Source organism: Schistocerca gregaria, chromosome 2 (genome assembly GCF_023897955.1).
Source record: "Schistocerca gregaria isolate iqSchGreg1 chromosome 2, iqSchGreg1.2, whole genome shotgun sequence".
Taxonomy (NCBI): Eukaryota; Metazoa; Arthropoda; class Insecta; order Orthoptera; family Acrididae; genus Schistocerca; species Schistocerca gregaria.
Genome location: NC_064921.1, coordinates 163,280,706 through 163,352,794, shown reverse-complemented (window position 1 = coordinate 163,352,794; position 72,089 = coordinate 163,280,706). Strand labels below are relative to the sequence as shown.

Below are 72,089 nucleotides of genomic sequence, written 5' to 3'. Positions count from 1 at the left end.
AAATAAATCATCTGCTGATGACTTGGTAATAAGTCGGCACTGTTAATGATGCTATTTCAATGCTCTGCGGGAAAAATACACAATTTATAAGACGGTTACTTTGTTCCCCAAGAGCGGTATGCCTAGTATGTGCAGCTTTTGGTGTTACTTTAAAATGACTTTCTTTAAAAATAAACGCAGGCAGGCGACTCTGACTCACGCGATGTCTTAGCGTTCCTGTCCCTTCCTTACTGCCAGTTAAGGCGCGGAACAGAGTCACTCAATCCCGTGCACGTTACGGCTGACGCACAACTCCACGTCTCGTGACAAAGTTCTAAGTCCGGGAAAGACTGCGTAAGGTATGGACCCACATCCTTGTAGAAAGAACCAGCCTGTCATTCGCCGAAACTGAGTTCTCGAAAGCACGTATAACATACATAAACATTAATCTCTCGGAAATATAGTGCTTTTAAGTCTCAGAAGCCTTCTTAATCGATTCAGCGTTCGTTGAGAATGATGTGTGCAACGACGCAACAGCTTTTCTCATGTTTCTGGCTAACGATTTTGAAGAATCTTCTGCATTGTAAAGGTATGAGGTTGGATTCAAAGGAGAGCCTCTCAGCTTCTGCTCGAAACAAATACTTGTGCACACAACAGTTATTTTGCACGTGTTGAGAACGATCAGTATCCAATGGTGCAGGGTGTCTTCCCATTGAAGTAAGTGCTCAATTTTTACTGTTTTGTGTTCGTCTCCGTACTTAGTGCTTTGACTGTGATGCTGTTATCAGGTATAGAACATACACCTGTCGCTGTAACAGCCATTCTGTACGTATCGTTTCTAGGTTGTTTTTTCATCTGAAGAAAACTGTCGATTACGTGGAGTCTGACCCACGTAATAACTGAAATGGAGTGCCATTATTCCACTACTCCACGCGGGGAATAGCAGACATCAACGTGCACTGTCACAGTAAGTCTGTGGATTAACGAAAGATTATGGTTTCACCAACCTTATTCAAAGTTTACACAAAAACAGGAGATGTCAGAGTATTCGATGGAGATGTCGAAGAAATGACTTACCACAAGGAAGTGTTCTTTCACCAATGTTATTTAACACTTATACTAATGATCAATCACTCCCAGTGAACCCTAGCAATTTCCTTTACGCCGACGATCTGGCATCAGCGAGTCAAGGGAAATCGTTCGAAGATGCTGAAGCCTACCTCACAGCTGCATTGAGAGAGTTTAGTGCCTATTATTCTAACAATCAATTTCGTACAAACGCAATTAAAGCACATTCGTGTTCGTTTTATTTCAGGCACAATCAAGCACGTCGTGTACATCATCACATGGCAAGGGATACAGTTACTAAATATAACCCTTCCAAAATATCTGATATTCGCTCTGGACCATTGTATTGTATTACATTGTATCTTAACTGGAGGCCTAGAAACGACGGAAAGACTCCCTCCCCGCCGCAGCCGCAGTGGTCCACAACCCCACGACGACCACCGCAGTCCACTTCACTCCTCCGGGGGCCCCACACCGAACCACTCTTTCAGGGTTATTGTGCGGTTCGACCCCCGGTGGACCCCCGCAGGGAACGTCTCATACCAGACGAGTGTAACCCCTATGTTTCCGTAGTAGAGTAATGGTGGCGTACGCGTACGTGAAGAACTTGTTTGCGCGGCAATCGCCGACATAGTGTAGCTGAGGCGAAATAAGGGGAATCAGCCCGCATTCGCCAAGGCAGATGGAAAACCGCCTGAAAACCATCCACAGACTTGCCGGCTCACCGGACCCCGATACAAATCCGCCAGGCGGATTCGTGCCAGGGACCAGGCCCTCCTTCCCGCCCGGAAAGCTGTGCGTTAGATCGCACGGCTAACCGGGCGGGCGCTCTGAACCATACTGTGACGTACAAGCTGTATTCGAAAACTACAAGAATCCAGGTGAAAGCAAGAAATAATATCCCTTGCCAGATGGCTGGGAGCAGATGGGGCTCTCCACCTCAAACGCAGAGAAAGACAGCACTAGCAACACGGTCCAGTGCTATGGAGTATGCGTGCCCAGTCTGGTACAAATCCCCCTACGCAAACACAGTTGACTAGGCACTAAACGAAACGTAGCCTTATCATAGGTTGCCTAAAAACTAAACCAGTTGTTAAGTTCCACTAGATCAAAAGCATAGCGCTACCAGATATTCATCGTGTAGTAGCTGTCAACGGGCAGAGAATAAATTAGGTTCATCAAGAAACCGATTCATTACATGGCCACGTTCAGCGGTCCCAAGGTCGAGGTCCAGAAGAAGTTTCCTCAGGACTGCTTCAGTCTTGCGAACAACACAAGCTACAGCAAGGAAACAATTGTGGATCTCTCGACTTGAAATAACTCTACCTGGCCTCTCAATTCGGAAATCCACCCAGCTGAGCATGAACGAAATTGGATCCTCTGGAGGTCACTCAACCATCTTCGTTCTGGAGTTGGAAGATCCAGGAGGAACCTCCAGAAATGGCAGTTCCCTGTGGGTGCCACCACCTGTGACGGTGGAAGACCATCGACCATGGAACACCTACTGGATTGTCAACTGTGCCCTACATCCTGCAGATCTTCTGCTAGTTACTCTGAAGACAACTGAAGTTCCTAGATTTCTTTCGTTTTTTTTAATGCTAAACCATGTATTATATTTGTTTCTTACTCGAATAAATAATGACATATTTGTATATAGCATCAGCTGCTGTATAAACTCTAATTGTAAAGTACTGTTACTTTTTGTCTATGTGGAAGATCTTCTGGCACCTGATAATTGTAAACAAAACTGACGACGACTCGAATATCAGACTCTGAAAAGCTGATAAAAATTCTTAAACTGAACTTCTTTCACGTCAATAGGTACCTGTATACTCCGTCTTCAGGCCACAAGTGTCCCATCGGGACCATACCACAGCCATGTCAGCCTCAGATGAGGATGCAGATATGAGGTGCGTGCAGTCAGCACACCGCTCTCCCGGTCGTTATGATGGTTTTCCTTGACCAAAGCCGCTACTATTCGGTCGAGTAGCTCCTCAATTGGCATCACGAGGCTGAGTGCACCCCGAAAAATGGCAACAGCGCATGGCGGCCCAGATGGTCACCCATCCAAGGCCGTTGCCTCAGTAGGTACCTATTGAAGAAACAATTATTTTTTAACATCTTCTTTCTGATGTGTTATACATAGTTACCTTAAAACTGACTTAAACAAGGGGAACATCTGAATTTACCATACAAGTTACTGCCACCCTTCTGACAACTGGACACATCTGAAATCTCGCTGAAAAGGAGGCATATACAGGATGTTAAAGGGTATAAGTACAGATATTGTGATCATTGGTATCTTAATATGTACCCACTTCAGTGTGTTAGTTGTTACCGCTCTGCGTCCAACAGGCTTCCCACGAAGACATCACATAATTTACTATCTGATGTTTTCTGCACGTCTGCCAGTATAGACCATCCATTTTGCATCCACGCGCCCACACTTCAATACCTGACCTACTGCCCAGGCAAAAATAAACATTATTGGCTTGCTCTTGCCGCATGTACTTGGAGGTTAACCAGCCTAAAAACATATTTGTACTACTCCTAATAGCTATAATTATTTGTTAGCAAATGAGATAAATACTGATATATGTTGTCAGTACACTTTCCTTAGACATCAATAATCTGCACTTATACCCTTAACACTCTGTTTGCACTGATAAGCCGAAACATTATGACCATTGCCCATCCCGACGTTGGATGCCACCTGGTGGCGTTACGGACACGTGATACGGTAACAAAAGTATGCAAGCGGAGCAGATACGGACTGGGGATCGCCCTAGCGAAGATGTGGTGACACGTCCCCTTTGAAAAATTTATGAATGACAGTGCTGGTAAACCTCTTACCTATTATAGCTGAGCAAAACTGAACGTACTCAGACATTTTTCTCTGTACTTATTCTGACCGTCACTAAACTGACACACAATATTTTTAGCGCAACGCAATCTGTCTTTCAATAACCCCTACAAAAGAATCGCCCTGACTAACAATAACCTATACCTTTCATGAATCACTTACCTCACAAAAATCTTCGTTACTCGAGCTGCTGCAATACAGCGAGCACCAATACTGCCAGCTAAATAAAAGATTCTTACTACTGAAGTCACTAACTACTGATAGGCATAGTTAGCAAATGAAACATTTTGATAGAGAACAAACGATGTATTTACCTTAATAGTGTTCAAAAGTCATTATATATATATATATATATATATATATATATATATATATATATATATATATATATATATATATATATAAGTTCATAACATCCAGTATTACAAATTTACTCTTTCTGGCGGACACACGTCCAGATCGTCCGCTCTTAAAATTCTGCCATCTCTCTCCCCACATCCACCACTGCTGGCGGCTCACTTCCAACTGCGCAAAGCTATGCGCTGTTCACATCCAACTGCCCAACACCACAATAGCGAATATTTCAACAATGCCAACCAGCCACAGACTACACACAGCACAGCCAGTGATTTTCATACAGAGCGCTGCGTGGCGCTACCAATGTAAAAACCTAAACAGCCTACTTACAATTGGCTGCAAATAGTGAAATCCATTAAGAGAAGCGACATCGATAAAAGGCAGATTATTATTGTGCAGAGCCTGTGAACGTGTCTCTAGAAATCGACGAAGATGGTCGAATTTTCACGTGCTACTGTCGTAAGCATATACGGAAAGAGGTCGAAGGACAGTGAAACTACCACTAGGCTCTAGATGGTCGGCCGTCCACGACTTTTCGCAAAACGTGGCGTTCGGAGGCTTGTTGGTCTGTAAAGTAGGATAGACGGTGATCTGCGGCACTTCTGCCGAAAGAGCACAACGCTTTTGTACGCACAAGTGTTTCGGAGCACTCTATTTATCGTACATTGTTGAAGATCTAGCTCCGCAGCAGACCACATGTTGACCCAACGACTCCCTCAAACCGGCCATTGTAGCCGAGAGTAGAGGGGCTTCAGTCCGGAACCGCCCGACTGCTACAGTCGCAGGTTCGAAACCTGCCTCGGGCGTAGATGTGTGTGATGTCCTTAGGTTAGTTAGGTTTAAGTAGTTCTAAGTCTAGGGGGATGATGACCTCAGATGTTAAGTCCCGTAGTGCTTAGAGCCATTTAAACCATTTTTGACTAAGTCAATTGCGATTTCAGTGGGTACGGCGCCATCGGGATTCGACCGTCCATCAATGGAAACGTGGTGGCATTCGGGTGAATCACATTTTTGCTACACCAGGTCTCTGGTCGTCTTCACAAACGACCTCATCGGGGTGAACCGCGGCTCGAAACGTGCAGTGCACCATGGACGCGGGCTGGTGGAAGCAGTATTATGCCATGGGAGACATTCTCCTGCACTTCCGTAGGACCTGTGGCAGTAATCGAAGACACGCTGACAACTGTGAACCGCCTGCATCCCTTCATGCTTGAAGTCTTCCCCCACGGCGATGTCGTCTTTCAGCACTATAATTGTCTGTGTCTCGAATACTAAACCGTACTATTGTAGTTTGAGAAGCATTATAACGAACTCACGTTGATGTCTCAGCGACCAAATTCGGCTGATGTAAATCCTGTGGAACCCGTCTGGGTCGCTATCGAGCACCATTACCGCGTACACAGCTCAGTAGCTCGATATTTTCGCTAATTACATGCCTTGTGCGTAGACGTCTAATCCCACATACCTCTATAAACCTACCAACCCGCTGTCGGATCCCTGCCACGCAGAATCAATGATGCATTTCGTTCCGAAGGCGACAAACAAACAGTTAAGCAGGTGGTCGTAATGTTTTGGCTCGTCAGCATATACTTCTTGCAAGACCTGTGTAAAATGGTTCAAATGTCTCTGAGCACTATGGGACTTAACATCTATGGTCATCAGTCCCCTAGATCTTAGAACTACTTAAACCTAACTAACCTAAGGACATCACACAACACCCAGTCATCACGAGTCAGAGAAAATCCCTGACCCCCCCGGGAATCGAACCCGGGCGCGGAAAGCGAGAACGCTACCGCAAGACCTGTGTAGTTAACACACTATGGTAGGCACCGCCAGAGTGAGAGGTATTGATGTTGGTCGCATATACCAATAACAATGTTCTGCATTCATTATTAACAAGTCCACAATACTCTTATTACGCTCACATCGCAAGTGTTGCGAAAATTTCGTAACTGTGTCAATAAATGATATGTTTGTGATTTTCATACAGAGCGCTGCGTGGCGCTACCAATGTAAAAACCTAAACAGCCTACTTACAATGGGCTGCAAATAGTGAAATCCATTAAGAGAAGCGACATCGATAAAAGGCAGATTATTATTATGCAGAGCCTGTGAACCTGTCTCTCGTAAACGACGAAGATGATTGAATGTTCACGTGCTACTGTCGTAAGCATCTACGGAAAGAGGTCGAAGGACAGTGAAACTACCACTAGGCTCTAGATGGTCGGCCGTCCACGACTTTTCGCAAAACGTGGCGTTCGGAGGCTTGTTGGTATGTAAAGTAGGATAGATGGTGATCTGCGGCACTTCTGCCGAAAGAGCACAACGCTTTTGTACGCACAAGTGTTTCGGAGCACTCTATTTATCGTACATTGTTGAAGATCTACCTCCGCAGCAGACCACATGTTGACCCAACGACTCCCTCAAGCCGGCCGTTGTAGCCGAGAGGTTCTAGGCGCTTCAGTCCGGAACATCCCGACTGCTACGATCGCAGGTTCGAAACCTGCCTCGGGCGTGGATGTGTGTGATGTCCTTAGGTTGGTTAGGTTTAAGTAGTTCTAAGTTCTAGGGGACTGATGACCTCAGATGTTGAGTCCCATAGTGCTCAGAGCCATTTGAACCATTTTTTCTGTTGTGTTCCTAATTGCCTGTAAAACCTTGCATGCAGCGAGCTCAATGACGACCAGCAACGTGAGAACAGCTGCCGCCATCATACAAGTGAGCACCAAAGACTATTATAGTGACATCTATTTCCCGCAGATATACTAAGCTGCCTGTCAAACGTGTCTGCTATCTTTCTGTATATATTTATTTAAACATAAATGCTAAACTTCCCCTAGCTAATATTAAACTTTTCTACTACTTTAAGGGCAGGTAATATCTACAGAAAACTGTCATTCATACTTTAGAGTTTGCTGCCAGTTAAAGAATTAGGCCCACAAATAGCACTGTATTTAGTAGCATCAAGCGGTATTAACACAAAAGTTATGCAAAACAATATGTTCCGTGATATAATACACGTATTTCAGCATGGGAAAACTGCATTATGAAATATATAAACGATGATGATGATGATGATGGAGAGGTCCCATACGCCGAGGAGCGTAGGGAACGATGCGGGAGACCCGCACCGCTTCATTAGGCAAGGTCCTAGTGGAGGTGGTTTGCCATTGCCTTCCTCCGACCGTAATGGGGATGAACGATGATGATGAAGACGACACAACACCCAGTCATCTCGAGGCAGGAAAAATCCCTGACCCCTGCGGAAAAAATTAATATTTAGGTCAACATTTGTAAAACTCTTATTCCTCTCTCTGACCCCACCCTATGGGGAGAGAGGCAGAGTTTTAGTTTTAGCGAATCATAATTTATGAAGTAAATTTGTATTTTTTATTTTCCGTAACCATTGTCCACACAAAAATAAGAACATGGATTGTCTTGAATTACAGCGCCAAGTACCAAAAATCAAACCAAATGTTTAAGACAAAATGTACAGAGTTGTTTTTTATGTAGAATCTGATTCTGCAATAAAAAATGGGGGTTCCCATTTGAAATTTTAAAGTTGCTTCCCGCCGCACCCCCCAGGGAGCTGGGGTGGCGGGCTAATTTTAGCACCAGCAGATCTCAGCCTCGAAAATAATCTGTATTCTACACGTTCTTACGTGATAAGCTTATTTTTCGAGTTATTCTGTTTTGTCGACTTCACATTTACACCTTGTATAATCCACAGGCCTACTGTTAGTGCAGCCAGAGCCATATGATAGTGGTTATTGCACATTGACATCGAAAATAGGCGATAATCGCATTAAAGTGACTGATCCGTGTATTAGTGAAACAAAAGGTACAAAATGTAAGGTATATTTCAGGGGATAAATTTCAGAACATTCTTAAATTAAAACAGGAAGTAGATAAGGTGCTTCACTCCCTCCATTACTTTTCAACTATGTCAGGAAAAGTAACTCAAGAGTGGCGAAAGTAAAGCAGGAGCGTCATTTGAAAGAAAAAAAAACACATTTCTAGCAACAAAATGACACCCAAAACTCTAAAAACCAAATACGGAAAAATCAAGAGAATTTTTCAGTTCAAATATTTAAACGAAATCATGACTGGCCTGGAATAGATCGATTACAAAATTCATTGCCAGAAAACAAAAAATTCGTCCTGAGGTACACTAAACAGTCATCAAGCCAGACTGTCTTTATGGGGCTCAAACATTCATCTTAAGCATGTCGACAGACACTGAAGAAATCCCAAATATAGATAACGAAAGTAATCAGGAAAATTTTGTCCAAATTATATTGAAGAAAGAACATTCAGACCGAGAACAAATGAAGAAATTGAAAAGTATGTCAACATTTATTCGGACATGAAGAACCGCAGGCTAAAATCTGTGGTCACGTTTAGAAAACGGAGTCAACCACGCTCAGAAGCCAGGCTGCAGAGCTCTACCAATGTCGCTGAAAGCTAAAACTGCAACAATAAAATGGATAGGTGAATTAAAAGAAGCAGAAATAACAAACTTGGTATAGCAGGCAGGGAAGTTTTTGGGCAGAAAATTCACGACTGGTCAGTTGGCCTGACAAAAATGTCCAAGAAGACTGGAACAATTTGGTCTGACGACAGGGAAGGACTCATTTTGAAAGAATGAAAGAAATGTGGGCACAAGTAACGTCTAAAATCAAACTCTTTAAAGGCCTTTATTGTACATAGCGTAATCCAATACAGTCCAAGCGTGATTAATAAGTATCTAGTGACTTATATTAGAAAACCTATGTGTTACAATGTATCACGATACGAGCGACACGAATTTTCTTAATAACTCAGATGCTTTATGCCTTAGAAAGTCAGTGTGTAGCTGAGCCTCCTACTATATGTATTCTGAATTAAAAGTCGCAATTTTTTTCTAGGCATCTCGGTGCCCTGCTGTGATGTAGTCAACGGCGTTAATCGACAGGCTCCGTCATGTACACCAAAAGCCATCCTCATCGCCGACTTCCGTACGAAAAGAAATATTGAGCAGGTTTTCCCGGCGACTTGCACGCAAGGCGTCATTCACACTAATGACAAGGTAGCACGGAAGACCTCGCAGAGCTCTCACGCCGCGTTCCCTAGAGAAGCAAGTGGTGGGACAAGTAGGTGATGATCCTGAAGGAAGTGTGTTAACAATTGGACCTGTTGAAATAAACACCACTCTCGCTCGACCAGTTCTGCATGAACAGCTACTTTATCGCCGGCAGCGGTGGTCTCGCGGTTCTAGGCGCGCAGTCCGGAACCGTGCGACTGCTACCGTCGCAGGTTCGAATCCTGCCTCGGGCATAGATGTGTGTGATGTCCTTAGGTTAGTTAGGTTTAAGTAGTTCTAAGTTCTAGGGGACTGATGACCGCAGCAGTTGAGTCCCATAGTGCTCAGAGCCATTTGAAGCTACTTTATCCGATTCGCTCACAGTGTGTTTCAACTCTCAGTATGCAAGGCCATCATGACAGACCACAGTTCTGATGATGGAGTCTTAGACGGAGCACTGAAGATCCTCAGTTTTCAGATTACATTTTCCTGACGAATGAGTCTGGATTTGCATTGAGTGACATCTTAATATATTACCAAAATTTATGCTTCTGGGTAGAGAAAATTCTCAAGAGCTCATGGAAGTAATGCATCAATTTAGTATCAGTGTATGTGCAGAAATTGTGGATGACAGATGGGGTTGCCACTTGGGGATCGTCCCTCTTTTCTGTAACTGTCCAGTGTTCCTGCATGAGTACAGGACACCCCCAAGTCCCTACTTTCTTGACTTACTTTTACATTTTCATATTTTTAATATCAAAATGCATAATTTTTAATTTCATATTCATTCTGGGAATGAACTCTATAGATGTAGCAGTCAGGGCGAACAGGCTTAGATGGTGGGGTCATGTTACACGCATGGGAGAAGCAAGGTTACACAAGAGACTCATGGGATCAGCAGTAGAGGGTAGGAGGAGTCGGGGCAGACCAAGGAGAAGGTACCTGGATTCGGTTAAGAATGATTTTGAAGTAACAGGTTTAACATCAGAAGAGGCACCAATGTTAGCACTGAATAGGGGATTATGGAGTAATTTTATAAAGGGTACTATGCTCCAGACTGAACGCTGAAAGGCATAATCAGTCTTAAATGATGATGATGAAGTTTATCGTCTTATTGTAGTTAGCCAAATCAAACATATCTAAAACACACGAGAGAGCAACAAATCAGTGGGTTTAAAAGTGAACTGTTTCGCCATCTCGTTTTCATAACAGTTAGTGTTGAAGAGACAGCTGTGCTTTGGGAGTGACCAAGTGAAGGAGTACTGAAATGTTTCGTACCTTCGCTATTCCTTAAGGTCAAAATATTAAGAATATTTCGGTGATTTTAGGGTTTTCCGAAGCGCGAAACCTATTTAAAATGCTTGTGGACTATTCAGCGAAACAAATTTAAGGTGGAAACTATGAAAAATGAACATATTGTCAAAATAAACTATAATATTCGCTGCTCGGCATTATGTTCTACAAGAGAAGAAACTACTAAAGGCCGCTATGTAAGTCAAGTACGTCTGTAAGCTCCAGCCAAAATGTAAGGTAAACACTGTTAACTTTTAAATATTTTTAGTTTCAAGTATGGTATTTGTAATTTAGTTCTGATGTGGGAATGACGAACGTTGGGAAGAATTCCACATTAAGTGCTATCTTTTTTCTGAAGTGTCCCGACTTTTGGCTTACGAAAGGTGGGTGTGTCTCGGTTTCTGGCTTGTCAAAGGTAGCAACCTTACTGAAAAATGCATAAGGCCATACATTGCACTAGACAAATCAGTGGGTGGTGTTTATTGCCAATTCCTGCTCGACGAATTACACTTGGTATTAGTGAGCTTTACTCTTGCAGGAAGACAAGGGATGTGGTTTATGAACGTTGAATGAGCGCTGTGTAGATCGATGAGTCCAGTGACGTGACGTCTTAGTTCACCTGACCGTAACCCCTTAGGTTTGCACCTACACTGACACCTCATTAATTTGTAAGCGATAAAAAAGAACACACAAGCTAAATGTTCGGCTCTCGGGCAAGAACTCTCCCATAAAAGCGCATGTAAAATATTTTGGAATTCACTTGGATGAACCGTTAAACTGGCGGAAATTGTAGAGTCTTACTTTCCCACCCTGCATAAATTTCTGCGGACGCCCATTGATAGAGTGATCAAATAGAAACTAGTCACAGACAACAAATGCACTGAACAAGAGATGTGGCAGGGAAATGCCTAACACTTGACAAAAGAAAAAGAAGACGATGTTTGATTGATTCTAATATTAAATTAATTATATTTAAATGGAACCATTGTTGATACGTAAGAAAACATGTTGAACTGCGAAATGTGACTCTTTCTTTCTTAAGACTGTTATATTATCCCTCTTGCTCCTCCGTCATCTGTTAGCATACCACAGTTGCACGAGTTGTCTGCTTAGCCGGCCGCTGTGACCGAGCGGTTCTAGGCGCTTCGGTCCTTAACCGCGCTGCTGCTACGGTCGCATGCTCGAATCCTGCCTCGGGCATGGATGTGTGTGATGTCCTTAAGTTAGTTAGGTTTAAGAAGTTCTAAGTCTAGGGGACTGATGACCTCAGATGTTAAGTCCCATAGTGCTTAGAGCCATTTCAACTTTCTGCTTATTTTAACAATCTCTTCGGAAAAATAGGACCGTCTTCCCTGTAAGGAGATGACGTGGGCAATAGGCCAGCCGTAGATACATCCCAATATTTGATTCAGTTGTTAGCAATAAATACAGAAATGCATTGGCCCCACGCAGCACATCTTACGTTAACATCCTTTTCTAGTGCCCGGATCATCACGCATACTATCGTATGCCCTCGTCCCGACAGGCAGTACAGCGTCATTTAGAAATTAATCGAGGACTGCTGTGCACATAGTGGTGACCTGTAACGGTATAGCTCCACCTGTTCTCTACTTGCGAGAAAATTAAGGATAACTGGATTTTTTTCCTGGGCCGCTATTTCCGGGTGCGAACGTCACAACATTATCGTGCTTTAGCGACCGTAACCATGCGCGCTGGTGAGCTAATATTACTGGGAAAATGAACGGAACGTGGGAGTAACCATGCTGAATTTCCCTCTGTCCATATATCGATATCCTCTGACAGTCACGATTGGATTTCTACACGGAATGTAAATGGGGGGAAGCACTAATCCTTCAGAAGCTGACTACAATCAGGTTCGCGAAGAACGACATTTCCCTGTCCTGAACTCCATGCAAGTCCATAGAGTATCTGCATAATCCCCTTGAACATTACAAGAGTCGGTAAATGTATCATACAGCTCCTTTCCAGATCTTCTTCATCTTACTTGCCATTCCCACCAGAAAACAATACCATGTCACATTGCAGTGCCCTAATGTACCTGAATAACAGCGGTTTACTCGTGATATTAAAGCTAAGCAATGAAATGCTGTAGCTAGCGACGCACTACGAATCGTAAGGTGCAGGTTTCCGACATATATCATTTGAACCAGAAAAGATAATTTATTTACAGGAATAGGGTCTCGTTTCATGTGCAAATGCCTTGGCACAACGGTGCACGGAACCTCGTAGGTATTTAACTGGATCAATGAATCAGGCATGCCATACAAATACTTCAGAATAGCAATGCCGTCGATATGAAGCGGAACCACCACGTGGGCTATAATTCATTGGTAGGACACATATTGGCAAACTGCAGTTGTCTACAATAGACACTGTTCATAGTTTAGTGCTGCACAACTGAGTGAGTTCCATGCCAGGTCGGCCTAACTGGGCAACCCCGAGCGTGTACAATTAAGTGTGATGCGAGTGCTCGAAGGCTTGCTTTCCTGAAGAGAGACTGTAACAATTCGTTTAATTCATGTTATTGTATTTATTTGTCCTTTACCTGCACATTTACACTACTGGCCATTAAAATTGCTTCGCCAAGAAGAAATGCAGATGATAAACAGGTATCCGTTGGACAAATATATTATACTAGAACTGACATGTGATTACATTTTCACTCACTTTCGGTGCATAGATCCTGAGAAATCAGTACCCAGAACAACCACCTCTGGCCGTAATAACGGCCTTGATACGCCTGGGCATTGAGTCCAACAAAGATTGGATGGCGTGTACAAGTACAGCTGCCCATGCAGCTTCAACACGATACCACGTTTCATCAAGAGTAGTGACTGGCGTATTGTGATTAGCCAGTTGCTCGGGCATCATTGACCAGACGTTTTCAATTGGTGAGAGATCTGGAGAATGTGCTGGCCAGGGCAGCAATCGAACATTTTCTGTATCCAGAAAGGCCCGTACAGGACCTGCAACATGCGGTCGTGAATTATCCTGCTGAAATTTAGGGTTTCGCAGGGATCGAATGAAGTGTAGAGCCACGGGTCATAACACATGTGAAATGTAACGTCCACTGTTCAAAGTGCCGTCAATGCGAACAAGAGGTGACCGAGACGTGTAAACAATCGCACCCCATACCATCACGCCGGGTGCTACGCCAGTATGGCGATGACGAATACACGCTTCCAATGTGCGTTCACCGCGATGTCGTTAAACACGGATGCGACCATCATGATGCTGTAACCAGAACCTGTATTCATCCGAAAAAGTGCTGTTTTGCCATTCGTGCACCCAGGTTCGTCGTTTACACCATCGCAGGCGCTCCTGTCTGTGATAACCGCAGGGTAACCGCAGGGTAACCGCAGCCATGGTCTCCGAGCTGATAGTCCATGCTGCTGCAAACGTCGTCGAAATGTTCATGCTGATGGTTGTTGTCTTGCAAACGTCCCCGTGTGTTGACTCAGGGATCGAGACGTCGCTGCACGATCCGTTACATCCATGCGGATAAGATGCCTGTCATCTCGACTGCTAGTGATACGAGGCCGCTGGGATTCAGCACAGTGTTCCGTATTACCCTCCTGAACCCACCGATTCCATATTCTGCTAACAGTCATTGGATCTCGACCAACGCGAACAGCAGTGTCGCGATACGATAAACCGCAATCGCGATAAGCTACAATCCGACCTTTATCAAAGTCGGAAACGTGACGGTACGCATTTCTCCTCCTTACACGAGGCATCACAACAACGTTTCACCAGGCAACGCCGGTCAACTGGTGTTTGTGCATGAAAAATCGGTTAGAAACTTTCCTCATGTCAGCACGTTGTAGGTGTCACCACCGGCGCCAAGTTTGTGTGAATGCTCTGAAAAGCTAATCATTTGTATATCACAGCATCTTCTTCCTGTCGTTTAACTTTGACGTCTGTAGCACGTCATCTTCGTGGTGTAGCAATTTTAATGGCCAGTAGCGTAGAATCAGTCTACTCACACAAATATGAAAGCACTACAATTTTTAGAGGTATGAAATGAGATGATCACATAGGCTCAATCATAGGTAACGCAGGTGGAAGACGTCGGTTCATTGGAAGGATACTGGGAAAATACAGTTAGTCGACAGAGGAGGCTGCTTGGGAATCACTCCTGCGTCCCTTCTTAGAATATTTCTCAAGCGTGTAGGACCCTTACCAAATAGGACCACCAGGAGATATTGTTGGACACACACGAGAGCGTCATGAAAGTGATGAAAAACTTCAGTTGGCAACTTTTGAAGATAGAAGAAAATTATCCCACGAAAGCCTGGTTACAAAATTTCAGAAATCAGAATTAGGTGAAGGATCTAGATGTGTCCTTTGCATTCTTCCGCCTCACTCGCGTAGGAACCTCGAAGAGATAATTGGACTAATTCCAGCATCCACGGAGTATTTAAAGAGTTATTCGTCCCCAGCTCCATGTGCGATTGGAACAGGGAGGATCCCTAAAATGTGGTACCACGCTAAGTACCCTCAACCATGCACTTGGCAGTAGGTTTCATAGTATCTATATTGATGAAGATGCAGCTGCTGGCAGAGATGATTTGCCAGCCACGTGTACGCATCACCATACGCTCTACGTAAATATTTGTTGCGCATTTCTCAAACAGTGTTCCTCGTGCGATGAAAAACGTGACGCACGGGTTTTCGTCTGCAAGGACTACGCACAACCGTAAATAAGTGTGACCACGAAAGCGACGTGAGTCAGGGCGTACGCACGGCGCCCGCCTACGTCACATGCACCTACCACGCCGCACAATGCGACCAACCACACTGCCTTAATGCCCACGCATCTAGCATTGCGAAATGAGCTCCAAATTCTCTGTAGTCACAGCCGTTTCACGAAAATGTTGGATACATTCTGGAAGGTCGAGGAAAAGGAACCAATACTTTCAAAGGCCAAGAATAAAAATATGTTGATAAGGATAGGCACAAAAACGCGTAAGACGGAAAGCAACTTCAGAAAGGGAAGTGAAAAACATGTCAAGTTCCCAAAGGGTTCTTAGAAAGCACAGAAGGAAATTTTGTCCGTAGCAGATTCTGAGAGTTGGCATTAATGTGGTAGTATAAACAGGAAAATGAAGAAGTCACCTTTCAGCCTTACCACCAATCTCTGCAGGCAAATTTAATTAAATGAAAAGAGAAAATATAAGAAACAACAACAAAATGCAAGAGTTATGGAACAAGTTGAGATCAACAACCTGGCTGCAATAAGTCGTTAGTCATCATCATTTTCTTCTGCATTTGTTGATCTTTGCCGATTACACCTACTCATAATCAGTTTTAAGTTCTGTCATCTCGTTTCGGGTCTCCCTATGGCCTTTCGTGCTGTTGGTTTTACTGCTGTACATAATGGCACACAGAATTCTTTTTAACATTGATTTGTCAAAAGACGATTCATATTGAAGTTTGTCACCTATTAATTCGTCATATCAAAGCTATAATCATTTCCCCCGTTCTGGTAGCAATCTTTAGTATTCGTCGTGGTTGACGGTACCACATGATCTCATGTGGAAGCGCAATGTGAAACGCTTCGTGTGAAAATTATACAGACAGTAGTTGATGCTAAACTGAGTATTTAATATACTCTTTCTGGTTGTGCATCAGAGAATCGATAAATTTAAAGAACATCGTTAATTTAACATGTCGCTTTTTAAGTAATACTAGGTACTTTCCAGTTTTACTCAGTCTCGTGTGCATAGTACATGTGGATACATCATACTAGCAAGTAGCATAAAACGTAAGTCACGTGCCACGCGCTTTTACACATGATACGGTCGTCAGTGTACAGAAACTCGGAATAGATATCCATAAATGACACCGATAAATGTTGTCGGTAAGCCTCCGTAATGCTTCTCTAATGTGTCCCATTTTCTCGTCGCGATCATTACACGAGACGTATGTGAGATGAAGTAAAATGTACTCTTATCGGAATGTACGCTATAAAATTTTCAACAGTAAACTACTCCGTGATGTACTACCAGTGTTTCCAGTTTTAGAGATTTCGCCCTTTTTTAGGGCGAAATGTCTTATAGTATGTGTAGTTTAGGGCTATTTGATTTTGTCAGGGATTTAAGTAAATTTGGGGTGAATCGAACTTAAGGTGGTATCCCTATCACTTATAGTAGGCACTACTTTATGTATTGTTACTTGAATGCCCCACTGATTTATTAAAGGGGATTCCCTCAAACACTTATTGAATACAGTCCGTCTAATTTTAGCTTACTGTATTAAGTGTGCTATTACCGTTGTTATAGACGACATCGAAACTTAGACTTTTACAAGGGTCGTTCAATAAGTAACGCAACACATTTTTTTCTCGACCAATTTCGGTTGAAAAAATGCGGAATGTGTTGTGGGACATCGTAGAATACTCTCGCTTCAACTCCTATAGATTCATGAAGTTCTGATAGGTGGTGTCGCTATACCTGACAAATGGCGTCTGTAATGGATGTGAGTTACAGGCACAGAGCTATCACACATATTGATAGGCATTTGTGGAATTTCTACGGAGACCTCGCAGTGAACGAAAGCACGGTAAGTCGTTGGGCGAGGCGTCTGTCGTCGCAACAAGATCGCGCAAACCTGTGCGATGCCCCGCGAGCCGGCCAGCCGCACACAGATCTGGATTCCTGCAATGCTGAAACGTGCGGACACACTCATTCGAGATGATCACGTATCACAGTCAATCACCTAGCTGCACAACTGGACGTCTCTGGTGGTAGATCTCCCTCATGGAGCTACGATCAACTCTGAAATGTGTTGTGCTACACAAGACTGGAATACTCTCTTTCAAATTCTGGAGGTGGCAGGGGTAAAAGACAGGGAGCGAAAGGCTATTTATAATTTGTACAGAAACCAGATGGTAGTTACAAGAGTCGAGGGACATGAAAAGGAAGTAGTGGTTGGGAAGGGAGTGAGACAGGGTTGTAGCCTCTCCCCAATGCTATTCAACTTGTATATTGAGCAACCAGTAAAGGAAACAAAAGAAAAATATGTAGGTATTAAAATCCATGGAGAAGGAACAAAAACTTTGAGGTTCGCCGATGATATTGTAATTCTGTCAGAGACAGCAAAGGACTTGGAAGAGCAGTTGAACGGAGTGGACAGTGTCTTGAAAGGAGGATATAAGATCCACATCAACAAAAGCAAAACGAGGATAATTGAATTTAGTCGAATTAGGTAGGGTGATGCTAAAGAAATTAGATTAGGAAATGAGACACTTAAAGTAGTAAAGGAGTTTCGCTATTTGGGGAACAAAATAACTGATGATGGTCGAAGTAGAGAGGATATAAAATGTAGACTGGCAATGGCAAGGAAAGCGTTTCTAAATAAGAGAAATTTGTTAACATAGAGTATAGATTTAAGTGTCAGGAAGTCGTTTCTGAAATTATTTGTATGGAGTGTGGCCATGTATGGAAGTGAAACATGGGCGATAAATAGTTTAGACAAGAAGGGAATAGAAGCTTTCGAAATGAGGGGCTACAGAAGAATGCTGAAGATTAGATGGGTAGGTCACATAACTAATGAGGAGGTATTGAATAGGATTGCGGAGAAGAGAAGTTTCTGGCACATTTTGACTAGAAAAAGGAGGAGAAATGCGTACCATCACGTTTCCGACTTTGATAAAGGTCGGATTGTAGCCTATCGCGATTGCGGTTTATCGTATCGCGACATTGCTGCTCGCGTTGGTCGAGATCCAATGACTGTTAGCAGAATATGAAATCTGTGAGTTCAGTAGGGTAACACGGAACGCCGTGCTGGATCCCAACGGCCTCGAATCATTAGCAGTCGAGATGACAGGCAACTTATCCGCATGGCTGTAACGGATCGTCATGCCACGTCTCGATCCCTGTGTTAACAGATGGGGACGTTTGCAAGACAACAACTATCTGCACGAACAGTTCGACGACGTCTGCAGCACCATGGACTATCAGCTCGGAGACCATGACTGCGATTATCCTTGACGCAGCACCACAGACAGGAGTGCCTGCGATGCTGTAGGCCTACTCAACGACGAACCTGGGTGCACGAATGGCAAAACAGCACTTTTTCGGATGAATACAGGCTCTGTTTACAGCATCATGATGGTCGCATCCGTGTTTAGCGACATCGCGGTGAACGCACATTGGAAGCGTGTATTCGTCGTTGCCATACTGGCGTATCACCTGGCGTGATGGTATGGGGTGCCATTAGTTACACGTCTCGGTCAACTCTTGTTCGCATTGACGGCCTGTGGCTCTACCCTTCATTCGATCCTCGCGAAACCGTACATTTCAGCAGGATAATGGACGACCGCATGTTGCAGATCCTGTACGGGCCTTTCAGGATACAGAAAATGTTCGACTGCTGCCCTGTCCACCATATTCTCGAGGTCTCTCACCAATTGAAAACGTCAATGGCGACCGAGCAACTGGCTCGTCACAATACGCCAGTCACTACTCTTGATGAACTGTGGTATCGTGTTGAAGCTGCATGGGCAGCTGCACTTGTACACGCTATCCGAGCTCTGTTTGGCTCAATGCCCAGGCGTATCAAGGCCGTTATTACAGCGAGGGGTAGTTGTTCTGGGTACTGATTTCTCAGGATCTATGCACCCAAATTGCTTGAAACTGTAATCACATGTCAGATCTAGTATAAATATATTTGTCCAATGGATACCCGTTTATCATCTGCATTTCTTCTTAGTGTAGCAATTTTAATGGCCGGTAGTGTATCTTACGACTTTTGTCCCCTCTGTGTTACCTGCATTTGTAAACCAGGCCGGCCCTGTGGGCGAACGGTTCTAGGTGCTTCAGTCCGGAACCGCGCTGCTGCTACGGTCGCAGGTTCGAATCCTGCCTCGGGCATGGATGTGTGTGATGTCCTTAGATTAGTTAGGTTTAAGTAGTTCTAAGTCTAGGGGTCTGATGACCTCAGATGTTAAGTCCATTAGTACTTAGAGCCATTTGAGCAATTTGAACCGAAAACCAGGCATATCAATAATTTGACAGGCGTTCTCTTTATCATGCACCAAAAAAGATGTTCGAGTGAAATGCACCACAGAAACGCTCGTCACCTGACAAAGGGAAGATTAATATGCGATTCACGTGTTTGAAAACATGCGAAAGTTTCGCTGCGAGATCCAATTTGAATATCACCGTTGCGATGTGAGACAGTATTGTGAACGAAATGCAGAGACACTCTTGGTTCTTTAAATGATCAAACCGTATTTCTTACATCAGCAGGTCCTATTTTTTGGCAGCTCCGAACGGCAGGTCTCGGTGAGAGCTCCTACAATGGAAACTCCTGAGTAATACCAGCCCCGAATACCTAGAAAAGTGTGGCACGGCGTGGCCACGGCTGGGATCCACGGGCCAGGAGAAAGCGCGCCTTCCACGAACACGGCGGCTACGTGACTCCCGCCGTGTCTTGTCTGTCGCTGGGAACGCGACGTGCCGCTCGTAGCCACGGAGCTGCCTGCGGTTTCTGCGTACATTCAGCCGGCCCGGGCCGCCAGGTACGCACTGCCCGTCACGCGCTCACAGCACCACCGCAAACGGCGGTCTGCAGCGTACAGATTACAAGCGATGTTTTCAAACGTCGTACGTGTCGTTTCCAGACACATCTTCAGCCTGAAATCTCACTGACTGGAACAGAACTTTGTTTAGTGACGAGTCCCGACTCGGACTCAGCCCCGATGACCAGTGAAGACTCCCTGACCGACTGTGGGTTACCAATCTAATAGTCGCTTGTCATATTGCCTGACAACCAGGGGTGATGGGCAAGCGTGCCGTTTCTTTTCATAGCAGGACGCCTTACACCACAGCGGTACGTTGCACTTCCTACAAGCCATCCTGGACTTGTTGTAGTTGTAGTCTTCAGTCCAGAGACTGGTTTTATGAAGCTCTCCACGCTACACTATGCTGGGCAAGCTTCTTTATCTCCCAGTACCTACTGCAACATACATCCCTTTGAATCTGTCTAGTGTATTCATCTCTTGGTCTCCCTCTACGATTTTTAACCTCCACGCTGCCCTCCAATGCTAAACTGGTGCTCCCTTGATGCCTCAGAACATGTCCGCCCAACCGATCCCTTCTTCTAGTTAAGTTGTGCCACAAACTCCTCTTCTCCTCAATCCTACTCAACACCTCCTCAATAGTTATGTGATCTACCCATCTAATCTTCAGTATTCTTCTGTAGCACCACATTTCGAAAGATTCCATTCTCTTCTTGTCTAAACTATTTATCCTTCATGTTTCACTTCCATACATGGCCTCACTCCATACAAATACTTTCAGAAACGACTTCCTGACACTTAAATCTATACTCGATGTTAACAAATTTCTCTTGTTCAGATACGCTTTCCTTGCCACTGCCAGTCTACATTTTATATCCTCTCTACTTCCATCATCATCAGTTATTATACTCCCCAAATAGCAAAACTCCTTTACTACTTATTTCCTTATCTAATTCCGGCAGCATCACCCGATTTGATTCGACCTTAGCCGAGCGATCTGAGGCGCTGCAGTCATGGACTGTACGCCTGGTCCCGGCGGAGGTTCGAGTCCTCCCTCGAGCATAGGACAATTTAGGTTAAGTAGTGTGTAAGCTTAGGGACTGATGACCTTAGCAGTTTAGTCACGTAAAATTACGGTCGGCCGGTGTGACCGAGCGGTTCTAAGCGCTTCAGTCTGGAACCGCGAGACCGCTACGGTCGCAGGTTCGAATCCTGCCTCGGGCATAGATGTGTGTGATGTCCCTAGGTTAGTTAGGTTTAATTAGTTCTAAGTTATAGGGGACTGATGACCTCAGCAGTTAAGTCCCATAGTGCTCAGAGCCATTTGAATTATTTGAACCACAAAAATTACACACATTTGAACATTTGAATTCGACTACATTCCATTAACCTCGTTTTGCTTTTGTTGATGTTCATCTTACATCCTCCTCTCAAGACACAGTCCATTCCGTTCAACTGCTCTTCCAAGTCCTTTGCTGTCTCTGACAGAATTACAATGTCATTGGCGAACATCAAAGTTTTTATTTCTTCTCCGTGGATTTTAATACCTACTCCAAATTTTTCTTTTGTTTCCTTTACTACTTGCTCAATATACAGATTGAATATCATAGGGGAGAAGCTACACCCCTGTCTCACTCCCTTCCCAACCACTGCTTCCCTTTCATGCCCCTCGACTCTTATAACCGCCATCTGGTTTCTTTACAAATTGTAAATAGCCTTTCGTTCTCTGTATTTTACGCCTGCCACCATCAGAAATTGAAAGACAGTATTCCAGTCAACATTGTCAAAAGCTTTCTCTAAGTCTACAAATGCTAGAAACGTAGGTTTGCCCTTCCTTAATCTAGCTTCTAAGATAAGTCGTAGGGTCAGTATTGCCTCATGTGTTCCAATATTCCTACGGAGTCCAAACTGATCTTCCCCGTGGTCGGCTTCTACCAGATTTTCCATTCATCTGTAAAGAATTCGCGTTAGTGTTTTGCAACTGTGTCTTATTAAACTGATAGTTTTGCAATTTTCGCATCTGTCAACACCTGCTTTCTTTGGGAGTAGAATTATTATATTCTTCTTGAAGTCTGAGGGTATTTCGTCTGTCTCATACATCGCGCTCACCAGAAGACAGAGTGTTGTTAGGCCTGACTCTCCCAAGGCTATCATTAGTTTTAATGGGATGTTATCTACTCCCGGTGCCTTGTTTCGACTTAGGTCTTTCAGTGCTCTGTCAAACTCTTCACACAGTATCATATCTCCTATTTCATCTTCATCTACATTCTCTTCCATTTCTATAATATTGTACTCAAGAAAATCGCCCTTGTATTGACCCTCTACTAATCCTTCCATCTTTCTGCTTTCCCTTATTTGCTTAGAACTGGGTTTCCATCTGAGCTCTTGATATTCATGCAAGTCGTTCTCTTTTCTCCAAAGGTCTCTTTAATGTTTCTGTAGTCAGTATCTATCTTAGCCCTAGTGATATGTGCCGCTACATCCTTACATTTGCCCTCTAGCCATCCCTGCTTAGCCATTTTGCACTTCCTGTCGATCTCATTTTTGAGACGTTCGTATTCTTTTTTGCCTGCTTTTACTGCATTTTTGTATTTTCTCCTTTCATCAATTAAATTCAATATCTCTTCTGTTACCCAAGGATTTCTACTAGCCCTCGTCTTTTTATCTACTTGATCCTCTGCTGCCTTCACTATTTCATCTCTGAAAGCTACCCATTCTTCTTCTACTGTATTTCTTTGCCCCATTCTTGCCAATCGTTCTCTAATGCTCTCGCTGAAACCCTCTACAACCTCTGGTACTGTCAGTTTATCCAGGTGCCATCTCCTTAAATTCCCACCTTTTTATAGTTTCTTCAGTTTTAATCTATAGTTCATAACCAACAAATTGTGGTCAGAGTCGACATCTGCCCCTGGAAATATCTTACATTTTAAAACCTGGTTCCTGAATCTCTGTCTTACCATTATATACTCTATCTGATACCTTCCAGTATCTCCAGGCTTCATCCATGTATACTACTTTCTTTCATGATTCTTGAACCAAGTGTTAGCTATGATTAAGTTATGCTCTCTGCAAAATTCTACCAGGTGACTCCCTCTTTCATTCCTTACTCCCATTCCATGTTCACCTACTACGTTTCCATCTTTTCCTTTTCCCACTGTCGAGTTCCAGTCACCCATTATTATTTAATTTTCGTCTCCCTTCACTATCTGAATGTTGTTGTTGTGATCTTCAGTCCTGAGACTGGTTTGATTCAGCTCTCCATCCTACTCTATCCTGTGCAAGCTTCTTAATTTCCCAGTACCTACTGCAACCTACATCCTTCTGAATCTTCTTGGTGTATTCATCTCTTGGTCTCCCTCTACGATTTTTACCCTCAACGCTGCACTCCAGTAGTAAATTGGTGATCCCTTGATGCCTCAGAACATGTCATACCAACCGATCCCTACTTCTAGTCAGGTTGTGCCACAAGCTCCTCTTCTCCCTACCTCTATTCAATACCTCCTCATTAGTTATGTGATCTACCCAACTAATCTTCAGCATTCTTCTGTAGCACCACATTTCGAAAGCTTCTATTCTCCTCTTGACTAAACTATTTATCGTCCATCTTTCACTTCCATACATGGCTACACTTCATACAAATACTTTCAGAAACGACTTCCTGACACTTAAATCGATACTCGAGGTTAACAAATTTCTCTTATTTAGAAACGCTTTCCTTGCCATTGCCAGTCTACATTTTATATCCTCTCTACTTCGACCATCATCAGTTATTTTGCTCCTCAAATAGCAAAATTCTTTTACTACTTTAACTGTCTCATTTCCTAATCTAATTCCCTCAGCATCGCCCGACTTAATTTGAATACATTCCATTATTCTCGTTTTGTTTTTGTTGATGTTCATCTGATATCCTCCTTTCAAGACACTATCCATTCCGTTACACTGCTCATCCAAGTCCTTTGCTGTCTCTGACAGAATTACAATGTCATCGGCGAACCTCCAAGTTTTTATTTCTTCTCCATGGATTTTAATACCTACTCCGAATTTTTCTTTTGTTTCCTTCACTGCTTGCTCAATATACAGATTGAATAACATCGGGGAGAGGCAACAAACCTGTCTTACTCCCTTCCCAACCACTGCTTCCCTTTCATGCCCCTCCACTCTTATAACTGCCATTTGGTTTCTATACAAATTGTAAATGGCCTTTCGCTCCCTGTATTTTACCCCTGCTCTCTTCAGAATTCGAAAGAGAGTATTCCAGTCAACATTGTCAAAGGCTTTCTCTAAGTCTACAAATGTTAGACGTAGGTTTGCCTTTCCTTAATCTAGCTTCTAAGATAAGTCGTAGGGTCAGTATTGCCTCACGTGTTCCAATATTCCTACGGAATCCAAACTGATCTTCGCCTAGGTTGGCTTCTACTAGTTTTTCCATTCGTCTGTAAAGAATTTGCGTTAGTATTTTGCAGCTGTGACTTATTAAACTGGTAGTTCGGTAATTTTCACATCTGTCAACATCTGCTTTCTTTGGGATTGAGATTATTATATTCTTCTTGAAGTCTTAGGGTATTTCGCCTGTCTCATACATCTTGCTCACCAGATGGTAGAGTTTTGTCAGGAGTGGCTCTCCCAAGGCCGTCAGTAGTTCTAATGGAATGTTGTCTACTCCCCGGGCCTTGTTTCGGCTTACGTCTTTCAGTGCTCTGTCAAACTCTTCACGCAGTATCATATCTCCTATTTCATCTTCATCTACATCCTCGTCCCTTTCCATAGTATTGTCCTCAAGTACATCGCCCTTCAATAGACCCTCTATGTACTCCTTCCACCTTTGTGCTTTCCCTTCTTCGCTTAGAATGGGGTTTCCATCTGAGCTCTTGATATTCATACACGTGGTTCTCTTTTCTCCAAAGGTCTCTTTAATTTTCCTGTAGGCAGTATCTGTCTTACCCCTAGTGAGATAAGCCTCTACATCCTTACGTTTATCCTGTCGCCATCCCCGCTTAGCCGTTTTGCACTTCCTGTCGATCTCATGTTTGAGACGTTTGTATTTCTTTTTGCCTGCTTCATTTACTGCATTTTTGTATTTTCTCCTTTCATCAATTAAATTCAAAATTTCTTCTGTTACCCAAGGATTTCTACTAGGCCTCGTCTTTTTACCTACTTGATCCTCTGCTGCCTTCACTACTTCATACCTCAGAGCTACCCATTCTTCTTCTACTGTATTTCTTTCCCCCATTCCTGCCATTTGTTCCCTTACGCTCTCCCTGAAATTCTGTACAACCTCTGGTTTAGTCAGTTTATCCAGGTCCCGCCTCCTTAAATTCCCCCTTTTGCAGTTTCGTCAGTTTTAATCTACAGTTCATAACCAAATGATTGTGGTCAGAATCCACATCTGCCCCTAGAAATGTCTTACAATTTAAAATCTGCTTCCTAATTCTCTGTCTTACCATTATATAATCTATCTGATACCTTTTAGTATCTCCAGGGTTCTTCCATATTCACCTACTACGTTTCCTTCTCTTCCTTTTCCTACTACCGAATTCCACTCACCCATGATAATTGAATTTTCGCCACTCTTCACTATCTGAATAATTTCTTTTATTTCGTCATACATTTCTTCAATTTCTTCGTCATCTGCGGAGTTTGTTGACTTATAAACTTGTACTACTGTGGTAGGCGTGGGCTTCGTATCTATCTTGGCCACAATAATGCCTTCACTATGCTGTTTGTAGTAGCTTACCTGCATTCCTATTTTCCTATTCATTATTAAATCTACTCCTGCATTACCCATATTTGATTTTGTATTTGTAACTCTGTATTCACCTGACCAGAAGTGTTGTTCCTCCTGCCACCGAACTTCATTAATTACCAGTATATCTAACTTTAGCCTATCCATTCCCTTTTTAAATTTTCTAACCTACCTGCCCGATTAAGGGATCTGACATTCCACGCTCCGATCCGTAGAACGCCAGTTTTCTATCTCCTGGTAACGACATCCTCTTGAGTAGTCCCCGCCCGGAGATCCGAATGGGGGACTATTTTACCTCCGGAATATTTTACCCAAGAGGACGCCGTCATCATTTATACATACAGTAAAGCTGCATGCCCTCGGGAAAAATTACGGCCGTAGTTTCCCCTTGCTTTCAGCCGTTCGCAGTACCAGCACAGCAAGGCCGTTTTGGTTAGTGTTACAAGGCCAGATCAGTCAATCATCCAGACTTTGGCCCCTGCAACTACTGAAAAGGTTGCTGCCCCTCTTCAGGAACCACATGTTTGCTGGCCTCTCAACAGATACCCCTCCGCTGTGGTCATACCTACGGTACGGCTATCTGTATCGCCGAGGCGCGCAAGCCTCCCCACAAACGGCAAGGTCCATGATTCAGGGGGGAGGAGGGGGGGTGGAACCTGGACTTACATTTTAGAAAGATAATGTCCGCCGCCTCTACACGGCGAGATTTTATACTGCTTGTTTTCGTGCTTGGCAAACCCAGACTTGGCCAGCAATGTCTCCAGATCTCTCCCCAACTGAGAACGTATGGAGCATTATGGTAAGGGTCCACCAACCAGCTTGGGATTTTGATGGTCTAATACCCCAACTGGACAGAATTTCGCACCATATCCCTCAGGACTTCCAACAACTCTATCAGTCAACGCCAATCCGAATAACTGCTTGCATAAGGACCAGAAATGGAGCAACGCGTTATTGGCTTGCTCAATTTGTGAAGCCCTTTCCTATGAAACATCTACCAATTTCCGTCCCATTCGGATAATTCCTTCATGGTGCACCCCTTTTTTTGGATTACCTATAAGGAATGGAAGGAATGGCATCCACCAAACATTTCATGATAATTTCTATAAAAGAATTACAATATAACTATATCCAGCTGCATGTTTGTCGTCCCGTGCCAGCCATCCATTCGTCTTTCAGTATCGGCCAGAAGTAATTTCAATTTTTAATTTATTTTTTCTTCTTCTTACTTCTTTTCACACTGAAATGGGCAAAAATGAGAAGAAAGTAAGAGGAAACTACAATAAAGAGTGCATGAAAATGGCTGTTAATGAGACAATGTCTAAAAAAATGACCTTGTGTGAGGTAACTGATGCGTCTTTAATAATTAGAAAAGAAAACGATCGCCACCGACGAGGGGAGATTAAAAGAGGAAAAATTAAAGTCTGAAAGAGAGTTGAAGAAAGATGAACTGAAGTCGGGTGTTCCAAAAACTAAACTCGCAAAGGGTAGCCATGGAAAGCCAGTTGCAAAGCGGTGAAATAATTGGAATTTACTGGAAATAATGGATCAGTAGAAGAGACTGAAAAGCGCGTTATGTGTTTTGAGTCAAGACTTGGTACTGTGTACCAAGTGTAGAGGCTGGGCACATGATGAGCGTGTGGTTCAGGAGATCATTTTGTGTTTCATTTGCGATCTCTGTAAAACAGTGAGCTAAACAGTGTTGAATTGAGCTGATAGAGTAACAATAAGTTCAAAACTGTGTGAATTCCTGGGGGACCAAACTGCTGAGGTCATCGGTCCCTAGACTTACACACTACTTAAACTAACTTACACTAAGAACAACACACACACCCATGCCTGAGGGATGACTCGAACCTACGGCGGAAGGGCCGCGCAATCCGTGACATTGCGCTTAAACCGCGCGGCCACTCTGCGCGACAACAATAAGTTCCCACGCTTAGGTTTTCTATTGTTATTCAGTAAGTATCAGTGCAATGTGTCAATAATAACCGATGTTATCACAGAAAATACAATATCCGATACTGCAAAACACTTTCTACAAGCTTTGTAATTGTAGTTCTTTTACTTATCTATATACAAAAAAAATAAAAATCATTACACTGTGTTATTCATAGAACATGTCTTGAGGTAAAAGATAGTATATTAACAATCCGACTGGCCACAAACATTTTATCTAAAAACGTATCCCATCCGATACTGCACGACTCTCTCATATGTAGCCTGTAAACTGACTCCTTCCAAATTATTTCGATACAAATCGTATAATTATGTGTGGAATATCTGTCAACATTGACCAAGTAAGCTGCTGAATTGGGGCCTGTCCATAGGTCTCCACCAGAATGTGAACACACGGAAAGGTAAATACCTCCAGTTTTCACTACCTTCAGTGAATTTTGAGTCTACCTCTCGTCGGTAAGCTGAAACCTCGTTTTCAACTCCTGGAAATGGTGTTCGTCTCACTGCCTCGGTTAAGTAAATAATATTGCCACAACCTACTGCACTATTTGCCTCCTATTCCACGAAAGGATGCTCAAACATGTGAGTCTCGCAGGAAGTGCACGCAGAAATCTTCCTTCATCTGCTAACAGCTTCGACAGGGAAAGTACCATTTGTTACAGAACTGTGCTTCCTCCTAAGTTCTTGCAGTTTTTAGCACGTCCATCGCTCTTCGAAACAGATTAGATTCTGTTGATGTAGGAGATATTTATATTGAATCTCTCCAGCAACAAAATCCTATAGACTGTTCGTATGTTGCACAAATTCCGTCCGTTAAGTTCATTGCATTGCTCACGTGATCAAGAATGCTGTGTCTCCATTTCGTTTCTTCTTTAATTCATTTTTTTTTTTTTCGTGCAATGCCTACTTTCTCATCAACGTGAATCCTATAGCTCCCAGACTTCATGGCCTCCCTATGCAGCACAAAGGTAATATCTCACTCAGTCCTGTGGTTTCTTCATTCCATGTCTTCTTTCCATGTTACAAAGTAACTAGAGAATAAAATGATCTGATAAAGATCAAAATCAAGTTTAAACCTAGTCAATGTATTCTTAATTAAGTTGACTTAGTGAAAAAATTAAAAGACATGCAAATCCCCGCTACTGCCAAGCTAGTTTCTTTTGATGTTAGCAACGTATACACTAATATACCTGGTCAGGAGTGCGTAAACATCTCGCAGACTTACTAGATAAACAGGAGTTAACCTAGTTGTCACAGATGACATAATATTAGCTACACAAACTTGCCTAACAAATACTTATCTCCGTTTCAATGGTAGGCTATACAAATAGTTGGATGGTCTGGCTACGGGATCCACCCTCATTTCAGTCCTTGCTGAAATCTTCATGGACAATTTTGAAAACAGATTTTTGGAAATTAATCCACGCTCTTCCAAGGTTGGTAACGGCCTTGCCGCAGTGGCTACACCGGTTCCCGTGAGATCACCGAAGTTAAGCGCTGTCGGGCGTGGTCGGCACTTGGATGGGTAACGCTCCAGGCTGCCATGCGCTGTTGCCATTTTTCGGGGTGCACTCAGCCTCTTGTTGCCAGTTGAGGAGCCACTCGACCGAACAGTAGCGGCTTCGGTCAAGAATACCACCATAACTACCAGGAGAGCGGTGTGCTGACCCCACGCCCCTCCTATCTGCATCCTCACTGAGGATGACACGGCGGTCGAATGGTCCCGGTGGGCCACTCTTGGCCCGACGACGGAGTGCTTCCAAGGTTGTGTACTGTTGACGAGGTGTTGTGCTTATGGAGAGATACTACCAGACAACTTCGAAAATTGCTTAAGCAACTAATTTCTAAACACAACACTATAAAATTCACAATGGAGTTTGGGGGTAACTGCATAAATTATTTAGATCTAATCATAGATATCAGTGACCATATTCATATTTTCAAGATTTACAGGAAACGCACCACCAAAGATATTGCAATATCTGCCAGTTCTCAATACCCAGTGACTGATGAACATACTACGTTTCATTTAAAAGACACGCAACCTAATATCCATCCCATGAGTAAAGACAACTTGTAGATGGCTGACTCCACAATGGACAAATATGTGTACTCTCTTCCTTACCCTGTTCTCGAGCCACCACCTCGAGAACACAATAAATGATGCAAAATTCCTTATTTAGGAAAAGTCTTAGTGACTGTAACCAGAAAGCTTAAATCCAGGCAGTATAACCATTATTTTATGTGCATAACATTGTTGGACACTTTTGTCCAATGGTAAAGAGAGAACTCCAGTTTTGGAAAAGATTGGAATATATAAAATTAGTAGTAACTGTGGCAGATTCTATTTAGGTCAATCTAGCAGGGAAATATGCACTACCGAAGCTGGAAAATTAGAAAAGGAGACTGTGCTTTTGCAGGCCACCTGCCCAAAGTAGGCCATAGCTACAACGTGAAGCCGGCCGGAGTGGCCGAGCGGTTCTAGGCGCTACAGTCTGGAACCGCGCGACCGCTACGGTGCCTCGGGTATGGATGCGTGTGATGTCGTTAGGTTAGTTATGTTTAAGTAGTTCTAAGTTCTAGGGGACTCATGACCTCAGAAGTTAGGTCCCATAGTGCTCAGAGCCATTTGAACCATTTTACAACGTGAAACATGCAAGTATTACGTTACATAGATAAAGTAAGGAACATGAACTGTCTCGAAATAATGGAAAATAATAAATATATGTCAATCAGCCCATGCTTAGTACTTAAGGACTAGAAACAGTTCCCTTACTCGTCATTTCTATATTCAGATACTACTCGTAACCCCACCCATGCCATTTTGTAAATTACCCCTCTTACTCAATGTCCCATTTTCCTCTATTTCATTTACTGTAATCTTTCTTGTGTTCAAAAATTTTACTTGTATAATCACAGCTGCTCTATTCACCTTCTTAATCTCACTAGTCTATCTTGTCTGTTTGTAATTTAGGACCTATTAAAGATAAGACTATTTCGTTCAGGCACACCTTTGGAACATGCTACTTAAGTTTATTGAACAATTTATTTTCTCCTATGAACAGCTGTTGTAATTTGTATGTGGATCATTAATCAATGTGTCACACATTTTATCTTAGTTAATAATCTTACATCGCCTGTACAGTGAAATAATCCCTCTTGTTTTATTACTAAACCTAACGTTAACATTTTTCGTCTTTGAAAACGGAGATACTCTGTAGATGCACTAGTTTAAAATCTTCGATATAGTAAAATTTCACAGCACCACATACGTACCTTTGTACCTGATGATGGCGTAACAGCCGAAAACCGGCTTTTGACATAAATAATACATTTTATAGAATATTACCCCAGTGTTGTGTGTATGTTCATTCATGACGTATAAAATATTCTACCAAGAACTGGCGGAACACTCATTCACTGCAGTTATACTTTACCTACACAACTTATCGAGATGCACCTTTGCCTGTTCCTTACGCAACTTAAAAGGATATGCTTCTTGTTTGGGCTCACAATACCCCGTCTGATCAAAAGTACCCAGCCTCATATTAGTGAACATTAATATGAGTGTCCACCATTCGCTTCTACGGCGCTATGAACTCCGCTGGGGACACTTTCAATGAGATCTGAACGTCTGTGGAGTAATGGGGGCCCCATCTTCCTCAAGACAAGAAACCAGGGAAGGTATCGGAGCTGGACGCTGCGATATGGAGCGAATTCGACATTCGAACTCATCCCAGAGGTCTTCCATTGGGTTCAGTCTGAGACTGTGGGCAGACCAGTTTATTTGTGGGTATGTTATTGTCAACAATCCATTGCCTCATGTATGCTGCTTCGTGATAGGGTACATTCTCATGCTGATACAGACGAGATCCTCTACGGACTGCTCCACTGTAGCTCTGTAAGGAACACCATCCTAACCACGAAAAACACCCTCATACCATAACACCACCTCATCTGTACTTCATTGTTGGCACTGCACATGATGTCAGGTAATGTTCTTCAGGCATTCGACAAACACAGACCCTTCCATCGAATTGCCAGAGCGCATAGCGTTATTCCTCACTACAGATCACTCATTTCCAGTCACCCACTGTCCAAAGGCAAAATGAAAAACCAAATCCTCTTTATTTGGACTCTGTCCATTGTTTTATACCACAGAGATAGATAAGTATCGTAAGTATCATAGAAACATAGAAAACAGTCATTTTACCATTACAATATGTACCCAACAGAACTGATGTGTAGCCAAGCTGCGGGATTTGGCCCGAGAAGTAACAAGACTGTTAAGCTGCCAGATGCACTGGAACTAACGCACGCAGCTTTTTCACACGTCACTGCCGAACGCTGGTGGGATATAAAACGGTTTGTCATAAAATAAGAAGAGAAAATGCTGCACCTGGTTGACTCTGTGGATTTTATTGCTGATAGGCTCGTTATCAATGTTGCAGATGACACTTCGAGAATTGAAATGTATTTCTCGGATTTGGATAAGGAAGCAAGTATGAGATTACCAGATGACTGACTGTAAATAATACCTTGTGTGGCTTCAATATTTAACTATACAGTGAAATACTTCAATACTCTCTTACATTACACACAACTTACGCAGAAAAATTACCCTGTGGTTAAGTCAGGAATTTTCATAATTTTTGTTTTTAACTACAACAGTACGTTAGCTAAAAACGATAACGCGTTGCGGTTTTCGTCTAGTCGTCTAAGAAGCGTATTGTGGGAGATTTGCAGTGTATTATTTCCTTCTGTTTAAAAAATAAATGGCATTCGACGCTGTATTACTCTTCTCCTCCTCTCTTTATACGTGTGAGCTGCAAGCTGGCCGCGTCACTGCAGGCTAGCTGCACCAGCTGACCGGCCAGTGCTGTCCAAGTTAAATGCGCCGGTAAAGCTGTTGTCCCTTATTTTTGCCAAGCCGATGTGCGCGTAACGCACAGCACAAAACGTACGCTTATTATCGTACTTGACGGTACTCGAGACAGCTTGGCTGCAGTCCCACGTGAAACTGAAATTCAGTGAGGTTACAGCAAAAGCGGAAGAATACATAGTGCAATGTTTGCAATGTTTACATCAGGTTTATTCTTATGATAAACGGATTATAGTAGTTCTGACAGAGTGCACTACCTGGCTGTAGGGGGGGGGGGGGGGGGGAATGTATCTCTACGTAGCCACACATGGAATATCTCAGGATGTTCCGGGACTTTGTACTGACAGATCTGGTCACAGTTATCGCCTCGAAAATTTCAGTTGGAGACAACGTGGTCGCACCAGAAAGCCGCTCTTGGATCGGCTTTCGTGTTGTGGGGACAGTCTGGTGTTAGTTTTCCGATGGATGACGCAAATCTGCAGCTTCTTATTTTTACTAAATACCTTTACATGCCTTCATTATAATCTCCATTATTCCTTATGACAGCTTCTGAAAATTTTGGCAACTGTTGTGTTCCGGGTAGGGCACCTTCATTGTTGAGCTACCTGATTACTCGGGCCAAGCTATTGAAAGCGTTGTATCAAAATTTTTCCCACGTTGTTGTTTCTTCAAATTGAGAAGCAAATCGAAGTCTGTTGGGCTCATATCAGAATTGTGTGGTGGACAGGTAAGTATTTTTCATCCATATTTCTCGAGCGTTTTTGCCACTGGTAAAAGTCTACGCGGTCTTGCATTGTCATGAAAATGACACCAGCTGCAAGCAAGAATTCTTCTTTGACGAATTTTCGGGAGCTAGACATTTTGCAGAAACAGCTTGTAGTACGCGCCTGTTAGACATCTCCCGAGGCACTCTATTTGTAACTACGACTCCTTTCAAGTCATATGCAAAGATCATCAGCAGTTTCACCTTTGATTGTAGGCAGGGGAATTTTTCCACTGTGACAACTGAGACCATTTCTGGCTTGAAATCTCGTATCCATGTTTCGTCAAGTGCAACAATCCTTTTCAGAAACGCTTCTCCTTCGATAACGCTGAAGTAATTTTTCTGCGATTCTTTTGCGGCCTGCCTACTGCTCTTCAATCAAATCATGCGGATCACATCTGACAGCTACTTTCTCGCCCTTAACTTTTCAATTATGGCTTTGTAACCTGAAGTGACAGACATTCTGGCCTCAGCCAATTTCTTCACATGTTTTTCGTCGATCCTCTCTCAAAATGTCATTAACACAACCTGACAGGTCTAGTCTGTTGCAGTTGAAGGCCTTCCACTTTTTGGATAGTCCTCAGTTCTTGCCCGACCTTCACGGCAAGCAGCAGTTCACCGTGACTCTGTTATACGATCTACTACACTATTCCCACACACCTCTCTCTTTCGTTGGGCCTTTTTCACGTAGAGATTCGATTTTTATGTAGACACGCTGGCCACTAACTGTAATCTGACCTGAATTGGTTTTACCATCCATATTAAAACTGAATTACTCTCACACAGTCACGTGAATCAGCAAACACATATTACGACCAACACGCCTAAAGTCTCGCTCACAATTAACACGAATTTTAACTTGATCACGCCATCGTAACGGTCGCGATTGCGCAGTGTGCAGGACTTTTGAAATGTCCCTCGTACATCGGGGTGAGATTTTTGCATGCTCTAAGCTTAATCTGTGGGTTTCACAGGGACTGCTTTCGTTTCTTGCGAATCGTATGTGCTTTTGAGAAATGTTTGAACAGAGTAAATTCTCGCATCGCAGATTTGCTCAGATTATAACGAAAATGAGCATTCCTTTGTGGTAAGTTCAGAGCCATGTGCTCAAGTACATGGATGATATCAAGTTGTGATTATCGCATATGTGAACATTGGCGGCGTTGAAACTCTCTCTCGCTCTCTCCCCCTTTTTCTCTCAACTAAAAGTAGAAGCCGCGCGGGATTAGCCGAGCGGTTTGCCGGCACGGTAGCTCAGCGAGTTCGGTGGGAGAGCCAGTTGGCCTCTGTGTAAAGGAAGGATCAACAAGGCGAACTCGACCGAATGTCATGTGACGTCCGCAACGACCAAACACGACGATAAAAAAAAATGCGGATTAAGGCGCTGCAGTCATGGACTGTGTGGCTGGTCCCGGCGGAGGTTCGAGTCCTCCCTCGGACATGGGTGTGTGTGTTTGTCCTTAGGATAATTTAGGTTAAGTAGTCTGTAAGCTTAGGGACTGATGAGCTTAGCAGTTAAGTCACATAAGATTTCATACACATTTGAACGTTTTTTTGAAAGAACTGATTTAATTTTGCTGTATGGATTAGTTTATCTATCTTGGTTTTTAAATATGAAATGTATGGTCATACACAAACTATAATATTTATACATACTACCTTTAGCTAAAATAAACAAAATCTACTCTTACTAATATTCCAGATCGTATTAACGTAAGAACAGAAATAAGTCAACAGTTCATTTGAAGGTCTGTTATTATTTAAAATTTAAATTTAAATATAAAAGTCATAGTCATACAAACAGCTGTATCTCATTACAAATACAATAACTCTGTATAATTGATTCCTTGGCATTCATGTTAATGCCAAGCTTGATTAAAATATTTGCTATAAACTGTCAGTATTATACGTTTAAATACGAATAGAAATAAGACATCAGATCACTTGAAGTTTGTTCTTATAGTAATCAATCAATTAATTAATTAATTTTATTTTCTACTGTCATATTATCGCCAGTCTGATTAAAATATTTGCCCTTATATCGACGTTAATAAATGTAAAAATGAAAAAAATTACATCTCTGAGCAAATTAGGCCCATGCCATATCTTTTTGTCAAGATCTTTGTTACAAGCAACAGTTGTATAGCGCATGCTGGATGCTGGCAAAGTTTCGCTGCCAGAGCGTAAATTAATATACATTGTGTAAAAATGTGAGAAGTGATATTCCAACTGGCCATCAAAATGGAAGCAGACTGACAGACACTAACGGAAAAAAGCCGCCCATACTTTCGCAGTAAGTAAATTCATATTCATATCGACAGATAAACAATAGTCATGGTGATGCGTTAAAGCGGGTTCTATCTTCTTACACAGAGTCAGAACCCAGCATTATGCTAGAAAAAGAGATGTAGCCTCCAGAAACCATCTGAGGATGAACCTGAAAAGGTCAGAAAAACGGTTCATGAAATAAAACATAATTATTCAAAAAAGTGACTAGTTGCAGTTTAATGTAACTTGTTTACATTTAATTCAATATTTGAAAAGAGTGGCAAATTTTACATATAAAATGATACGTTATTCTAGGCCATGGCTAGTTCAATGAAGCTCAAATAAGTAAATATGTTTTTACTTCTAGGAGGGATTAACTTAGAATAGAGGAGGGGTACAGCAAAATACAATGATAGATGCTAACTGGAAGGTCATCCCGAGGAATGATATAGGAGAGGACTGATTCAACGACTCGTAAACCAATGATATAAGTTTTATTAATATCTATTATGTCTTGCAAACGTCAAAATAACATTTATACGTTGTGATGTATTTATTTTTGCCAATAAACACGTAATTAACACTTAAAGTTCTAATGTCGCTTCGCTCTTTCCAAATCCGACGTCACAGAAGGGGTCTTCATAAAACAAAAACTTTCGAACAACCTTAGAACCTTTAAGATCGTGGTTATTGGTAATGGTACGTGACCCCTTACGACCCTTACAATGTACATCTAACATTGTATTTTGATGTATCCCTCCTCCATTCCAAGTCAGTCTCTGCTAGAACTAATAACATGTTTGCTTAATTGATCTCTACTGAACCTAGCCATGACCTTGAATCATGTACTATTTAATAGGTAAAATTTGCCGCTCTTTTCTTTGCCAGCTACAACTTTTATCTAAAAAATTTCGCTGCATCTCATCTCTATCCTGAGTTATTCCCCATTAGACTATAGATTAAAACTGACCCCCGCGAGCACGCAGAGGTGCCGCAACACGACGTGGCATGGACTCGACTAACGTCTGGAGTAGTACTGGAGGGGACTGACAACATGAGTCCTGCAGGGCTGTCTTTAAATCCGTACGAGCGTACGAGGGGTTGGCGATCTCTTCTGAACAGCACTTTGCAAGGATTCCAGATATGCTCAATAATGTTCATGTCTGAGAAGTTTGGAGGCCAACGGAAGTGCTCAAATTCAGAATAGGGCTCCTGGAGCCGTTCTGTAGCAATTCTGGACGTGTGAGGTGTCATAATGTCCTGACGGGATTGCCTAAGTCCATCTGAATGCACAATGGACATAATGGATGCAGATGATCAGACAGGATACTTACATATGTGTCACCTGTCAGAGCCACACCTAGACGTATCAGGGGTCCCATGTAACTCCAACTGCATGCGCCCCACGCAATTACAGAGCCTCCACCAGCTTGAACATTCCCTTGCTGGCATGCAGGGCACATGGATTCATGAGGTTGTCTCCATACCCGTACAGGTTCATCCGCTAGATACAATGTGAACCACGCAACATGTTTCCAGTCATTAACAGTCCTTATTGAGCATATCTGGGATGCCTTGCAACGTGTTGTCCAGTATAGATGTTCACTCCCTCGTACTTTTAAGAATTCATGGAGAGCGCTACAGGATTCATGGTGCCAGTTCTTTCCAGCATTACTTCAGACATTACTCGAGTCCATGCCGCGTCGTGTTGCAGCACTTCTGCGTGCTCGCGGGAGCACTACGCGATACTAGGCAGGTGTACCAGTTTCTTTGGTTCTTTAGTGCGTAATATTTATATAGGTCGTTGTGTTGCATCTACTTAACCAATATGCCGAGTTTGCTGTTATGAAATATGGCGGCCAGTGTTGCTGTTTGCTGCAACGCAGATTGCTATTAACGCGTAGATAGCTTCCTTGTGTTGATTATATACCTCTTTTGTCAATACCGCGACCACAGTTTGCTCCCGCAGAGGTCGGCGCTATCGCTGTGGGCTTTGTCACGGGGGTGGGGGGCGTCCACATATTGGACAGTGTCCGTTAGCACCGTGGCGCTGCACTCGCCCGGCAGTTCTCGCTGTTTCTGAAGCCTCCGATATGCAGCATCGATAGTACCTGTGTTTACGTTTTTCGATTCGAATCGCTCCCTACACTGTTTATGCACGTTTACGACGACTTTCGCTATGCTCTGGACTTTGCTTCTGGCTAGCCGCTGACCTCGTAAATTTCGCCGTTATTGTTCTCGAGAACCGCCTGTTTGTTCCACCGGTCTCTGCGTCACCTCCAGTTCCAGCGACCATAAACTGTGTTCTGCCTACGCCGAGTAGGATACAACAGACCTCACATTAATCTCGCCAGTTTTGACCTTGGTGGAGAACGGTTACTCAGCGGCTTTACTAAATGGCAGCACCAGAAAAATTGATAGTATATTCAACGACTCCAGTGTGCTGCCATTTCCTCTTAAAGTGGACCGCATTTTAATCACTCTCGATTGCATGACGGATATACGTCACCAAACCCTCATTCATCTCATCGAATGTCTTCCTTTGTGCGCAGCTTCTCAAGTAAAAAAGTTGATAATTGCTTTGTACTGGGTGTATTTATCTATAATGGATGCAACTGAATTCCATGACTGCTCCTTTAAGAGGATACAATAATAATCTTCAGGTGGTTTATAATCATTTATACGTGTCTGTGCTCAGTGATGGAGATGACTAATTCGGCCCATATCGTTAACGTGGCTAGGCAGTAGGGTTTTAGAAGATATATTGTGCTCGAACATCATGAATTACCTCGAAGGAAACGGTCTCCTGACGTAGTTAACATGGGTTTAGAAAACATAGTTCCTGTGAAACACAACTAGCTCTTTATTCACATGAAGTGGTGAGTGCTATTGACAAGGGATTTCAGATCGATTCCGTATTTCTGGATTTCCGGAAAGCTTTTGACACTGTACCACACAAGCGGCTCGTAGTGAGACTGCGTGCTTACGGAATATCGTCGTCAGTTATGTGACTGGATTTGTGATTTCCTGTCAGAGAGTTCAGAGTTCTTAGTAATTGACGGAAAGTAATCGAGTAAAACAGAAGTGATTGATGGCGTTCCCCAAGGTAGTGTTATAGGCCCTTTGCTGTTCCTTATCTATATAAACGATTTTGGAGACGATCTGAGCAGCCGTCTTCGGTTGTTTGCAGATGACGCTGTCGTTTATCGACTAATAAAGTCATCAGAAGACCAAAACGAACTGCAAAACGATTTAGAAAAGATATCTGAATGGTGCGAAAAATGGCAGTTGACCCTAAGTAACGAAAAGTGTGAGGTCATCCACATGAGTGTTAAAAGGATCTCGTTAAACTTCGGTTACACGATAAATCAGTCTAAGCTAAAAGCTGTAAATTCAACTAAATATCTAGGTATTACAATTACGAACAACTTAAATTGGAAGGAACACACAGAAAATGTTGTGGGGAAGGCTAACCAAAGACTGCGTTTTATTGGCAGCACACTTAGAAAATGTAACATACCTACTAAGGAGACTGCCTACACTACGCTTGTCTGTTTTCTTTTAGAACACTGCTGCGCGATGTGGGATCCTTACCAGGTAGGACTGACGTAGTACATCGAAAAAGTTCAAAGAAAGCACGTTTTGTATTGTCGCGAAATATGGGAGAGAGTGTCACAGAAATGATACAGGATTTGGGCTGGAAATCATTAAAAGAAAGGCGTTTTTGTTGCGACGGAATCTTCTCACGAAATTCCAAGCACCAACTTTCTCCTCCGAATGCGAAAATATTTTGTTGACACCGACCTACATAGGGAGGAACGATCACCACTATAAAATAAGGGAAATCAGAGCTCGTACGGAAAGATGTAGGCGTTCATTCTTTCCACGCACTATACGAGATTGAAATTATAGAGAATTGTGAAGGTGGTTCGATGAATCCTCTGCCAGGCTCTTAAATGTGATTTGCAGAGTATCCATGTAGATGTAGATGTAAACAAAAAACAAATAATGTTATGATGATTAAATAGACACTACTGAAACAACTGGACGTGGTTAAGCGACATGTATAGTAAAACTCTACTATAATACTCACATATATCTGGAGTATCCATATCGTTTCTACATTACCTTTATCACATTTTCTTACAAAAATAGTTTTTTACACAATGACTGTACATTCGTCACCATACTGATTATTGGCTCTTCAATATTATGTCTTTGATACAGCAGCGGCACTTCAGGTGCTAGTAACTTCAGAAGCACATACACTCGCAACATCCAACGTATTTACATAGAAAAATAAACGTTATGTTGTATTGGGTACATTATCACACGCCCCACTATATCGGTACCTGTAAGAAACATTATCAGTGAAGAGTTGTAAAATGGATCATAACGTATGTATACCTGTATTTTAACTCCTTGCAGACGGCAACCTTGTAGGGCTACTCATTGCGGTAGTAGACGATATTAAACGTGAATAAAATATATTGATGTGACATTGACGGCTAACTACCACCTACAACTGAATCAAAAGCGATATTGTAAACAACTTGTATTTATTGTAAATTATCTCACGATGAAAATTAGATCATATTGAACAAATCATGAATGAAAACAAATTAAACAAATTGTACACTGTTGTTAGATATACTACACTGGTAAGATTGGCTCTCATCTCTTAATGTTAAGTTGATGCGAAGTTAGATTTAATTATGCCCCTGAATATGCAAATGGTAAATGCGATCAGACTGTGTTCCTATAATCTCAAAGTTAAGTTGATGCGAAGTTAGATTTAAATATGCCTCTGGATACGCTAATGGTAAATGCGATCTGACTGCGGTTCTATAATCTCTTTTGTGTCTGAAATAATACGCACTTCGGACACCACCACCAAGAAACAAACCAAACAACATGCAAAAGGCCAAATAACCAATAACGAATCGTAAGCAAAACTGCACGGATGCTCAGTGGATGGCAAGAACACGATCCAAGAACTATTTCTGAACTTTACTGCCGCTGATGCAAGTTTTACAACACCGTCTACCAGCGTGCTGGCTCCGTCGATACTGCTGGGGCGGCGACTGCAGCTGCGTAGTCGCTGAATTAAGATAAGTCTCTCAAATATCTTGAGCAGAATAAACTACTCAGAAACTACTAATACCACAAGCCCTATATTTCCTCTAAATGGCTCAACAACCTTTAAGGTGCAGCCCAGTGTGTCTTGTACTAACGTGCAATACCAGTATGGTAGGTCTGTGCACTGGTTGACTACGTTCAATGGAGACTGCCAGCCTATAAGGCGGAATCAACTGCAATTATACTTGTAGTCAATGCAATGCCTATCGTGGACGCTTATGTACTACTGTAGCTGCAGACTCTAGATCATACACAGCACAGTATTCAGAATGGAAGTCCCTATCTCAGAGCTACCGAACTTTGCGACTGTCAGCTTTCACGGCACAAGACCGCTCTCCACCTGCCTCGCTCTGGACGATGGTCTCTTGTGACAATCATGCTGCCAAACTCTAATCAGCCAGTCCCGACGCTGCACATCTCCCTCGCAGATTGATACAATTTCTCCACCTATCCAAAAATTTCTCTGTTCAAACAGCGGGCGTTGACCCCCAGCGTTTCCCGCACTTTCGTATAAACTGCGCAATCAGAGCTGAGCCCATTTGCCGCTAAAACAAGGTGCGACCGGGCGGCGCCAGCACGTACGTTGGACGCTCTCTGTCTGCCCGACATTTCCCCTCTCTCTCTCACCTGGCAGCCGGCGGCGTTCCTCTTTGATGCTTGCCGGTCACTGGCCCCATGCCCTGGGACCCCCGGGCCCTGCACAATGCTCTTCCAGCGCTCGCCTCCACTGGCAAATTTACTTTGCTCACACGTACAGCATGCAACTAAATATTATCATTACCAAAGCCCGTATTATTACAGACATGTGTCTAATCATCACGTATCTCTCTTTCTAATCCACCTAATAAGACTAATTAACCATTATAAGGGTTTATTTACTTCAAATATGCAGAATAATCTGCGAAATGAATGGCAAAAATGAAAGCCACCTTTTAACCTTACCGATACGGCGGCCATATTGTCGCGCCACCCTAAGACCGTACGGGTACGTTTCGCTTTTGTGTCATGTTATTGGTGGGTTGATTTGGTGGAATGGAATCAAACAGGAATGTCATCAGTCCCAACGGATTAGGTAAGTGTGGGGAAGGAAGTCGGCCGTGCCCTTTCAAAGGAACCATCCTGGCATTTGCTGATGCTATTTAGCATCACGGAAAACCTAAATCAGGACGGCCAGAAGCGAGTTTGAACAGTCGACCCCGAATTACGAGTCTAGTGTGCTAACCACAGCGTCACCTCGCTCGGTTTTCTGTCACGTGTATCCATCGCCGTATAGGTACGAATGGTCCCATCTGTGATTGAATGGTCCTGAAATCTCTTGCGAACATCTGGGTCTACTTGCGTTTTCAGGAGGCCTTGTACCCATTCCATCTATGGTAACTAAATTCGATACTTGCATTTGTGTTTTGCGCGTTTGGTGACAATAATGAGTTCCAAAAGTTTGAGTGGAGATGAAATTAGAGAAATACTGTTAAATGAAGACCTAGCTGCTGAATCTGGTAGTGATTTGGAAGACCACGAAGGCTGCTAGGTATTGCTAAGTAAATATCCAAACAGCGGCTTTGAAATTATTCATGAACCCGAGCCCTTGACAGGCGAGAAAGGAGGAAAAAGTCGAAAGCAGTGAGCACAGATGACTGGCAGACGGCGTGTTTACGCCTCAGAATAACGCTTTTTCTAACGATAATTATGGAGTGAATCCTCATTGTAGACTAAGTGAGGAACCTAGTGTAAGTGAATGTTGAGAGCTTATAAAAAAATATTCAAATGTGTGTGAAATCTTATGGGACTTAACTGCTAAGGTCATCTGTCCCTAAGCTTACACACTACTTAACCTAAATTATCCTAAGGACAAACACAAACACCCATGCCCAAGGGAGGACTCAAACCTCCGCCGGGACCAGCCGCACAGTCCATGACTGCAGCGCCTAGACCGCTCGGCTAATCCCGTGCAGCTGTGAGCTTATATTTGACAGATAATTAATAGCATGCATTGTCAATTAAACTAACAGCTTACAAGGATCTTCCAGGGGAAGAAAGTGGCCAGATACACTATGAAATCAAAAGTATCCGAACACCCCCAAAACATACGTTTTTCACATTAGGTCATTGTGCTGCCACCTACTGCCAGGTACTCCATATCAGCGACCTCAGTAGTCATTAGATATCATGAGAGGACAGAATGGGACGCTCCGCGGAACTCACAGACTTAGAACGTGGTCAGGTGATTGGGTGTCACTTGTGTCATAAGTCTCTGAGCGAGATTTCCACACTCCTAAACATCCCTAGGTCCACTGTCTCCGATGTGATAGTCAAGTGGAGACGTGAAGGAACGCGTACAGCACAAAAGCGTACAGCCCGATCTCGTCTGTCGACTGACAGAGACCGTCGACAGTTGAAGAGGGTCATAACGTGTAATAGGCAGACATCTATCCAGGCCGTCACACAGGACTTCCAAGCTGCATCAGGATCCACTGCAAGTACTATGACAGTTGGGCGGGAGGTAAGAAAACTTGGATTTCATGGTCGACTGAACGTCATCTGCCAGCGTGTGTGGTGCGAACAGTAAAATTCCGAGGCGGTGCTGTTATGGTGTGGTCGTGTTTTTCATGGAGGGGGCTTGCACCCCATGTTGTTTTGCGTTGCAGTATCACAGGACAGACCTACGTTGATGTTTTAAGCACCTTCTTGCTTCCCACTATTTAACAGCAATTCGGGGATGGCAACTGCATCTTTCAACACGATCGAGCACTCGTTCACTATGCATGGCCTGTTGCGCTTACACGGCAATAACATCCCTGTAATGGACTGGTCGGCACAGAGCCCTGACCTGAATCCGATAGAACACCTTTGGGATGTTTTGGAACGCCGACTTCGTGCCAGGCCTCACTGACCGATATCGATACCTCTCCTCAGTGCAGCACTCCGTGATGAATGGGCTGCCATTCTCCAAGAAACTTCCCAGCACCTGATTGAACTTATTCCTGCGAGAGTGGAAGCTGTCGTCAAGGCTAAGGGTGGGCCAGCACCATACTGAATTCCAGCATTACCGATGGAGGGCGCCACGAACTTGTCATTTTCAGGCAGTGTACAAGTGCAGACGAGATGTATCAGTTTTTAGTAGTCTGCATACTGATTGCTCACGTAAAGAGAAGAGAATAAAGGACTATTGGTATGCAGAATTCGAATCGAGAACAGCGGCAAACATAAGTAACTTAGAAGTAGATGCCCTCGGAGGCGTAGTGAAGCAACTCAAATCACTTAATAAAAGCAGGTCTTCCGCTCCAGATTGTGAAATCTGCAATTGACCTTAAATAATGAATAGTGTGAGATAATCCCGCTGAGTGCTAAAGGGAATCCTTTAAACTTCGTTTACAGATAAATCAATCAAATCCAAAGGCTCTTGTAAGTAGTCTCTTGAAACCTTATTTCAACACAAAAATTTACACTCCCATGTAATACTTATCAAGTAATTAAATACAGCAAAATTATTTGGCGAGAAAATAGCAGGCCAATAGATTGCTTTAGTTCAAAAAGCTATGTAGTGCAACAACTCCGAAATAATTTAGTCCAGTGAAGCAGGCAGTGCATAAAAACTTTGTCTTTAAAGGTTAAAAATTGTTCCAGCGTCCTATGGCTAACAGAAGTGGGTCGGAGGAAACTTTTGATGAATGCCCTTCATACGTGTCGATCCAGCTGAAGTACTTATTTATGCTTAATTGAAGTGCACTCATAATGCCGGCCAGTCGGTTCTCATGTAACGCTGCATACTCACTATAAGTGTTAAAGAAGTCCGTTCAATATTTCGCGAAGCATACACGATGTTGTTACGTAGGATCGTCGAATGACTGTGCAGGTAATTACTGCTGAATGAGCCTGTTCGTTGCTAACGAACGTCCGTAGTGTTTAGAGGCGGAAATTCCGTGGAAATTATTTTGCACAAGCCGACCTGCGGGAAAGCTAAATAACAGCCTTCGACTCGTGGGTCTGATACTGCGAAGCTGGAGTTCATATTGACCACAAAACAGTTATGAAAATTGCTGTGAAACATTCCCAAGTCGACCTCGTTCGCTCACGGCTATCATTGGGAACACATAAGAGTACACAGTCTCCAATCTCCAGCATTTCATGTGTATATATGTGAAAAATGTTAAATAATTCGCCGGCGCGACGACTGTTGTAAATTTGTCTGTATCAGGTAATATTTTAACTTTCGGAGACAGTTGTAAACACTCTGAACATTCCTGTGGAAGTGGATTGTAGAAAGTAAATCTTCAGATCTGTAATCTAATAAAGTGCTCTAGTATTTTATGTGTTATAATTCCACTTAATCTCCTCGTGGAAAAGAACCCATCGATGCACTACTGAGTGTATTTTTGCCCGCCATAGCAAGTACCATGGAAGTTATTCCCTGACGCTTTAACCCAAGTTCTGTCGTCTTGTTCCTTCTTCTAGTCATTGTTTTCAGAATAGTCTTTTTATTGTCGTTTCTCCGAAGAACCTCCTCGTTTCTTATCTTATTAGTTCACTAATTTTTTTAGTATCCTTCTGTGAAACCACACCAGATACCCTTCGACCCTCTTCTTTTCTGGTTTTCCCACAGTTCATGATTCACATCCGTACGAAGCTGTACTCCAGACATACTTTCTCAGAAATTTCTTCCTCCAATCTATGATTGTATTTGGTACTAGTAGACTTCTTTCAGCTATGAATTCTCTCTTTGTCTGTGTCAGTCTCATTATTCGTCCATCTTGTGTTACATTGGCTCGTACAAGGTAGCAGACGTCTTACACTTCGTTTACTTTGTGGTCTCCAATTTCGATGCTAATTAGTAGCTAATTTCGTCTCTGATACTACTCTTTATTTTCATCTTTATTTGGTTTACTTTCAGCCCGTATTCTGCGCTCATTAGACTGTTAACACCATTCGACAGGTTCTGTAATTCTTCCCATCCTTTACTGAGAACAGCAATGTCATGAGCGAATCTTATCATAGATATCTTCCCGCAGTGAAGTTTAATACCACTCCTTAACCTTATAAGGAGGGATTATAAAATTGGAATAACGTAAAGAAAATGTAGAACACACAGTAAAATCCCGTGGTTTCTACAGGGCAGCAGAAAGTCATCTCCTCCGGGGTCGAAGTACAGCCAACTTATACATGTGTGATTGGGTGCCCGGCCTTTCTTTTTGCGACGTCTTAATGTCAGTGGTAGCACAGCGGTTCTTTTTATAATGCCTGAACATGTGTTACGGTGACAGAGAAACAAAAGGGGTCTTATGGCCTCCACACGCAAACAACGAATCGTAGCAATTCGTCGCCAGATCGTGCTGTCCATTCGCAGGCAGTATGTGTGTGTGTGTGTGTGTGTGTGTGTGTGTGTGTGTGTGTGTGTGTGTATGTGGACAATTGTAGACTACAGAGATGTGTTGCCAATCGCACGGACTTCCCTTGCAATCTGAAGAATCGCGTGTGAGATCTGACAATATGACTGGTTGGCTGCGACTCGTTTTTTCCATATATTAAGCGTAGTTACGTGTTTTTTCCTCTGTGACCACTAGAGTAAAAACTTTACCTTAGAATTTATAGTTCTTCAGGTAACATAAACCACTCTATAAAATAAAGTTGTCACAGGAATGCCACTTATATTAACATCACAACACTAAAGAGGGGAAAATATTACATTACTACGAATTGGTTCATATGGCTCTGAGCACTATGGGACTTAACATCTGAGGTCATCAGTCCCCTAGAAATTAGAACTACTTAAACCTAACTAACCTAAGGACATCACACACATCCAGGATTCGAACCTGCGACCGTAGCGGTCGCGCGGTTCCAGACTGCAGCGCTTAGATCCGCTCGGCCACACCTACCGGCATAGCATTTTGAACGTTGTGCTGAAGAAGCAGAAATTCATACTAAGTCCATTACAACAATCTCGATGTAGAGAACTCCTTCTGGACCTGTGAAACTGGTCGCATTGTTAATAATAAGGTAACGGTAAGTAAACCTTCTAATTTACATGTTTCGGACTTACCTATTCCACAGCTGCAATAAAATCTTGTCATTTCACATATGTAACTCTCTCCGAAACAATTTACAATGCAAACCAGCTAAGCTGCATTTGATAACATTTCTATAGACACAACGAGGTTTCAGAACCACTTTAACTTATAGTTAAAGTAAAAACAATTATTAATTAAATATGAACTGACAAACTTAGAAAGTATTTGTGAAATACGATTAGAAAAGATGCAGGCAAAATGATTTGAAAAGTGTTCCTGGGAACTGTAGACTAAGTTACGGGACAGAAGTTTAATAAATTATAGTTCCCCCATCCTCCCTTCTTTGCATGTATTAGTGGGTAAACAGAAATCAACTGCCGCTACTGTTAAACTCAACTGTTAATTTTCCGCAGCAGATCTTCGTGAGATTGGCCTTCGAATTAGTGGCTGATTGCTTGGTAAATCGCTCGTGTGCGGCGGGATCGAAGCCAGCGGTCGATTGCAGGAGGTATCGCTAGCGACCCGTCGCTCTTGTGTGGGGAAGCAGTGCTTGGAAAAAGTGGCCGTGGTCTACGCGAGATTGACGTAAGAGCAGCAGCCGTAGCATTAGACGTAATAGCGGTGTCGCCCGACAATGTCAGCCGACGCGCTGAGCGCTACGGACAGCCGTGCGAAAGAGAATGGCCGATGGAAAAGCGTGTGGGAGAATCCGACCGCGTGGAGTGTGCAAAACGCTAGATAGGAGATGGAAAATGCCAGACGGAAAGGGGGGGAAAGTACGGCAATGAGCGGAACTGAGCCGTCCGCCAAGGACACGTCAACCGTCAACGGAAAGTCAAAGCTGAATTCTCAGTTATATCTGTATAAGCTCCATCAGGCTTCTGTCTGGTTTGACGAGGCCCACCATGAGTTCATCTCCTGCGTCAACCTTTTTATCTCAGAGTGGCACTTGCAATCTATGTCCTCAAATGAATTCCGCTCTCTGTTTCCCTTTACAGTTTGTACCCTCTGCATTACCCGTTAGTACCAAGGAAGTTATTCCCTGACGTCTTAACAGACGTCCTAGCTTCCTGCCCGTTCCTCTTCTCATTGTGTTCCATACATTCCTTTCCTCAGCGATTCTGCAGAGAAGCTTCTCATTCCTTAGCTTATCTGTCCATCTAACTTTCAGAATTTTTCTGTAGCATGTAATGTTATGTGTGCCTCACTGCTTTTTTTTTTCTTTAGCTAATTTGTGCCAGATTTTATTCTGAGAAGCTTAGTAATGTATGTATATACCTGTGGTGTGCGTACTGTAAGACCTTCGGTACACACACCATCAGATTATTTGACTTGTAGCTCTAACGAAGTGGGCGAGTGTCAGCAATATGTCTCGTGGTCTTATCGTAGCGTGTTTATCTTCTGCCATTAGGTCAGAGTAGGTTAGAGTAGCAGATTGACGGTGACCAACTTTAAACAGAACTTGATTAATTTTCATACACATTTAATAAAATAATAACAAGCATAAAAATAGCTTAACTTGGTTCTGGATACTATTTACAATGGACAATCTGGAGTTCTTTTTGGCCGGCCGCGGTGGTCTCGCGGTTCTAGGCGCGCAGTCCGGAACCGTGGGATGCTACGGTCGCAGGTTCGAATCCTGCCTCGGGCATGGATGTGTGTGATGTCCTTAGGTTAGTTAGGTTTAAGTAGTTCTAAGTTCTAGGGGACTGATGACCACAGCAGTTGAGTCCCATAGTGCTCAGAGCCATTTGAACCATTTTTTAGTTCTTTTGGTCTTGGTACATTAATCTTATTCTCAGATATCTCCGATACTTGACAAAGTGTCCATACATTTCTCTTCATGACGATGTACAGGAATATGGTAATCTTATTAGGCGCAGATTGAAACTTGACTATAGACTGGTACAGAGTAATGTAGACTGGTACAGACAAATGCAGACTGACTAATCGGAGGTCTGTACACTCGTTATAATACCTCGAGCATTCAGGTATCACTGTGCGAGGGTGATCCGCGAGGAGAAAAGGTTCTACGTTAGCAGCAATCTCATAGGCTGCATTATATCTTCATATGCGGATCGGCGGAAGCAGAATTTGGTCCGTCTCTAAGACAGCGCTATCTCTTAGTGCGGAGACGGACGAGTGCTGCGCCTGCGCTGTTGTGCTTAGCGGGGCGCGCTCTAATGGGAAAGTTGTGTACGTGCTGACTACACGGAACTATGCACACAACAATACCCAAAATGTAAATGTGATTCATAAAGTACTTGAGGTGAAGTGAAGCGCAGCTGGACTGCAAGAAACTCTTTAGCGCGCAATCCCCGCAACAATAGTATTAGAGAATCTTTGAGTATGGACTCTAAAAAAGAAAAAAAAACACACACACACAATTGATTTTATTAAAAAAAAGACTGTTCATCTGTATCTTGTGGAAAGAGGACATGTTGCTAGGCCGTCGCTCAGAACGTATTGTTACATTTAATAAAAATTGATATTTTAGTGATAAAACCAAGTAAAGAATGTGTAAGAGTTGCCAAACATTTATGTATACAAATTTTCTGGAAGTGAGGAATAGAAATATCTTGTTTTTGGAAAAGGAGGTGAACTTGATTGTCGTCGCCGTCTATTAATTGACAGAATTGTAAGTGTACAAAGTTCACTAAAATACCGGAAAAGAAATGCATTCTCTATAGTTTTCATTCAATAAGTAAGAAGCTCTCATAATTTCTTAATTACAGTAATTGGCTTATGTTCTTGTGCAATAGTATGGCGCTGAACTCCACTAACCAATTTTGATGTAGCAGTACGTGTAGTTTGAAGGAAGTTTGTGTGTCAAGCAATCTCCTTTTCTCACAAAAAGCAGATTGCTGTTTGATCTTACTTACTTATAACAGTGGTCCCTTGGGTATGAAAAGCTACGAAAACTTGAGACTCAAAGCTATCCGCAATACGGCCAAGTAACTAACAGAGTCGTATTTTAAAGCTTAAAGAACAATAATTTCCTCCAAATTGCAATACGTCAACAGAAGCTGATCATTCAAGGAGGCAGCAACCAAAATTCAGGTACGAGTTACGACTTAAAGTAAAAATCTCAATCAAAAATCAATCTCTCTCTCTCTCTCTCTCTCTCTCTCTCTCTCTCTCTCTCTCTCTCTCTAAACACATATATAAATATTCATAATATTATTTTAAAAAAAGGTCATTTCACAAGCACCACATCTCAAATGCTTCGATTGTCTTCTGTTTCGATTTTACCGCAGTCCATGTCTCACTCCCGTACAATGCTGTTCTCCAAACGTACATTCTCAGCAACTTCTTTCTCATATTAAGACCCACGTTTGATAATAGTAGACTTCTCTTGGCTAGGAATGCCTCCGTACGTCATGGGTTATTTTGCAGCCTAAGTAGCAGAATTCCTTAACTTCATTTTCTTCGTGATCACCAACTCTAATGTTAAGCTTCCCGCTGTTCTCATTTCTACTACTTCTAATCACTCTCGTCCTTCTTGAATTTATCCTCAATCCATACTCCGCACTCATTAGACTGTTTATCCCATTCAGCACATCCTATAATTCTTCTTAATTTTCACTGATGGCAGCTATGTCATCAGCGGACCTTATCGCTGATATCCTTTCACCTTGAGTTTTAAGCCACTCTCTAACCTTTCTTTTGTTTTCGTCATTACATCTTCAATGCACAGATCCGACAGCAGAGGCGGAAGAGTACATCCCAGTCTTACAGTCTCATTGAGCCGAACAATGTTTTTTTCAAAAGTCCGTTGGTTTATCGCCACTCTAATACATTCTACGAACCAAGGTTTCTTATAGTTTTGTTGCCACTTTCTCGATCTTTTTAGAAATTTCCATGATATTCTATCTATCCCAACTGTCTTATTTGATCTCAAGTTTCTCAAAGACATTTTAAATTCGAATACTGTATCCCCTATCTCATCCCTATCGACTCTTGTGCGCCTTCGATCATGTCATTCAGATAAGCCCTCCCATTCACACAGCCTCTCAATGTGCCTTGAACCTCTGTCCGCTTCTCCGCCCTTTTTGACAAGGCCGTTGTTAGAATGAGGGTGACCTCTTATGTCGGGAATCTTCGGACGCCATTCGCTGATGATTTCTATTCAGAAATAAGCCGTGTCGGGGTTCGCACCCTGGACCGAGACATTTTAATTACGAATCAAAGACGCAAAGCCTAAACGACAGGTCATTTCAAACCCATAGAGTACGTATATCGATGGAGTGTACATTCAGATGCTTTCTTGTCGCCAACATATACTGACAGAATGGGGAGTGTTACACCTGTACGAGACGCTGCCAAACTGATGTGGCACTAAGCCCATGCCAGTGGGATACGTTAATCATAATTTCAGCCTCACGCGAGATTATTTTCAGTACAGGTGAAAACCATTCCTAAGGATGAAAAATTCGGACGAATGAGAGTAGGAGTCGCCGGCCGCTGTGGCCGAGCGGTTCTAGGATCTTCAGTCCGGAACAGCGCTGCTGCCACGGTCGCAGGATCGAATTCTGCCTCTGGCATGGATGTGTGTGATGTCCTTAGGTTAGTTAGGTTTAAGTAGTTAAGTCTAGAGGACTGATGACCTCAGATGTTAAGTCCCGTAGTGTTTAGAGCCATTTTTAGAGAAGGAATCGCACACCGAGGGTTACATACAAACTTAGTTATGTATATAGATAGTCCATTCATACGGCCAAGATATCGGTTCCGGGAATTCCACGAGTTCTGGCAATCATCAAAGAATTATTTTTGTCGTGTGATTTTTCCTTTAGTCGTACTGTGAAACATTGCTTCTTGTCAAGTTTCATGATTGTAGGGAAGTATCCTACATGATTTGTTGAGTGAGTTTGGGAGTATCAAAATATTTGACATAAATGGCCGTGGCTCTTCATTACTGTCACTTAGAAGCTTACGTTTTTTACACTGCCAATATTTGACATAAATGGCCGTGGCTCTTCATTACTGTCACTTAGAAGCTTACGTTTTTTACACTGCCAAGAGACCATAGACCTTAGCATGTGAAATGAATTTCAACTTGATACGTCTACCACTTCCTAAAACAATCTGGGTTTGAACAGATGGAATGCAGAGGCTTAGAAGCTTAAGTTTCTTACAACGCCAAGCGACCATAGACCTTAGTACGGGATATAAGTTTCAGCTTGATATGTCTACCCGTTCCTAAAAAAAAGTTGGTCTGAACAGATGGACAGACAGACAGTCGGACAACAAATGACAAAAACCTTTTTTCATGTGAATAATTGCAGATTAACATTTTTTAGATTTTTTACTTTACTTGTACAGTGTAACCTTGCTTCTTGCCAATTTTAATGATTCCCGATCAACGGAAAGCACTCTATACATTTCGATGAGTGAGTTAGTGAGTATGAAAATATCTGACATAAATGGTCGTATTTTTTGACAGGATTAACTTAGAAACTTCAGCATTTTACACTGCAGACGGATCAAAGAACTTAGTATGTGACACAGATTCCAACTTCATGCATCTACCCGTTCCTGAGGAAAAGGGTTTTTAATAGTCACACAGGCAGACAAAGATACAGACAACAGAGCGATGCCATAAGCGTTCCGTTTTTACCGGCTGTTGTGCGGAATCCTGTGACTGGTGTGGGTCCATGCTGGCTCCTGAGTGTGTCTAAAATTTCTGGAGCTGTTCAGGTGGAGGAATACAGGTTCAGTTCATAGACATCTTTTGGACTTACAGAAACGTCGAACCACTGGCGTGATGGACTTGGGAGTATCACACAGACAGGCCACACAGATTCAGCAGTTCTATGATCACAGGAGCGGTGATGAGATGTTCTAAGGACAACGTGGCAAGAAGAGTAGGCAAGGGTCCTTCCATAAGGAATACACAACGAGAAGATTAGGATTGTTCGACCGACTCAGACGAATAGATGGATAACAACAGTTGCAATCCGGAGATGCGTTACAGGCAGAGTGTTGTCACGAATAGTCTAGAACAGATAACTGGAAGCTGGATGGAGATCTCTAGTTGCCACGCGTCGTTTAGTACTGACATAATTCCAAAGATAACAAAGACTGGCTCTGAGCACTAGGGGACTTAACGTCTGAGGTCATCAGTCCCCTAGAACTTAGACCTACTTAAACCTAACTAACCTAAGGACATCACACACATCAATGCCCGAGGCAGCATTCGAACCTGCGACCGTAGCGGTCGCACGGTTCCAGACTGAAGCGCCTAGAACCAATTGGCCACGAGCGGCCGGCTAACAAAGGCTACCACACTGTAGAGCCAGAGGCAACTGGAATGTTAAGTGGCATTCTGAGGTATTCGGCTATGAAACTCGCTTCTGTTTGTTTCGGCCAGGTCGACCCCAATGTGCCCGTAGACGGCGTGATGGAAGGTCACAGAAATCAACAGTTCTCGAGATCCGGATCCCTCTAATTCCCGAAATCATGGTGTGGGGAGGTGTTTGTCACGACATCGAAACTGATTTCGCAATTGTTGAAGGGAGTTGAAAATGCTCATCAGTATGTGGCAAGATGATAAACCCTGTTTTCATACCTTTCGTTACCAGTACCAAATGATGTATTCCAGCAGGACGATGCAAACAAACGCCTTGACTGGTCTACTCAGTTCACTAATTCGTCAGCCATAGAGCATGTCTGGTATGTGATGGGAAAACATACTGTCATACCAGTCTCCAGCCAGCGGTCATCATGTATTTCAAACATCTGGATGACATACGGAGACTGTTTGCTTCCACGCCACATCCAATACAGTAGTTTATTCGAGCGCGTGAGGTCACACCTCATACTAATGTTTATTATGGGCATCACTTTGGAACATAATGAAAATTTAATGATTTAATACCTGTTACTTAGTGGGCATATGCGCGAAGTGTGTTAAATATCGGGCTGACGCATCCTGCTGTAATACATTACGTTTCTGTAAGTGTGCACTGTCTACAAAATCACATGACTTTGATAAGGCGAAACGTTTGCCCGTAAGTGCTCTGAAGATCCTGATTGCCATCCCATCGCTATTACAGGCAGATCCCATTGGAGAGCGCCATTGATTTTCGCACCATTTTACAGGTATCTTAATGATTTGCTTCCGATACTTGGAATGAACCTGGATTAGAGCTCTGACGAGACAAATGCAAGGGCATTTCATTTGTTTGTGAGAAGCGTCAGAGATTAGATATCGCTGTTTTTTTGCTGTAGGCAAAATAGCTAAAATGAAGGTTGGCCGATCACCTGGTCCTGGAATTTACCTGTGGAATTAGTGAAAACTGGAGAATACCATTTGAAGAAAAAAATAACTCACCATACAAGCTAAGTTTGTCAAGGATTCAAAGGAATAGAAGAGACACTAAATGCTACAGAGACATTAATGTGGATTGCACAATGAGCAGCTTGTTTACCAAAATTGTATGTCCGAAAATAAGGTAGAATGTTGACCACCATATTGGGAAAGACCAAAGTGGATTTAGAAAGAGCAGACTCTGCAACAAAGAACCCATTTATTTTACAAAAGCTAATAGAGAAAGAAGTTGAACGTTACCTTTAAAGATTTAACAACGGCTTATGACTTATGACATGTTATAGCATCATGAAATTGACATGTAATAAGGGGATATTGACACATAACAAATTAATAAAGGAAAGTACGAGCCGGCCGCGGTGGCCGAGCGGTTCTAGGCGCTTTGAAAGATACAGATAATATGGATGACCATCTTTTATAGATGACTAGGGAAATACACAAAGATAATACACACTGAGGGATAGCGATATGTACATAAATACAGATGGCGGTAGTATCGTGCACGTAAGATATGAAACGGAGTACATTGGAGGAGCTGTCATTTGCACTGAGGTTATTGATGTGAAAAGATTTCCAACGTGATTATGGCCGCATGACGGGAATTAACAGACTTTGAACGCGGAATGGTTGTTGTAGCTAGATGCATGCGACACTCGATTTCGGAAATCATTAGGGAATTCAATATTCCGAGATTCACAGTGTCAAGAGTGTGCCTAGAACACCAAATTTCAGGCGTTATCGACAGCCTTCACTTGAAGATCGAGAAAAGCGGCATTTGGGTAGAGTTTTCTGTGCTGACAACAAGCAACTCTGCGAGAAATAAACGCAGAAATCAATCTGGGACGTACGACGCTAGTGCTTTTGCTAACAGTACGACTTTGCCTGCAGCGCCTCTCCTGGACTTGTAACCGTATCGGTTGCACCCTAGACGAATGTAAAACCGTGGCCTAGTCAGATGAGTCCTGATTTCAGTTGGTAAGAGCTAATGGTAGGGTTCGGATGCGCCGCAGACTCCTCGAAGCCATGGACCGAAGTTGTCAACAAGCCATGGTGCAAGCTGGTGGGGGCTCCATAATGGTGTGACTGGGTACTGGGTCTTCTGGTCCAACTGAACCGATCTTTGGCTGGGATTGGTTATGTTCGGTTAGTTGGAGACCGTCTGCAGTCATTCATGTTCATCTTCCCAAATAACGTTGCAATTTTTATGGATGACTATGCACCATGTCATCAGACCACAGTTGTTTGCGACTGCCTTGAACATTCTGGACAGTACAACTTTCCCTGCAGCGCCTCTCCTGAGCTTGTAACCGTATCGGTTGCACCCTAGACGACTATAAAACCGTGTCCCAGTCAGATGAGTCCTGATTTCAGTTGGTAAGAGCTAATGGTAGGGTTCGGATGCGCCGCAGACTCCATGAAGCCATGGACCGAAGTTGTCGACAAGCCATGGTGCAAGCTGGTGGGGGCTCCATAATGGTGTGACTGGGTCTTCTGGTCCAACTGAACCGATCTTTGGCTGGGAATGATTATGTTCGGTTAGTTGGAGACCGTCTGCAGTCATTCATGTTCATCTTCCCAAATAACGTTGGAATTTTTATGGATGACTATGCACCATGTCATCAGACCACAGTTGTTGGCGACTGGCTTGAACATTCTGGACAGTACAACTTTGCCTGCAGCGTCTCTCCTGGACTTGTAACCGTATCAGTTGCACCCTAGACGAATGTAAAACCGTGGCCTAGTCAGATGAGTCCTGATTTCAGTTGGTAAGAGCTGATGGTAGGGTTTGGATGCGCCGCAGACTCCATGAAGCCATGGACAGAAGTTGTCAACAAGCCATGGTGCAAGCTGGTGGGGGCTCCATAATGGTGTGACTGGGTCTTCTGGTGAAACTGAACCGATCTTTGGCTGGGAATGATTATGTTCGGTTAGTTGGAGACCGTCTGCAGTCATTCATGTTCATCTTCCCAAATAACGTTGGAATTTTTATGGATGACTATGCACAATGTCATCAGACCACAGTTGTTCGCGACTGGCTTGAACATTCTGGACAGTACAACTTTGCCTGCAGCGCCTCTCCTGGACTTGTAACCTTATCGGTTGCACCCTAGACGACTGTAAATCCGTGGCCTAGTCAGATGAGTCCTGATTTCAGTTGGTAAGAGCTGATGGTAGGGTTCGGATGCGCCGCAGACTCCATGAAGCCATGGACCGAAGATGTCAACAAGCCATGGTGCAAGCTGGTGGGGGCTCCATAATGGTGTGACTGGGTCTTCTGGTGAAACTGATCCGATCTTTGGCTGGGAATGGTTATGTTCGGTTAGTTGGAGACCGTCTGCAGTCATTCATGTTCGTCTTCCCAAATAACGTTGGAATTTTTATGGATGATTATGCACCATGTCATCAGACCACAGTTGTTCGTGACTAGCTTGAACATTCTGGACAGTTCGAGCGAATGATTTGGACACCCACGTCACCCGACATGAGTCCCATCGAACATTTATGGGACATAATCGAGAGGTCAGTCCTGCGCCGGGAACTCTTTCGCAGTTATGGACAGCTATAGAGACAGCACGGCTGAATAATTCTTCTAGGCGCTTCCAGCGAGTTGTTGAGTCCATGCCACGTCGAGTTGCTGCACTGCACACGGCAAAAGGAGGTCCGACACGATATTAGGAGCAACCTCATGACTTGTCACCTCAGAGTACTTTTGGTTTGTACTGTTGTTGGTGAGAGTGTGGAAATTCTACTTTCCGATGGCGCTCTGTTGTTGTAGAGTTAACACTGAATGGGGTAATATTGGCTCTGAGCACTATGGGACTCAACTTCTGAGGTTATTAGTCCCCTAGAACTTAGAACTAGTTAAACGTAACTAACCTAAGATCATTACACACATCCATGCCCGAGGCAGGATTCGAACCTGCGACCGTAGCGGTCTCGCGGTTCCAGACTGCAGCGCCTAGAATCGCACGGTCACTTCGGCCGGCAGGGGTAATATTCGCCAATGCATTTGCGTTTGCTGCGATTGCAATCGTTTGTGCGATGTGGCTGGGGAAGACTTTTATTTCGCGAATCATGATGTAGAAATTTAATTCGTGGTTAGTAGAAAATTACCTGGGTAACTATTTCATGATTTCCATACATGAAGTGAGGAAATGATTACCTCACTCTTGATCTTTCTCAATGTACTGAATGCAAGAATAAAAATTTTCTAAAAATGTTTAATACATGGGAGTCCTGTTTCTATTAGTGACAACAGATCTGATAGAGACTTCCTCAAACGTTCAAATACTAAACCTGATAATTAGTCATGCTTTCGCAGATGAAATGCAGTAGGTTAACTGAAATAGGGTTTTTGATTTACATAATACTGAGATGGAGGAGATAGGGGATCCAGTATTAGAATCATAGTTTAAAAGAGCAATTAGCGGCTTAAGGTCAAATAAGATAGAAGGTATAGATAACATTCCATCAGAATTCCTAAAGTCGTTTGGGGAAGTGGAACAAAACGACATTCACGTTGGTGTGGAGAATATGTGAGGCTGGCGATATACCATCAGTCGTTCGGAAAAACATCATTCACCCAATTCCCAATACTGGAAGAGCTGACAAGAGCGAGAATAAACGCACAGCTCTTATATCCAAGTTACTGACAAGATTAATGTACAGAAGAATGAAAAATAAAACTGAGGATCTGTTGGGTGACTATAAGTTTGGCTTTAGGAAAGGTATAGACACCCGAGAGACAGTTCTGAAATTGTGGTTGATAATGGAAGAAAAATCAAGATACATCCATAGGATTTCTCGACCTGGAAAAAGCTCTCTACAATGTGAAATGGTCAAGATGTTCAAAATTCTGAGAAAAATAGGGGTAAGCTGTAGGGAAAGACTGGTAATGTATAAGAAACACCAGGGAACCATAAGAGTGGAAGACCAAGAACGAAGTGCATGGATTAAAAAGGATGTAAGGCAGGGGTGCAGTCTTTCGTCCCTATTGTTCAATCCATACATCGAAGAAGCAATGATGGAAATAAATGAAAGGTTCAAGAGTAGGATTAAAATTCAGGGTGAAAGAATATCAATGATAAGATTCGCTGATGACACTGCTTTTCTCAATGAAAGTGAAGAATAAACTCACGATATGTTGAATGGAATAAACATTCAAATGAATACAACATACGGATTGAGAGTAAATCGAAGAAAGACGAAAGTACTGAAAAATAGAAAGGAGAACAGTGAGAAACTTAACATCAGAAGATAAAGTTGGTAACGGCCTTACCGCAGTGGATACACCGGTTCCCGTCAGATCACCGACGTTAAGAGCTGTTGGGCGTGGTCGGCACTTGGATGGGTGACTCTCCGGGCGGCCATGCGCTGTTGCCATTTTTCGGGGTGGACTCAGCCTCGTGATGCCAATTGAGGAGCTACTCGACCGAATAGTAGCGGCTTCGGTCACAGAAAACCATCATAACGACCGGGAGAAAGGTGTGCTGACCCCACGCCCCTCATATCCACATCCTCAGCTGAGGATGACACGACGGTGGGATGGTCCCGATGGGCCACTTGTGGCCTGAAGACGGAGTGCTATAAGTAGATAATGTTAAGAAATGCTGCTATCTAGGCACTAAAATAAACCATGACGAATGGAGCAAGGAAGACATCAAAAGCAGACCAGCAAGAGACATCTGCTACTATCAAACGTAGGTCGTTATCTGAGGAAGAAATTTCTAATAATGTACGTTGGGAGCACAGTATTGTATGGCAGTGAGACAAGAACTATGGGAAAACCGGAACAGAAGAGAATCGAAACGTTTTAGGTATAGTGCTATAGAGTAATATTGAAAATTAAGTGGTCTAATGCTTAATGGAATGAAGAAGTCGTCCATAGAATAGGCAAGGAAAGGGACATATGGAAAACACTGACAAGAAAAGGGGACAGCATGGTACGACATCCGGTAAGACATCAGGGAATAACTTCCATGTGACTACACGGAGATGAAGAGGGTAAAAACTGTAGAGGGAGACACAGATTGGAATACATCCAGCACATAATTGAGGACGTAGGTTGCAATTGTTACTATAAGATGAGAACGTTGGCACAGGAAAGGAATTAGTGGCAGGATGTAGCAAACCAGTCAGGAGACTGATGACCACAAAAAAGGAAAAAAAAGAAAATACTGGACCTTCACATCCTCCTACACATTTATCATTGAGTGATTTAGTATCTTGAAGCACATTACAGGTCGGGAGGTAGAGCAGAGCTGGGCTTCGTTATCTTTGTTGTGCAGGTAAGAATTAATATTAGGGCCATAACAAAACTTTATTTGGAGTATACAGGGAATAGTGAACATTTACACGTTATGTACGCTGCCCAGTCACATTAGTGTGTCCACCCGTCCCCACATCGTGGTCTTGCGGTAGCATTCACGCTTCCCGCGCACGGAGTCCCGGGTCCGATTCCTGGCGGGGTCAGGGATTTTTTCTGCCTTGAGATGACTGGGTGTTATGTGTCTATCATCATCATTTCATCATCATTGACTCGCAAGTCGCCAAAGTGGCGTCAGCTAAAATGGACTTGCAATTCCGGCGACCGAACACTCCACATGGGGTCTCCCGGTCAACAATGCCATATGATCATTTCATTTCAATGTGTCCACCTTGTAAAAAAGCCTGAATAAGCAACTTAGGCAGCACGGACAGCTGTGAGACATCCAGAAAGAGAATCATTGAGGTCTCCAGATTACCGAAAGAGATCTGGTGCCACAACAATTCAAGGGCCGTAGCCAGGTTTCTCAGACCTTGGTCGAAGTGGTCCCACAGAATCTCAATTGGATTTTAAGCCAGGAAGTTTGGTGGCTAGGAGAGTGAGATAAACTCATCACACACCTGCACTACGAGCTGTGTGACAGGTTGCATTGTCCAGTTGATAAATACTATCGTGCCGAGAAAAATCGGACTTCTTGTTGGGGTGAACATGATCCACAAGGATAGATTCCTACTTGCGTTGATCCACTGTGCCTTCGAGGATGACGAGGTCACCCAGGGAACTTTCCCCAGATTGTAACTCTCCCTGCTCCGGCCTGGACCTTCCTGACCATTGGAATGGGCCACTTATTGTCATTCAATGGACGTCCAGTTACGGTACTGGCGTGCGAATTCCAGTCATCATCGCCAGTGAACAGTAGACAGCATGGGTACAAAAACCAGGCGCCTGCTGTGGGAGGCCCATACCCAGGAACGTTCGCTGAACGTCATTGAGTAGACACTGCCGATAATCCTTCGGCTCATGTGGGTTGGGTAGATGCTCAACAGTTGCATGTCTATTCGCCCGTCCACATCTCCACATCTGTCGTTCATTCCTGTCATCTACGGTGCACCACTGCTGCCTCCGCATCGCTTTTGGGTATCGCCATTTTGCCATGGCTAACAGCCTTGCCGCAGTGGTAACACCGGTTCCCGTCAGCTCACCGAGGTTAAGCACTGTTGGGCTGGGCTAGCACTTGGATGGGTGACCATCCGGTCTGCTGAGCGCTGTTGGCAAGCGGGATACACTCTGCCCTCATGAGGAAAACTGAGGAGCTACTTGATTGAGAAGTAACGGCTCAGGTCTCGTAAACTGACATTCGGCTGAGAGAGCAGTGTGCTCACCACATGCCCCTCCATCTCCTCATTCATCCATGCTTGTGGGCGTAGAATGACACGGCGGCCGGTCGGTACCATTGTGCCTTCCCAGGCCTGTTCGGACGGAGTTTAGTTTAATTTTATTTCATTTTTCCATGCATTGTATACTTCAGGGCAACGGCCTTGCCCCAGTGGATAGACCGGTTCCTGTGAGATCACCAAGTTAAGCGCTGTCGGGCGTGGTCGACACTTGGATGGGTGACCATCCAGACTGTCCTGCATTGTTGCCATTTTTCGGGGTGCACTCAGCCTCGTGATGCCAATTGAGGAGCTACTCGACCGAATAGTAGCGGCTTCGGTTAAGAATACCGTCATAACGACCGGGAGAACAGTGTGCTGACCCCATGCCCCTCCCATCTGCATCCTACGCTGAGGATTACACGGCGGTCGGATGGTCCCGGTAGGCCACTCGTCGCCTGAAGACGGAGTGTTATGGTATACCTCAACAACGGCGGTACACGGTTTTGGAAATGCTACCAGTCATTGGCCCAAAGGTCCATTGATCATGTCCTTTTGAACGTCAGACAAATCGCTCTGTTTCAGCATTACGACAATGACTGCACAGATTTGCGCGAGTCCCCGGTACCCTTTATAAGAGTATACCTCCGCTACTAGTGATGCCACCTGCAGTCTGTCAGTGGTTATTGAACGTTGTCGTCTAACATAGGCGATGGTCACATTAATGTGACTGCAACGTGTAAATTCAAAATAGCATCAGTAACTAAACATGTTCGTTCTACATGTCAGTTCAAATCAAAGTCTTCATTGTGGAAAACTTAGCAGTCACAGCTGCTAGTTCACGCTTTGCATAATATTTTGGAATATTGCTTTAGGAAGTTCTGTACCATTATGTATTCATAGCATTTCACAGGCACGTTTCATATGCAGGAAGCTGTATAGTCATGTAACGTAGGTGTCACAGTACATCTACATCTACATGACTACTCTGCAATTCACATTTAAGTGCTTGGCAGAGGGTTCATCGAACCACAATCATACTATCTCTCTACTATTCCACTCCCGAACAGCGAGCGGGAAAAACGAACACCTAAACCTTTCTGTTCGAGCTCTGATTTCTCTTATTTTATTTTGATGATCATTCCTACCTATGTAGGTTGGGCTCAACAAAATAGTTTCGCATTCGGAAGAGAAAGTTGGTGACTGAAATTTCGTAAAAAGGTCTCGCCGCGACGAAAAACGTCTATGCTGTAATGACTTCCATCCCAACTCGTGTATCATATCCGCCACACTCTCTTCCCTATAACGCGATAATACAAAACGAGCTGCCCTTCTTTGCACCCTCTCGATGTCCTCCGTCAATCCCACCTGGTAAGGATCCCACACCGCGCAGCAATATTCTAACAGAGGACGAACGAGTGTAGTGTAAGCTGTCTCTTTAGTGGACTTGTTGCATCTTCTAAGTGTCCTGCCAATGAAACGCAACCTTTGGCTCGCCTTCCCGACAATATTTTCTATGTGGTCCTTCCAACTGAAGTTGTTAGTAATTTTAACACCCAGGTACTTAGTTGAATTGACAGCCTTGAGAATTGTACTATTTATCGAGTAATCGAATTCCAACGGATTTCTTTTGGAACTCATGTGGATCATCTCACACTTTTCGTTATTTAGCGTCAACTTCCACCTGACACACCATACAGCAATCTTTTCTAAATATCTTTGCAGCTGATACTGGTCTTCGGATGACCTTACTAGACGGTAAATTACAGCATCATCTGCGAACAGTCTAAGAGAACTGCTCAGATTGTCACCCAGGTCATTTATATAGATCAGGAACAGTAGAGGTCCCAGGACGCTTCCCTGGGGAACACCTGATATCACTTCAGTTTTACTCGATGATTTGCCGTCTATTACTACGAACTGCGACCTTCCTGACAGGAAATCACTAATCCAGTCGCACAACTGAGACGATACCCCATAGCTCCGCAGCTTGATTAGAAGTCTCTTGTGAGGAACGGTGTCAAAAGCTTTCCGGAAATCTAGAAATACGGAATCAACTTGAGATCCCCTGTCGATAGCGGCCATTACTTCGTGCGAATATAGAGCTAGCTGCGTTGCACAAGAGCGATGTTTTCTGAAGCCATGCTGATTACGTGTCAATAGATCGTTCCCTTCGAGGTGATTCATAATGTTTGAATACAGTATATGCTCCAAAACCCTACTGCAAACCGACGTCAATGATATAGGTCTGTAGTTAAATGGATTACTCCTACTACCCTTCTTGAACACTGGTGCGACCGGCGTAATTTTCCAATCTGTAGGTACAGATCTATCGGTGAGCGAGCGGTTGTATATGAGTGCTAAGTAGGGAGCTATAGTATCAGCGTAATCTGAAAGGAACCTAATCGGTATACAATCTGGGCCTGAAGACTTGCCCGCATCTTAAAGATTACACACCAGTCACAACTCCATTCTACATTCGTAATATTACTCAGGTACATTACACAGACTCGCCAAGTCAGCGGAGAGCGCTAATGCGCTTCTTCCTGGACTCGGGTAGGCGCGCCGACCCCGTATGGAATCCGTCTGGCGGATTAACGGCGAGGGCCGGTGTGCCGGCCATTCTGGATGTGGTTTTTAGGCGGTTTTCCACATCCCATGAGGTGAAAATTGGGCTGTCCAGCACGTCCTGCCTAAGTTATACGACTCGCAGATATTTGAAAAACGTTCGCACTATTTCATGGCTTGCACTAGATGCAGACAGCTGGGGTACACTAATTCCGCCCCAGGGGGAACGGGGTGGCGACAGGAAGGGTATCCAGCCACCCTCTGACACTAAGATCACCAAATCCATAGTAACAAGGCCGACCCCACGTTGAAGTGGGACAAAGGCCAAAAGAAAATGATGATGATGACTCAGAAACATTACACAGCTAAAAGGTTACACCAAGACTGATATGCTGAAACTGCACAACTAGAAGGTTTCACCTCTTTGCTTCTATTCGCAACACATTAGACGTTATCCATATGTTTTTGTTGTTGTGGTCTTCAGTCCAGAGACTTGTTTGATGCAGCTCTCCATGCTACTCTATGTGTGCAAGCTTCTTCATCTCCCAGTACCTACTGCAACCTACATCCTTCTGAATCTGTTTAGTGTATTCATCTCTTGGCCTCCCTCTACGATTTTTACCCTCCACGCTGCCCTCCAATGCTAAACTGGTGCTCCCTTGATGCCTCAGAATATGTCCTACCAACCGATCCCTTCTTCTAGTCAAGTTGTGCCACAGATTTCCCTTCTCCCCAATTCTATTCAATACCTCCTCATTATGTATACCACTGAATGTTCTTTTACAAAAGAATTCTTTTTATTTTTCACAATTTGTGAATAATCAGATCTGATAATGACTATTAAGTTATGAGAACTAGTTATGATGTGCGATAAAATGTATCTTATACCGTTACACTAAAATCCTTTTAAAAATTATACAGTTGCATAATCTCTCGAGACAGTTTATCGTACATTGTCACCCTTGAATCTCATTATCTATATTGCACACAAACGTTTTTGTGTAGGAGAACTGGAATTCAATGTAGTACAGATAGAGCGTCGGTAGGGGTGACATCACCGGCTTGTTTGTTTTTGCAGGTAACCTGTCATCTCGCGGTATCTGGAGAACACCTGCGGAACTTGAGTGGTGCCATTATCTGGTGACTTGACACATTTGGACGACTTGGGACATACGGACGGCCCGTGTGCAGTCATCGAAATTTCGGAAGCACTTTTCCATTACTTTGCCCTACAACATAGCTTCAAAGACACAAAACTCAAGTGGTTTCATTTGGTGGTCAAGAAGTCACTTCACGCTAATCAAATTTTGAAACCCAAGTTAGCAGTTTAAATCACAGGTCAGACGATTTCAAATGTCACAATGACAAGGACAAAACAAGAAGTTTACGAAGCTAAGATGGTAACTATCAAATGTAAAATAATCAGATTTATCAGGCGAACAAAAATTTCTTTTCTAAATCCTTGTTGTTGTGATCTTCAGTCCTGAGACTGGTTTGATGCAGCTCTCCATGCTACTGTATCCTGTGCAAGCTGCTTCATCCCCCAGTACCTACTGCAACCTCCATCCTTCTGAATCTGTTTAGTGTATTTATCTCTTGGTGTCCCGCTACGATTTTTACCCTCCACGCTGCCCTCCAGTACTAAATTGGTGATCCCTTGATGCCTCAGAATATGCCCTACCAACCGATCCCTTCTTCTAGTCAAATTGTGCCACAATCGTCTCTTCTCCCCAATCATATTCAATACCTCCTCATTAGTTATGTGATCTACCCATCTAATCTTCAGCGTTCTTCTGTAGCACCACATTTAAAAAGCTTCTATTCTCTTCTTGTACAAACTATTTACCGTCCATGTTTCACTTCCAGACATGGCTTCTAAATCCTTAGCATAAGGGAAGTAAAGTGTTTGTTAAATAAATAATTCCAGAACTACATGTAGCGTACTCTTACGTACATAAAAATGTTTTTGGAACTATAAATTTTCCTGCTTCATAATGCTGTCGTAGGGGATCCTTGCTGGAATCAGCCAATGAAGACAAACAGAACGCCATCATCAGACTTCCTTTATATGAGCCGATAAAATCGGATGCTCTCTGAAAGGGGACGTGTTGCCTCCTTAGGCTGCGGTCAGAATGGCACTCATTGGGTGGTTCGACCGGCGACCGATATCGGCCGAAGACAGCCGATCTTCTCAAAGCAGAGTATCCTGGCCGTGCACCGATCTCAAAACCCGAATGTACAGCCTTCGGATCGCTGTTGGTGGAATTAAGATCAGTTTGTTTTCTTCGGTCGAATCGAGTGATGTTCCCACACGCAGAACAAGGTCAGCACTGTATTGAGGATGCTGGAGCACCTCCCTCCCAAATTTGGCGATTTTCTCACGAACAGCAGCAGCAACATGACGCGACCATTGTTTTGAACATGCTTGGAACCGTCAGTATTAATGATGTAGCGTTTGTCACGAAGTGCACAACGCAGTTTAACCAAAGTTTTAATGTAGACTGCAGTATTCACAGTGGTCCCGTGTTCTACAAAGTCCACCAGTTGCTGCTGGTAAACATTTCGGGATATAAGGTCGAGTTCCACGAAACTCTTCTGTTCCTAATGTTTCGTCCACAACTGCGTTGAACATTTTCAGAGACGATGTCCTTCGATGAGTCTTGCCAACTCAGTCGGCAAGACTCAACGGAAGAGCACCGCCTCTGAAGATGTCCAGCGCAATTCTGGCCGAAACAGAAGAGTTTCGTCGAGCACGACATTTCTCTGAAGATGTCCAGCGCAGTTCTGGTCGAAACTTTAGGAACAGAAGAGTTTCGTGGAACACGACATTTACCTCGAAAGGTTTACCAGCAGCAATGTTATCCGGTCGTGAAAGTCTTCATTCTGTTATCAAGCGTAACCAATAACACGCAATACATATCCCAGAACACTGTCACAAGCCCTTTCCTAGCAAATCGTGTCACTGAATTTTTTTCGCAATGGGGATCCAGTATATTTCCATGTAATAGTTACTATTAAAAACAGTCTTGATCACTATTGTGGTTGGCAGGAGAGCCAACACCGTGTTACTAGAGGAGGCCGAAAGGCACGCGATTTTGCTCACGCAGGCTGGCGTGAGGTCTGGAACAGGACAAGGAAATTAGAATTTAGAAACAACGGACGTAGCTGGTGGAATACTTAACTTTAATCCATTAAGGATGAACGTCGCTCTTGAAGGTACATATTTCACAATAACAATACTAACTGATAATGGCGCCTTGCTAGGTCGTTTCAAATGACGTAGCTGAAGGCTATGCTAAATTATCGTCTTGGCAATTGAGAGCGTATTTTGTCAGTGAACCATCGCTAGCAAAGTCGGTTGTACAACCGGGGCGAGTGCTAGGAATTCTCTCTAGACCTGTGTGGCGGCGCTCGGTCTGCAATCACTGATAGTGGCGACACGCGGGTCCGACGTATACTAACGGACGGCGGCCGATTTAAAGGCTACCACCTAGCAAGTGTGGTGTCTGGCGGTGACACCACAATCACAAATTTATTTATTCTGGTGACCGGTTTCGACCACGCCTGTGGTCATCTTCAGACTAAAATTCTGTATGAGCAGGAGCTTCCTTCTGGTGATTTACCACCAAAACGAGGCTCCAACTCATACAGCATTTTGGTCTGAAGATGACCACAGGCGTGGTCGAAATCGGTTACCAGAATAAATAAATTTGTGACCAAGACTGATTTTAATAGTAACTATTAGTAATAACATTGATCACTGTCTACTCCCACAATGTATTCAAAAGCAATTATATTTCCAGGTGTGTAGTGGTACGCCCACAACTCATCACCAGTCATGATTCCTTCCAGAAAACCATGCTTGTCATCATTCGCTGGCCCTTGTGCTTGTCTGTCAGATTCTAAGGCACCCAACGAGCCTTCCTCGTATGTCACATTAGCCTTCAATGAATGTCAAACAGCGTATGTGTGAAAGACAAAAATAAAATTAGGATAAGATAATCTGAACGCCGAAAGCACTGAGCAGTAGAAACACATACAACACATTTGCAAACAACAGAATCACCAACATATTGACATAAAAACAGCACTAAGCAATAACAATAACAGGTAGACAGCTAATGGCCAGCTACCACAATCCAAAAATCATCAGCACCTATGCTGAGATACGCCACCTTTCTCGCTTAAACGTCGCCCGATTTGACCGAAGGGAACAAACTGATTTGAATTCCGCCGACTGTCGTCCGAAGTCTGTACGTTCGAACGTTGATATCGGTTGCATTGACAAGTGAGACGACGTACTGGCTTTCTTCTTTGAAAAGATTAGTCGCCTTCAGCCGATGTCGGTCGTCAGTGGAACGCCCCGATGTCGATGGCGCTGTGAGCGCAGCGTTGGAACGGCGTGCGCAGCCAGTCAAATCCGCTCTCTGTGACACTGGAGCACATTTAAAAGTCAGGTTCACACGAACGTCAGATGGACTCAGGGGACCGGCGTCATTCTACCAGGCGTCCTAGGTGTGCATTGTAGTCAATGTACGAGTTCTCACGTGCGTCAAATACTGCCGGATCTCAGCCGGCACTTGACGTCACCGTAAACCACACGCGTCTCGCTCTGTGTCTAGGACGTAGGTAACATCACCGATTGTTTTTTCGGCTCACCGGTGTGATGTAATCCCGTGATTACAGGTATCTTCCAGTCTCTGTTGATCCATTATGGACATGGGGCAGTGGCTAGTCAATTATTTAAGAATGAAACTCTTCAACACTCTTGCAGTTAAGATTTTATTTTATTTTTACTACCAGTCTCGGCTGCGGTCGCAGGTTAGAATCCTGCCTCGAACATGGATGTGTGTGATGTCCTTAAGTTAGTTAGGTTTATAAGTATAGGGGACTGATGACCTCAGATGTTAAGTCCCATAGTGCTTACAGCCATTTTGAACCAGTCTCGGCATTCCATTACGGGGTCTGAAGATTGCATAATGGAATGCCAAAACTGGAAGTTCAAAATGGTTCAAATGACTCTGAGCACTATGCGACTTAACTTCTGAGGTCATCAGTCGATTAGAACTTAGAACTAATTAAATCTAACTAACCTAAGGACATCACACACATCCATGCCCGAGGCAGGGTTCGAACCTGCGAGCGTAGCGGTCGCTCGGTTCCAGACTGTAGCGCCAGGAACCGCACGCCCACTCCGGCCGGCAAACTGGAAGAAAAAATAAAATAAAATAACATCTCAACTACACGGCTGTTGGCGCATTTCATTGTTAAACGTAAGTATCTTTGATAGTTGATATGTCCAGGGTTTCAGGTCCACAGGTTAATTTGAATTTAAAGCCTATAGCGTGAAGTGAAGAACAAACAAAAAATTCGTATAACGTTTGTTTATTGGCATTCAGTTCAGAATAAAAACGTATCGCTCCACTGTAATATGGCAGTAGTTAGTACAGCCACCACATTACTTATCAGAAAGGAAGATGCTTAGTGCCGTCTGAATCTGTCGTTGCTTACATCCGTAACACATAGAAAAACTCCCAGAATTGTCGAGCTGTCTGCTTTCAGCTCAGGAAATTTCCTTTATCTTGGTGGCTTGTGATGTCATTCTTATCGTGTCAGCCAAGTCGTACATCAGACTTACGGAGTATGTTATAAATCAGTTTATCATATGTACCATTTCATCCCACTGAAGGACAATTTCCATTATTATTAAACGAATGAAAATAGAATTCGGGGAACAAATTCAACAAAATAGTAAGAATGTTCAAGAATATATATATATTAGAACATCGTCCGTTCGATGAAACAAATTATACGTATCGTGGTACCTGCGACCTTGTAGATCGACTGTGATAACTCTATTGATCCTATCAGGCTCCGGCCGTAATGGCCGAGCGGTTCTAGGCACTACAGTCTGGAACCGCGCGACCGCTACGGTCGCAGGTTCGAATCCTGCCTCGGGCATGGATGTGTGTGATGTCCTTAGTTAGGTTTAAGTAGTTCCAAGTTCTAGGGGCCTGATGACCTCCGAAGTTAAGTCCCACAGTGCTCAGAGCCATTTTTTGAACCTATTACAGGATTCATTCATGGAAGATAGCTTATTATGCCACTACGAATAAGAGGTGCTTTGACTTGCAATAAATATTAAAATGCTGGTGATAATTTCAAGAAGGGAAACCAAAAGCGAAAACTTCAGTCACACGAAGAAAGCTGATATAATTAAACTGACTGATACTGTAGGAGATGCATAATTTCAAGTAATTTTATGTTGTAGTCGCAACCTGGCTTTTGAAGCAATCGATTAGTTATAGTTCGCGATGTTATCTACTCTTGAAGTGAATAAAAATAAAGTATGAGCCCTCATGCCACAAATCCAACTTTGGGATATAGGAAATGGAAAACGTTTAAGTGCCATTTTTCAGTGCTGTTTTGTACTCGGTACTCTGTTTCATGTCTGTAAACTTGGTCCACGCGCCAAACCATGGAGGAAGTGCTTCAAACATACGTCAGTAGACGGCGCACGGACTTTGTGCCAAACTGTGCATCTCTCTGAAGTTCCGGAACTTAAAAGCCATGAGAAACGTAGGACTGTATTTCTGTACTTGTAATGTCAAACATAAAAGGTAACACCTCAGCATTAATGGCATTCAAAACAAATACTATCTCCGTTAGTTTGCCGAGAAATGACATTTTTGAGATCGTGGCTGAGTACAAAATAAAAAATGATGCTTGCAAATAAGAAAACCTCTCTTTCTCCCTCCCTCCCCTCCCCCCCGGACTTCGACTACCCCCCCTACCTTCTCCCCTCCCCCTCCCTTCTCATCTCCCACTGGCATCAACACCCTCACCCTCTCCCTCCTATCCAAACCTCTTCCCTTTGGCAGGTCCCCGGCTTTGTGCGTTAACAGTGAATCTTCGTGCGCCGGAGATCGTCCCAAGTGCCTCTGTGTGTCTTCGCATCAGTGTTTCAGTGTCTCTCATTTTGCGCTCCTCCGTTCACGTGTATAAATTCTGCCTTCTCCGTTTGTGTACACTGACGAACGTTTTTTATCCGGACAGCGCCTGTGAACGGCTTCATGTATTTTAATATGTCTGTCTCCAGTTTTTATCCACCATGTCTGTTTGTTTTTCTGTCTTTCTTTTTACTGTCTGTGTTATCTTTGGCTGTAGAGCGGCATGGATAGGCCGCTGCCGTCCTACCTTTATTGTAAAGGTGTCGAAATAAAAGAAGAAAACAGCAACCAGCCACTGTTAACAATGCTATTTATTTACACAAATAGCGCCGGTATCGGTTTCGAGCCGTCAGGTCATCTTCAGCGGGCGTACACGTTTACATTACATTTCTTATTGGACAAAAACAGCCAACAACTAGGGTAACTGGTAACGGTGCTATTGTGTAAATAAACAGCATTATTAATGGTAGCTGGTCGATGTTTTCTTCTTCGCAAGTATAGCTTGTACAAACTTTCTCGTTGACAATTAGAACCAGTCAGTTCTCCTGTACAGCACTTAGAATGTTCCTAACGAAGTATTTATTTATAATTAGTCTCATTATTTTTTGCAATATTGTGAAGAACACAACAGTTCTTTGATATCAGAATACGTTCTCAATTTTTTGGTTACATATCAGAGAGGGACAAACGGAGATGCATTGTTTTTTCAGTCTCCTTATCAGTGTCAGATTTGGCATTTACAACTTTTCGCATTTGCCTACCCCAGCTGCTTGACCCTTTATACACGATGAACCAGAACTCTACCTACGTACTTTCAAGAGGTAGTAAATATTCCAGAATTCGAATCAAGAACAAACTGCCAACGTGAGTAACTTTGAAGTAGAAATCCTCGTTATAACGAAGCAACTTAAAACACTTAATAAAGCCAAGGGTTTCGATCCAGACCGTATACCAGTCAGGTTCCTTTCAGTTTATGTTAATAAAATAGCTCCGTACTTGGCAATCACATACAGCCGCTCGCTCGTAGGAAGATCCGTACCCGAAGACTGGAAAGTTGCACCAGTCACACCAATACCCAAGAAAGAAAATGGGAGTAACCCGCTGAATTACAGATCCATTTCGGTAAAGTAGATTTGCAGCAGGACTTTGGGACATATACTGTGCTCGAAGAAAACGATTTATTGACAAATGGCCAACGCGGATTCAAAAAATATCGTTTTTATGAAACATAACTACCTCTTTATTCTCACGAAATAATAAGTGCTATCGACAGGGGACGTCAAACTGATTCCATATTTTTATGTTTCCAGAAGTCTTTTGATGTCGTTCCTTACAAGCGACCTCCAATAAAATTGCTTGCCTATGGAGTATCGTCTCAGTTGTGTGACTTGATTCGTGACTTCCCGCCAGAAAGGTCACCGTTCGTTATAACTGGCACGAAAGTCATCGAGCAAAACAATATTAATGTCTGGCTTTCCTCAATGAAGCGTTAATAGACCCTGTGTGTTCCTGACCTACATAAATTATTTAGAAGACAATCTGAGCAGCCCTCTTTGATTGCTTGGAAATTATTCTGTCATTTACCATTACGTAAAATCATAAGATAATCAAAACGAATTGCAAAATGATTTAGGTAAGATATCTGTATGATGCAAAAAGTGGCAGTTGACTCTA

The 72,089-nt window shown here is 43.2% G+C and overlaps 2 pseudogenes; both read left to right on the top strand.

Annotated features, from left to right (window-relative positions):
* Positions 1-58,523: 58,523 nt before the first annotated feature.
* LOC126337460 (5S ribosomal RNA) lies at positions 58,524-58,641 on the top strand (annotated as a pseudogene).
* Positions 58,642-60,680: 2,039 nt separating this feature from the next.
* LOC126337273 (5S ribosomal RNA) lies at positions 60,681-60,798 on the top strand (annotated as a pseudogene).
* The last annotated feature ends 11,291 nt before the right edge of the window (positions 60,799-72,089 follow it).